Here is a 72,089-nt window from a genome sequence, read left to right as displayed (position 1 = left end):
TTTTATCATAACAATGGAAAACTATAACTATCTATCTATTCTTCAACTCCATCAAAGACTCCAGAAGAATACAACATTACTTAAGCAAACAAAAAGTAAGCCATTTTCAAACTCTAGAAATGACAGAGACATCTCGCTGCCTGGACAGTCACCCAAAGTTCCTCTGTACCGTTTGGGGGGTATCCATCTTCAGCCTACAGGCCCATAGTTTCCAGCAGACATTTCCAAGAAGCAGGAAATTTCAAAGGCTGTTACTATCTACTTGTCTTGAAGAATGTTTTGCTGACTCACTCCTGAATCAGGAACACCAAAAGATCATCTCACCTTTAGGCAAGTTCAGTGGTCCACTCTATGAGTGTTCTCTCTTTACAATTTTATCAATCCTCTAGGCAATAGCAGTTTCTTGCCCAAATGGCTATCAAACTCCATAAGGATCCTCTTTGATGCCTATTTTCTTCCTGAAGTAGATTGGTGCTGCCAGTAGTAGAGTGTCTCATTGTCATGAAAAACCCTAAAGAACTAAAACATTAAATAGCCTATTTTGTAGTCTAGAAAGATATGAAGAATGCCTATCTAAATGAAATATGTATCTTTGCAGCTAGAAAATCTAACTAACATGACTACAAACTTGACTATTATTAATGATTATCCATGAATAACCTATATACATTATATTTTTAAATGAACTACACAATCACAATACCTTAATTTAGATCAAAAATGCATACATATAACAAAATCGACCTTAAATCTCTATCAATAAAGCAAAATCTATACTAATTCAAATATTCATATCTATATCACATCCCACTTTAAATGTAAAAGAATGTTTATAAGCTATATTTGGGAATGTGGGTGCAGTTATTTCTCTCCAAACTGCTTCCTGCTGAATGGTGGCATCGTTAATGTTTCATGTCAGTTGGCAGTTGAGCAAAGCAAATTTTTGAAAATGTTCACAGCAACCTTTCAGAAGGGCTTTGTCCATCCTACCATATTGGGATTGAGGCAATCCACAGATTATCATCCTCTGTTAAAACAAGATACGAAACTCCTTTCCAAAGCATCATGTCCTTAGATCTAAATTTCAAAGTCAAGGCATTTTCAAAATATCTATGTTGGATTATTTTAGCAGCTTTTATGAAGAAACATCTTTTAGCAGCTACTGCGCCTTCCTCAAAATTCAAACGATTCAAACAGAGCATAGTAGCATGCAATATCAAAATTCGCTGTGACTTTTCCATCTTTGTGCACTACAATTTAACCTCTATTTTGTTTATTTTTCCTTTTTATTTTTTGCCTTTTGAGACAGGTTCTCTGTATCTTTGACCTGGAATAACTCTGTAGACTAGGCTGTATTTGAAGTCTCAGAGATATGCCTCTCTCTGTCTTCTAGGCACTGGGATTAAAGACGTGTGCTAACACACCTTGAAGTTACACAGGTCAATCTCCCTCTGCCTACCAAGAGTTGGGATTAAAAGTGTGCACTAGCACACCCAACAACTCTATTCCTTTTTTTCACTTAAAAAACTTCAAATTTTAGCCTGAACATATGTTAACACACTGTAAATCATTTGAAAATTTTCTTTGTCTTTTAATCTCTCTTTACTCTATTTCTCTCTCTGTTTTTCTGACCACATGAGTCTTTCATTTACCAAGCAATCTCAGTAGGACTAACGCCTTGGCTTTGCTTGCCAGATGTAGCCCATTCCTTAGCTTTCTGCCATTCCAACCTTGTGGATGAGGTACCGAACAGAGCCACATTCAGTGGAACAAGTCTACAGTGTTTCAAGTTCCTTGCCATCAAAGAGGCTGCAACAGACAACACTCAAGGCCTCTCTCTGTGGGTGGCCCTCCTGCGTCAAACAGTCAGTGTTTGCCCATGCAGGATGGCCCAGAAAGCCGGCATTTTAAAACAGCACAGGTTTTTTCCTGATACTGCTGAAAACATACAAGCATTCAGTTAGCTTTTATCAACACCATTTAAATGTTTTGTGGCAGAACCTCTTAAGAGCTGCAGGGTTGTGCAGCTGAAGCTGAGTCAGCAAGCCTCTTTTAGATGAGAGCGCTTGCTTGCCTCTAGCAAGTAGAACAGACCCGAGAAATAGCTGCTACCAAGAAAACATGCTTTACACTTTCCCAAGCTTTCTCATTCTTTAAGTGGATTCAGTTGTCCACAAGGCTACACGCCATTCTGTAGTTATTTGAGCAGCCATGCTGCGTCCCCAGCACCATGGCCACATGCAGGGTATGCCTGAAATAATTACACAAAAACTGTATTTTTAAACACTGCCCTTCCCATTAGATTCAGCATTTTAACCCATTTCTAATCATCAGTGTAGTATAACGAGGTGCACTTACCAGGAAAAATTCAGCATGTTTGACATGGTGGCTGGCTGCATAGACATCTGCCTCAGAGAGCAGAGCTATGGCTTCTGCCAGGAATAGGGGAGCATGGCTTCTCTGAGCTCACTATCTCTTCCTCCCGGCATTCTATTTTGTTTACTCCACCACCTATGTTTTAACCTATCAGCGGAAGCAGATTCTTTCCTTAATTAAGCAATGACATTCTTCCATCACTTTAACCTTTCAAGAGCTTGCCCAAATAAATCTCCCTTGTGTCTTCTGTTGTATAATCTTTCATTTGTAAAGAACTTGCTCTCTCAGGGGAGGATTTTTTGACATCTCTGTGGATGGAGATCATATGAGGAAGATCAGATGAGCAACCATGATAACTCTTATGCTGTAGAGTTAGGTGGACCAGAGATTGATGGCTGGCATTCCTGTGCTATGCATCAGATGCCCATGAACTCTAGACCTGTGTGACAGACATGCAGAAATCAAGTTGTTCACCTATATTTAACTCATTCAGGTTCAGAGATCCTTTAAATGGAGTTTTAATTCTTCTCCTAAACTAATCAAGAAACCAAGATTAGGAGAAGAGAGGAGCCTGAAGGAAGGCCTCAAAATGGGTCAATTTGCAAAGGAAAGTTTACCTGCCTCCATGTATGCTGTCTCCCTTTCTTAGTCAAATCCATCCTTCCAGTGAGTAGCTATAGGCAAACCAATGTAGAGCTAACAGCTAACCATAGGTTTGAACCCAACTGCCTTTGATTTCTGAAATAAGTGCTGTCCTCTTAAGGTCTCAAAACAACACAGGAAGTTTTGTAAGACTGTCCCAGCAACAATTGAAAGCAATTATAGGACACCAAAGATGCAGCAAATTTGGTTTATTGGTAATATAGATCGTTCTGATCGGACATAATAATGTAGCATTTAAAAACAGATTGGTGTACTCACGATGATTTCATGTGATATGGCACACACAGGCTTCTAGTTCTGAATACTTCATGCACAGTGGGTTTGGAGATTGTCGTGACCCTGAACCTATCTGGAGGCTTTGGGGCCTTGAAAGAACAAGACTTAATATTTCAGGACATCCTTGTACTTGGTCCCCACTGTTTACTGATTTCCTTACAGAGAATGAGCAGCCATCTACTCCTGCTGCCATGCCTTCCCCACATGAACAGAGAGAAGACCCTATACACACAGGTCGCTTGTATCACATGTGAAGGCATAAGTCACAAACAATCTCCCACAGCAGTTTAGAATTGTGATTAATAGAATGATTAGTTCTTTAAAGGGGAAAAACTTACAGATCACAATCCCTGACAAGAGCCCTATGTGGAATCAGAAAAGGAGCCTAGTAGCCGGAAGGGAAACTGGAAGCAAGAGATCAAGCTGAAGGTAGAAGTTGCTTTTTAAAAGAGAGAGAGACCACAACTCAATGGGCTGGTAGCTCAGTGGCTATTCAGGAAACATCACAGAGAAAGGATCTGCTTCATGCAGGAGAGTCACCGATGATTTCCCTTTAAGAAAAATCCCATCAAAACTCCCAATAACGTCATCAGCATTCAACAACATGTCTATGATTTTTTTGCCTTGCCTTTGATTTTGCAGTAAATGATGCTGATAGTTAATCTGTGCAATTAATGCAAATTTCCTTGTAACTGAATAGACAGAATTGACAGGTTATCTTAAACATATCAGGGAGTCACACTATGATGGAACTGGTTAATCATCACCAGTGTGACAGTGACATATTTAAGATCTTTCCTTTGTCTATAAATCTCAGAATTGTCAACATAATATGTTGTCATACAGATTTCTTAGGGTTTTGTCCCACTAGTGGTTTCCTTGGTATGCTTACATAATTTTTGCCAGATCCAATCAGTTTTGCCATGCACTCTCAGCTTCACATCATTGTGTTCTGGTACAGCAATTTTAGACATCTCGTACCTGTTGCAAGAGAATCCACCTAAATGATTTAGGGTGTTATTTAGTCTGAGTTTTATCTTCCATCCGTGAGTACATTGACTTTCCTTGGGCGTAATTCCTGGGACACTGAGACTAACTCCTGGGGGATTCCTTCAGTTACTTCTCCTTGCTGAGACAGCTTACACTCTCAGTACTATTTTGACAGTGTTTCTTTAGCAAATATTCTTCTCAAGATGAGAAGAAACTTCAACATTACAATCCATTTGTTTTTATATTGATTTAAATACACACCCATACAAATGTTAATGCACATACACTGATGATATTTCAATTTAGGTGGCCTTTCTGGGGTGTGAATATTGTTATTTTTCGAGGGGTTCTTAGAAGGCCATGGGGTGATCCCCTTTAGGAATTGATCAGGTGAGACGAGGTTTAGTGCACTCTGATATGTCCCAAGGCACTATGGCTGCTTTGTCCTATAGTCAGACTTATTTGCTTGGCACATGATCGAGATAAAGTCAGGGTAAAATAAGAAAACTAGATGGAGCTTCCGAGCTCTAGTGGAAGAGCAGACAGATGGAGAATAAGAGCAAGGCTGTCAGGAATACAAGGGCTTGGTCCACACACTGAGACACTGTGCCTGAATTAAGGGGATTTCATCTAAAACAGTACCCCTGGGAATGAAAGAACATGGGATCAAACTGGAAGCTATGAATGTGGCTGACAATTGGGGCAGACTGAGAAGTCAATGATAATGGCACTAGCATTTGTCTGTGTACTTCATATACAGACTTTTTTGTGATCATATTTTATTTGGATGCATACCTTCCTAAATCTGGAGGGATGAAGGGTGGGCTTGGACTTCAAACAGGTCAAGGTAGCCTGCCCTCTATTTGGACTGGATTTGGAGTGCAGAGTTTTGTGGGGGGGGCGAGAATAATGTGGGAGGAGGAAAGGAGGTGGAAAGTTTGATATTTATTATTATGAAGTAATAGAAAAATCTACATAAATAACCAATGAAGAGACTGGAGCTAGGAAAAAAAATATTCATGTGAGTTGTTGACTCAGACACCAAAAATTATTTTACAGAAAAAAACACATAAAGGGATTGAGTTCCTTGGGAAAATATGACTCATGTAATTGGGAAGATGAGTGGGGTTTTTATTTTGGGTCTTGAGGGGGCTGTATGAGCACCATTTTAGGACCTGTATGCTGGATATTTCTGGGGGTTAGTAGGGAAGAAACCTGCCTATGAGGGGTTTTATGACAGAGGTAGAGCCTTGGTGATGTCACAAAGCTGTGGTTGCGGGTGGCAACTCTGTTCCACCTGAAGCACTAATCTTCTGTGAAGGTGGGCTTACTATCTTCACGGTGGCTGAGGAGGTCAGTTCAGCTCTTGGGCTCTACAACTGTTCAACAGGAATAGGCAGCTGAACATTTCCAGATGACGGAATCTGGAGAGCCTAGACATTTTCCTTTGGTATGTATGTTTAGGATGCAACTGGGACCTCTGTAGTCCCAGAAAGGTTTCCTTCAAATCTCCTGTGAGTCTAAAATTTATATTGTTCATAGCCACTATATTTGATATCTGTGGGGACGGTGAATGCCATGTATTCTTCCCACTTTATCTTTGCTATCAATGTCCAATTCATCAGTCCACTAAAGTGGCAAAGATCCTCTTTGTCTATATGTGTTTTAAAAGACATAAATCATTTCTAAATGGTGCTGTTGTTCAGATTATTGGGTCTTGATTTTACAGTTTGTCTCACAGTACTCACTTTTCTAATGAAGATACAGAATGGCTTTATATAATAAACCTGGGTCTGGATCAGGAGACACAATAGAGAGAGCCAGTGGACTGGAGTGCCATGAATTTGGGCAGGTGGTTTAAGATCAGCCACCTAACCAATAGCTTGAGTGGGAAGGAGAGAAATGGCTGTACTTTGAATTCTTTGCCATCTGTTCAGATTTTTCTTTCACACATTGGGGATAGGCATAGCTTCCTCTCTCATTGATATAGTAAGTCAGGAAGTAGGTTTCTCAGGAGTGGTCAATTATTTTGGGCAGCAGGAATGTGTCTCTGATACACATACTGAGCTCTAGACAATAGTTTGATAATTTTCCTATTAATTTCTAAGAAAAAATTACATTTAGGCAGCTCAAATCAATTTAGCACAGCCTTTATCACCTGCTGCAAAGTTATTCCTAAAAAGAGTCTTGACCTCACATCCTCACCTTCTTATTCTTGCAGTCACTTATGGTGGAGGAAACCACTTTGTGTCTGATTTAAACTGAAGAGATCTTCCAATGCAGAGATTGGCAGCTATGAAGCCGAAGCACAGAAACAGTGTTCCCTTTCATTTATCATGTTCTGTAGAACTTGGGCTATGAAACTAATGAACAGAATCACACACACACACACACACACACACACACACACACACACACACACAGGATAAACATGTACACATTGTTGCATACTGTTCTGTGACATGTACACATATGATGTATGTTCCGAGCTCCATAAAATCAGTTAACTAGGGAACACCCTGATGTTAAGTCGAGGGTGGCAGAGACCCCAAAAACCCATCAGACTCCCAAATACCAGTATGATATTGATATCTGACTCCCATCATGTAAGAATCCTGCCATACTGTAACGGGGCGATTTTGGGTTGTTCATCTTCACAAACTTGATTAAATGTTAGAGTTTTCAAACTGCCAGTTAGGGTCCAGCATGTATATCAGTTGTCTCAGATCAGGTATTTGGCTACAATTTTGGTGAAAACTTATAACAGGGTATGCTGGTACACCCTCACCCCTTCTTCTCCCTGTCCTCATCGTCACTCTCGTGGGTGGCCTGGAGCACAAAGAAGGCAAAATGGAATAAGCCTCCTTCTTAGTGGAAAACCTTGTCAATCCTCAATTTGGCCTGAATCTCAGAGGGAATGCAGCACATTTTATCTTACTAGGTCTCCTCATTCATTGGTTCAATCATTTTTCCAATGAATGATTGAATTCAACCATTCTCCCATGTCTCTCTCTCTCTTCTTCTTTCCCCTCTTCCATTTCCCCCTTTATTGTGTTAATTAGAGTAGCAGGGGCTGCGACTTCATCACCATGGCTGACTCACTAGCTTATGCTCCGAAATAACAACATAAAAACTGTATTTTTTAAACACTGCCTGGGCCATTAATTTGAGCCTTTTAACCCATTACTAACAATCTACGTAGCACCACAAGGTAAGTTTACCAGTAAAAATTTAGCATGTCTGACCTTGTGGCTGGATGTATCACCATCTGCCTCAGAGAGCAGAGCTATTGTGTCTGCCAGGAAGAGGGGAGAATGGCATCTCTGAGCTCAATGCCTATTCAAGGTGATTTGTTGAGATTCCATCTCAATTGCCATGGGCTCCATTAGAAATGTGCTCAACAAATAAGAAAGCTCCTGTTTGTGGTGATGACATTATTAGTGTCTTGAAGAGGAGGAGACACACATGGTCATCGGCTGCTCTCACCCATGTAAATGCATCTCACCTGAGCAGGGACTTTTTTTTGTTTTTATCATAAAAAGAATTCCACTTTACAGCCTTAAAAAAAACTTAATGAATATCATTCAAAAAGAATGGGAAACAAGTCAAAGGTGGTTACCATGTGGAGTGGATTTCTGAAAATAAACCTGCACATTCAGAGTATCCCTTCAGAATCTACTTTTTAATATCATCCTGCCTCTGGAAGGCCAAACAGCTCTCTATTAAGCCATATTTAGAGATATTTTCAGGGAAAAACGCTGCATACAGAAAATATACACAGGATCTGGAATATGGTTTCTTTCTTCTCTGTTATGCTTGAAAAACTATTTTATGTTTCATTTTCTTAGAAGCACAAAATATAGGATTAACTGTATGAAAATGAATACTTGATTGGTAACATAGAAAAGTTTTTATTTATATTTTTCCAATAGAATTCTTCTGTGGATTGTTAGTGTCTGCTTATCATCTATTGCCCCAACATGATTAGTTAAAGTTTAACATCAGGATATATGTAATGTAGAATGGTGTCTAATGGGGTTCAACCTGGTGGTGTCAATTGCCTTTTATGGTCACAGAAGGGATTCGTGAGAAATAAGGACACTCTTTAACAATTCATTATGTGATTATATTTTTCATTATTCAGACAAAGTAAGCTTGACACCTCTAACAAGTGTGGTCTAATATTTGCTTGTCCAATGAGAATATCCCAATTTGGTGGTCACAGGAAGAAATTCGTAGACCATCTGGGTCATATGGATGGTATACCAAATTTCAGGCAAAGCTGGGAAATACCCATGGAACCTTGGCTATCAGGGTTTTTTTGAAATTCTCTTAGCAAAAAATAAGCTTCCTGGGGCAGAATGGGAACGTTCGAGTATCATTACCTCCTGGAAGGATCTATGGGGCTCTTATAACCAAAGAGGCAATATTGCTGGGAGGTGGATTTCTGTATCACCCTTTATTAACATGGGCAAGATTGATGTTCCATGTTTTATAAGCCCACCCTTATCTGGAACACAATTCCTTTGAGTTACTTTTTAAAATGGGTTACTTCAATAGACCTCTGTGTAGGACATGACAAAAAAGAGGCTCCATAGGTACAAAATCTTCTTAGCCTCTCTTCTGGACAGCATAGAGTAGTCCCACCACCCTGGAGAGCCACTTCTCCCCTCTCTTCCCACAACTTTCATTATCAAATCATACTTTGGTTCTTCCTCATGATAGCTACATACAGTATCGCTGCCCCAGCAAATTCATTATGCCTATCCCTTCTTAGACCCTGGTCAAAATTGTTCTTTCATTCATGTAAGAACTTTCTACTTCATGCAATGCTTCTCTTTCTCACTCTCTCTCTCTCCTTTGGTTCTGCTTAGTGTTTCCATGCCATCCTTGTTTCACTTGGTCTCAGAGCTGGCAAGCTCATTCCAGCCCCATGAAGACTTAAGCCAGTTTTACCCTAAAGCAAATTTCCTTGCACAAAGGAATGTTTGAGTTGGGCGGTGGTAGTGCACACTTTTAATCCCAGCACCCTAGGTGCAGGAGGATCTCTGGGAGTTTGAGGCAAGTCTGGTCTACAAGAGCTAGTTCCTGGATAGTCACCAAAGCTACAAAGAAACCCTGTTTCAAAACACCAAAAAAGAGTAATGTTTAAATATCACTAAGTAAGATAGAATAAAGCCTTGGTGATTTGGATAGAAATAAAAGGACAATTACAATCTTCATCAAAAATGAGATGTGGCTGAATTCATGGAATAATGAGAAATATTAATGCACTCTGGCCAGAACTAGAACTTATGAGGCATTTTGGGCACAGGTAAGGTCTACACCTATTTGTCAGAGATGTCAAATCTATGGCAATGTGCAATAAAACAGGAATAGCAATTTTCCATCAAGTGTAAAATAAGCACCTTGTTGAGTAGAGGAAGGTCTTGTCAGGGCTAATGAGCTTCCAAAGGTTTTTCTGTATTGACAATATCCCTTCTGGGCTTGTGAAATGCTGGGAAGTATTTTCCAAGTGGATGTATGGTGGTTTTCTGTCTAAGAAACCATTGGTCAGATAAGATAATCCCACATATGTAGATTAAAGAAAGTTTGAAGAATCCTAGAAAGTTGGATATATACCAAGCATACATTGTCAAGAGAAAAGTGCTATAGGCTGCATTGTAGAGGTGGTAGGCCTGAGTCATTTTTGGGCAAAAGAGTACATATTTCATGCCATCTTGGTCTTTGTGAGTAAGTTCTATTTCACCATAGATAGAGTGGAAACACAAGTATTTCCAAATAGTGTATGATGCTATAATATTCTGAGTAAGACTTTCTTAATCTCTATGAAAGGAAGACATTTTCAGACTTCTTGGCAAGAGCGCAGGAGTTTGAGGACCCTGGAGAAAATGAGGATAATGATGATTGTTACAGGTGATGTATTGGAGGTGAAGCATATTTTAGTAAAATGGGAGATGGTCTAGCCATCCTTCATCAAGAAATAAATGATTGGATGCTTGTTAAGTGACAGTAAGTTTTGAAGGCCTTTTTGATTGGAATTTGAATGTTTTGGGCCTTGAGAAAATATAGACCTTCTCTGCGCCCCTCAGTCAGGCAGGGTAAGTATAAGGCTCTCTTGATGACCAAGTGTGCATTTGAGCTCTATTTGACTAAATAGATGGTGGTGATGAATGGAAGACTTCGGCAGACATAAAGAGAAAAGCAGAGTCCCAAACCACTTAAGTACCAGGTAGTATCCCAGACTACCTTGTGCAGTGGAGGAAGGACTGCATCACAGTCTAGAAGATTCACATCTTCAGGCAGCTGTGGCAGGGCTGGCAACAACCTGAACATCATGTATCAGTCATTGGCAGGCTCCAGTTCTCATCAGCTACATTGATGTGTAAATGAAGGATGAGACCTCTTCATTTTGGTGACTTTAATGAAGCAAAGATGTCCTAATTGCAGACTATGTCACTTCAATGCAGAGAAAGATTAAACTTCTTTGGTCACACATGTATTTTCAAAGTGGAGGTAGTTAGAGGGGAAAGATCTCCATTATGCGGATATTTCTGAGGCCCACAAGCATATAGGGGATGATCTGAGGATCCTTTGATCCTGGTCACTTTGAGAAAAATGGAAATACTGGGATGACTTTAGTAAAAACCACATAATTTTATGAATTTCCTTAAACATAATGAGAAAACCTTGAGTGTTATTTGTAATAGCAGAAAGGCCTAACTGCTATTTAATCATAAAGATCTTTAGATAACCAGTCATCAAAATGGCACAGTGTGAGATGCCTTGAAAAGGAACATTTTGGGGAGATGTTATTCCGAGGAGAAACTTCTGAGGTCATTCTGAATAGTCTTGCTTTTTGAGAAAATGCCTGACCATGTATGACCAAATATCAACAATCACACCAGTGTGTAGAAGGGAAAGAACAAGTTTAACTCGAGTAAGATTATTTTAGTCATCATTGGCTTCCTACTGTGTTTCCAACTTCCATGACCCATATATTACATCAAATATTGGGAAGATTACAAGAAACAATTACAATGATCTTTCCTCATGATTAGTCTTGTTACAAACTTTTCTGCTTCCTAAGAGTTGTATTGTTCTGTGCATATCCATCAATGTAAGTGATGTAGGATGCCCTTGTTTATGTGTTTTTCTTTCCTGGTTAATGAATAAATCTGCTTTGACCTATGGCAGGGTGGAATTCATTCAGGCTGGAAGAGATATAGAAAGAGATTAGGTGGCTACTGATGTAGAAGTATACCAGAATTTTCCTGTAGGCCACAGCCATAAGGTGATACAAAGATTAACAGAAATTGGTTAATTTAAGATGTAAGAGTTAGGTAAAAAGACGACTGAGTTAATACGATAAGTGATATTGTAAATTTCTGTGTGATTATTTGGGTTGGGGCAGTTGGGAAACATAAGGGCAGTCTTCATTTACATGAATGACATGAACATTTTGCATTTCTGACTGTTACATTTTAGGCAGAGTCCATGACTATTGTTTTAGCTTTTTATATTTTTCCCTCTACCTAAAGTCTTGTGAGGTCCCATGGTTACAAAAGTGTTTCCCTAGCAGTTGTAGACCCAGGGATTGGGACTAAGGTAATATGAGTCCAATGGTCAAGTTAAATGTGTCCATGGAAGCAGGGGGATGCTCTAAGGCCTCCCAGGGTCAGTGGCTAGATCTGAAACTCAATTTAGACTAAGTGAATGATTTGAAATCCCTTTGGCATGGAATCCAATTCTGACATGTTATTCACCATGTGGACTATTCCAGACACCCTATGGAAAAATGGGATCTTTGTAAATTTTGTGGTTGAAGTTTGTAATCATAGTTCCCTCCTTCACTACACTGGACTGAATATGGGCAAATCTGATTCTCACTTTTACAGTGTCAGTGGTGTAAGGATTATTTAAACTGGGCCCTTTGTATTCAAAGGTAAAGCTTGAGGGTTTTAGCAAAAAAAAAAAAAATGAGTCCTTAAGACCACCTTTGGCACATGACGAAAGTCTGGAGTAAGCTTTGTCCTAGGAGGGATGTCTGACAGTTTCTTCAGTGAAATAAATGGAGTAAGCTAATTTGAGGACAGTCGAGGCATTGACTCTTCATGAGAAAGGGTAAATTTTGAGACCTCTTTAGGGCAACTGTATAAGTTGGAAAACACTTGCACACAGGGGAGAAGTATCATGCACCATCCTGTTATAGGTGAATGTTCTTACTAACCCATTCAGAGAAGGAAGGTCCCATTATTGCACTTCAACTTCCAATATTTCTTTAGAGCTTTCTCATCTTTTGTTGACCCTTAGGGAGTCAGGCAGCAGAACCATGAAAATATGATGAGTGTCAAAGAGATTCTTTTGCTGATATGGACATTCTTAGAGCTCCTTGTGCAGACAATGCATTTACTGGAGAGTTTTGCTTCAGTGGTTTCATAAAGTCACCTGTTTGCATGAACATATTTGTTTTAAATCTTTGTCCATTAATGAAACTCTATCAGGCCCCATTTGAGATGAGGCAGTATTCTCAAAGTGTTGGTTAGATGGAGAATATCCCAGAGCTCTATAGGTAATTTTTGGTTATCTCAATGTCTCTTGTTCAGTTATAGAGGCATGTACACCCTTGGCAATTGTTGAAAATCTCATTGTCTCTACAATAAATGTCAGAGTGTCTATAGACCTTGAGAGAGATTTCAAAATACTACAAATCTCTATATAACATGGCAAAGAATATGTTGTCTCTTAAGCAGCATTGGGAAGAACCCAGAGGCTACTCCAAAGAAGCCTGGATTTCTGGAACACTTTGAGCTAATAATGGTGCTGTTACTACAGACTTTTGGAAGGCACCTTGTGTAGAAATTGATCTTCCTACAGGATCTTGTGAAGATTGAGAAAGTCCACAATCTTGTGGAATAGATGATGGATGTACAACAGCCTCTTGGGCTAAAGAAGGTTCCAGGTCCTGTTGAGAAGATATGAACATTTCTAGAGGTTCTTTTTCAGAATTTGAATGTCCTCCAGATGATTGTGCTGATATGGAAGTTCCAAAACCCTTTGCATGGATCATGAATCTCCTAAAAACCCTTACTGAAGTGGAGATAATCTGAGAATCCCTTTGGCAGCTCTAGACAATTTTGAGTACAATTGAGCTGATAATAAATATTGGGAGATCCCTAGTACAGATGGGGTAGGTCTCAGTGAACATTTAGAAGATGGAGAACATTGAACAGATTTTTGGAAAGATGATGATTCCTGAATTTATTAGTCAGAAACAGAAAGGAAGAGGGCATTTTGGGCAGATATTGAATGTCCCAGATTTACTGGGAGAGGTGTCAAAGTTTCTAGACTCACAGATGAAGACTCTGAATATTTAAATATCATTAGGCGAGATATTAAAATTTCTGATGACTTTGGAATCCATTGGGAATTTCCCAACTACTCTGTGGATCAGGTTGAAGTTGCTGAATATCGTGCACATCTAAAAAACCTTCTACTTTCTGGAGAGAAGAAGATGTTTCTCGAATAACTGGAGAAGGTCAAATATATTACACTATTCCCTGGGCAGGAAATATGTGTTTCTTGTGGGACAGATGGGAACTTTGTTACAAACCCTTCATTATAAGAAGTGTCTTGCACTTTGTGGGAAGATCTGGATGATTCTGCAGACCCTTGGACAAATGAGCAATGTCCTAGAGACTCTTGTCCTGATATAGACAATCAAAATGACTTTGGAGAGATAATGAACATCCTTCATATGCCTACTGATGTGTTGTTTATCCTTGAGTCACTTTTGTGGATACAGAAATTTTCTACCACAACTCATCAAGTGGGGAATGTTCCTGAGTACCTGGTGAGGTGGGGTAGGTCCCAGAGTCCCTTGGGAAGGTCGGGAAAGTTTTAGAAAAGTCTGGACATTTGGTGAAGATTCTAGATGCGTCTAGAAGGTATGTACAGTTCTGACTTAATTGGGGAAAATAAGAAAACTCCCAGTATGTTGGAGTATAGAACTGAAAAGCCATTGTGTCCTTGAGGCAGATAGAAATTTTTCTACAGGCCCTTTTCTACAGGCATATGTTAAAGTTTCTGTTCTCCTCTGATAAATGATGGATTCCTATACCTCTTGGGAAGATGTAGGTGTTACTGGAACACCCTGGTTAGACACAAGAAGTCTGAGCGCCCATGAAACAGATGGAGACATTCCTAAAACCAATTTTTTAGGTGGAAAAAATCCTAGAGTCATGGGAGTATATAATGAAGTTCTCAAATCCACTCTTGAGTATTTGGATAAGACTAGATTGCCATGTACACAGGTAGAAACTTCCAGAGTCTTTTTTCCACATGAATGAAGGCAAGATTCCACAACTTCTAGTAAACATAATGAATGTCTGGAACTCACTTGAGCAGATAAGGAAATTACCAAAGACTCTAGGGAAGAGGATAGACTGCATTGCCCAGATAAAGAAATCATCATTTGCCCTTTTCAAGAAGTCAAAGTTCCTAAAGTGTCTGGAGCAGATGGATCTCTTTGTTGAACCCTTTGTGCAGACTTCCAATATCCAAGAGGTCCCATAGAATGAAACAGAGGGCCCTAGATCATCTTGCATAGGTTTAGTGTAATGAAAAGTTTCTTCTTCTGACAGTTTAGGTTTCAAAAGGCCCTGGAAAGAATGGAAATAACTCAAGTTTTCTGGGGCATATACAAAATGTCCCCATGCTCATCAGATAGCACATGTCATCTGGTAGTTGTAGAACTTTTGCATACACATGGTGAAGATGATGAATAACTTGGGTAGTCCCAGGGAGTTAGCAAATGTTCTACAAAATTTTGGGGACCATGGAACAGATTTCAAAGTTTCTCCATTTTTTTGGCCTGCTGGCTATATCCCTGAGACTCTGTGTTATATGATGCATATGCTAATGTACTTTGTGCAAAGGTGAAATGTGATCATGTATGTTGTGTATGTGAGGAAGTTCCTGAGAGCCCTTGAGCATGTAGGATGTCCTAGACTCCTTTCTGCAGATGGGAACAGACCCTTGTGTAAATACACAGGAACTACATTTTTTTGAGCACATTGAGAAGGTGCTTAACACATCTGGCAAGAGGAGTAAAGTCCCAGAGTCTCTTGAGGACAAGGATCATTGATTGAACTTCATGTGATGGAGAATTTTCCAATGTCTCTCTTTTATGTGACATTGCCCATGATAACTATGTGTATTTTGGACTTTTCCTTGGATGTGCAGAAGATAACAAAGGCCACAGAGTTCCTTTTGAAGATGCTGATGGACTCAGTGCTCAGATACATTAACTTCTAGAGGCAGATGAGCAGAGATTAGAAATGCTGGATCACTTGGTACACGTGATGAAAACCTTCTTGGCACTTTATTAAATGGTGAAGACTATGTAGGACCTGGGATAAATGGAGAGATTACCACAGGCTCTCTGACCAAAGACAAATAGCTGAGATTCATTTGTCGAAGTTGAGATGATTCTAGATTACCAGAAAAAAAATGTAAATGATAAAGTTCTCCTTGAGGAAATGAAAAAAATCACAGAGTTCCTTGTGCACAAAGGAAATTTCCAGAGGTGATCCAAAATATAAAATATGTTCAGGATATCCTGAACTCACAGAAATTTGGAACATTTCCAGAGAACCAGGGCTCGAAGAGAGGAAAAAGATCCTCCTGTTCTCTTTTCAGATTGAGAAGGTTTCAGAGATCCTGGAACAGATGGTGGATACTGTAAAGAATTTTTCACAGAATGAGACGTTTTCTGAGTGACTTGAGATGAAGTTTTCTGAGTGATTTGAGATGAAGCAGTATGCTTTCTAGTTCCTTGATTACACAGCAATGTTGCTAGAGTTCCCTTTGCAGACACAGATAAGACCAAAGACCATTGGGGAAATAAAGAAGGGTCCAAAAAAGCCCTTTTGCGCCCTGATACTCACAAAGCTATCTGACTAGATTGCAAAGATTCTAACAGTGTCTGGGTATTTTGAATAAACATCAGAGGTTCTGTCCTTGACGCAAAATGTCCTACTGTATGTTTCCAAGGTGTCAAATCCAATTGTGCCTTTGGCAGGTATGAGAATCTCCACAGTGTCCTGGGAAGCATAGGAAGACACTAAGAGTCCCTTGTGCAGATTTGGACATTTTCAGAGTTCCTTGTGAGGGTGGGCATGTTCCCACAATCATTTCATCAGAACAAGAAGATGCTGGAGTTGTTTATCTTGATGACAAAACACCCAGATGCCCTGGTAGAGATGGAATGTTCCCCTGGTCTCTTGCATAGATGGAGAATTTGTACATGGCCCTGGAACTGCTTTGAAAAGTGTAGAAACTTGTAGAGTCTCTTCAGCAAATTGTGCTAAATTCAGCCTTTCCTCAGATGACATAACATATTCCAGAGGCCCATTTGCTGGTTTCAAAGCTCTTATATTCCCTTGGCCAGAAGTGAAAAAATAATGCAGATCTTTGACAGAACTTAAAAATCATCTAGGCACTAGAGTTTGTTACAAAGCTTCTATTATGCTTTTAGCTGATGGAGAAGTTTCCACACTCTCACACCTGAAAAATGCCCCAAGGTATTCTGGGAACATTGCTATTTCTCCAAATTTTTGAAGAATATACTGAATGTTTTGAAGACCTTTGCATAAATGACAAAGAACTTGGGCTAGCAAAGTTACCTCTGTAGCTGTCGAGACTACTTTAGGAAATTTCAAAATAGCAAATTTCCTAGAGACCATAGATTATATAAAAGATTTTCCTGAGCATCTAGAGAAAATGATAAATGTTCTATGTGCTCTAGTGAAGGCAAAATTTCCCTGAGGTTACTGGCTAGATTTGTTATGTCCCATAGTCCTTGTAATCCTTATAGTATGTTGGATAGATGAAGGAATAATTTTAGATTATTGGGAAGAATTTAGATGTTTGTAAGCTGTATTAGAAGGTATCACAGTCCCTACAATAACTTGTATTGATATAGATACTTTTAGAGACCCTTGTGTAGATAGTGAATATCCTAGATTCTTGTTCAAATGCCCAAAATTCTACAGTTCCTTTTGTAGGTAAAGAAATTACCAGTAGCGTTTGAGCAGGTGGAGAAACACTGAGTTCCTTATGGGCACATTGGTTAGTCTCTAACTTAGACGGTGGATGTCTTTCTGTGCTTTGTGCCTTTGAGTGCTTTACCAAAGTGGGTTCTGTATAAGGAATAGCTTTTTCAGGCATTTGAGTAGTAGGTGAAGTTTTCAGCATCACCTGCCCTTATGTTTTCTCTTTCAGTTTCTTGTGAAGATGGTCAAAATCCATCATCTTTTTTCAAAGATGGAGAAGGAGGCTCTTTAGGTTACCAGCTGTCCCTGTTAGGTGCTGAGGAGATCCACCTGTTGTGGTGAGTGTGTGCTATACTTGGGCAGATTGTTCCGGAAGAGAGCACAAAGCCTCGTCCCCCAGCTGCTTCTGAAGGGCTGTCATTCTTACACACAATCCCCCCAAACCTGCTTGTTCTGAATGATCCTTGCTCAGGAACAGGTTTAGGCTCCTAAACTAAGGCCACCCACCCAGAGAGGTGAGTGTCTGCCTACTAGCCAGGCCTCAAGGATCCCCAAAGGTAGCACAGGCACCTTCAGCTTGGCAGCAGGGTATCCTGTGCTCTTCTGTACAATGCCCTGCCTGTCACGTTTTTCCTTTTGTCCCAGGCTTATTGGGTTACCAGCTGTTCCTGTTTAGGTGCTGAGGAGCTCCGTCTGGACTGGTGAGTGCTATTCAGGGGAGGATTGTCCCAGAAGAGAGCACAAACCCTTCTCCCCCAGCCTCTTCTGCAGGGCTGTCTTTTTAACACCCCCCCAAATCCTGTGTGGTCTACAAGGTCCTTTGCTCAGAACAGGTTTCTGCTCCTACACTAAGGCTACCCACCCAGAGAGGTGAGTGACTGCCTCCTGGGCTGGCCTCTATAACCCCCAAAGATAACACAGGCAACTTCGCTTGGTGGCAGGGTCTCCTGTGCTCTACTGGACCCCGCCCTGCCCCCCAAGTTTGCCCATTTGTCTGCAGGTCATTGGATTACCTGGTGTTCATGTTTTGGTGCTGAGGAGTTTCATCTGGACGGAAATTTTTTCTGCTTCTACACTGAGGAGATACACCCAGAGAGTCAGTCACAGCAAAGAAACATCAAGACACCAGGCCTTTCCTGGCTCCATTTGAAGGAAGAGATTGGAAAGCGCCAATGCAAGCATTCCTCCAACAACCTGAATGGCAACATAACATCACCAGAATCCAGGGATCCTGAAATAAGAATCGTATAGCGTACTCCCGAAGAATTAGTAGAAATCGACTCAAAGATGAATTATATGAAAATAATAGAGGACCTTAAACAGGAGGTGAAAAACTGCCATAAACAATTAGAGATTACAAACAAAAAGGTAGAGGAAATATATAAATCGCTCAAAGATACCCAAGAAAACCAAGACAAACAAGAAAAAGCAATCAAAAATGTAAGGGAAGTAGTTCAAGACTTTAAGAATGAAATGGAGGTAATGAAGAAAACACAAACCAAGGAAAGAATGGAGATGGAAAATCTGGGTAAACAAACAGGAACTACCCAGACAAGTACTACCAACAGATTACAAGAATAGAAGAAAGAATGTCAGACACTGAAGATAACATAGAGAAAATAAAACCACTGATCAAAGAAAACAGCAAAACCAAAAAATTCTCATCACAAAACATTCAGGAATGTGGGAAACAATAAAAAGACCAATCCGAAGAATTATCGGGGTAGAGAAGGAGAAGAAGTACAGCTCAACAATCCAGAAAATATATTTAATAAGATTGTAGAAGAAAAATTTCCCAACCTAAAGAAAGATATACCTTTGAAGGTTCAAAAAACATACAAAACACCGAATAGGCTGGACCAAAAAAGAAAAAAAAATATCTCCTTGACATATAATAATCAAAACACAAAACATACAGAATAAAGAAAGAATATTAAGATCTGAAAAGAAATAAAGCCAAATTACTTATGAAGGTAAACCTATCAGATGTACACCTGACTTCTCTATGGAAAGGATGAAAGCCAGAAGGTTTGGATAGATGTACTGCAAAAAAAAAAAAAAAAAAAGAGAACTTGGATGCATGCCCAGAATACTATACCTAGCCCAGCTTTCATTCAGTATAAATGGAGAAAACAAGATTTTCCAGGATAAAAATAAATTTAAACAAAACGTAGCCACAAATTCAACCTTACCTAAAGTAATAGAAGGAAAATCACAACACAACGAGTCCAACAATGCCCACAACAACTCAGACATCTAGTGACCCTTCACCAGCACAACTAGAAGAAGGGAAAAAGACAAACTCTATTACAAAAATAGAGAAAAAGTGACCAGAGTAAACAACCACTGTTCTTTAATATCACTTAATATCAATTGACTCAACTCACCTATAAAAATGCACAGGCTAAGAGATTGGATACAAAAAGAGGATCCAACATTCTGCTGTTTACAAGATACACACCTCATACACCAAGACAGACATCTATTCAGAGTAAAGACTGGGAAAAGGTTTATCAAGCAAATGTACCTAAGAAAGAAGCAGGTGTAGCCATACTAATTTCTAACAAAGTTGACTTCAAACTAAAATCAATCAGAAGAGATAGAGATGGACATTTTTACTCATAACAGAAACAATTCATGAGGACAAAGTCTCAATCCTGAATATGTATGCCCCTAATATAAAAGCACCCAATTATGTGAAAGAAACTTTACTAAAACTCAAGGCAGTCATCAATCCACAACCAATAATCGTAGGAGATTTCAACACTCCTCTCTCACCAAAGGACAGGTCAATCAGAGAGGAAACTAACAGAGAAATAAGAGGACTAAGGGAGGTAAGGAATCAAATGGAATTAACAGACATCTATAGATCATTCCACCCAAATAGGAAAGAATGTACCTTTTTCTCTGCAGCTCATGGAACCTTCTCGATAATCGACCTCATAATCATTAACAAAGCAAACTTACACAGTTACAAAAAATGTATTAGGAACAACCTGTGTCTTATCAGATCACCATGAATTAAATTTAGAATTCAACAACAGTGCTACCCCCAGAAAGCTTACAAACTCATGGTAACTGACAGTCAACTACTGAACCACACCTGGATCAAGGAAGAAATAAAGAAAGAAATTAAAATCTTTCTTGAATGCAATGAAAATAAGGACTCAACATACTTAAACCTATGGGACACTATGAAAGGGTAATTTATAAATTGAATGCTATCTGCATTAAAATCCCATCATAATTCTACACAGATCTTGAGAGGACATTAATCAAGTTTATATGGAAAAACAAAGAACCCAGGTTCGTCAAAAGAATCTTATACAATAAAGGAACTTCTGGAGACATTACCTTCCCTGACTTCAAACTCTATTACAGAGGTTCAGTAATGAAAACAGCTTGGTTTTGGCACAAAAACAGAGAAGTTGATCAATGGAATAGAGAAGCCCTGGATTTTATCCCACAAACCTTTGAACACCTGATATTTGATAAAGGAGCTAAAACTATTCAATGGAAGAAAGAAAGCATCTTCAACAAATGGTGCTGGCAGATCTAGTTGTCAACCTGTAGAAGAATGAAAATCGGTCTATATCTATCACCATGGACAAGAATCAAGTCCAAATTGATTAAAGACCTCAATATCAGGCTGAACACATTGAACCTGATAGAAGAGAAAGTGGGAAGTACTGTACAGCATATGGGCACAGGTTTTCACTTCCTAGGCCTATCCCCAGCAGCACAGACATTAAGGACAACATTGAATAAATGGAACCTCTGAAACAGAAAAGCTTCTGTAAAGCAAAGGACACTGTCAGTAAGACAAGAAGGCAACCCACTGACTAGGAGAAGATCTTCACCAACCCGCAACAGACAAAGGTCTGATCTCCAAAATATATAAAGAAACTTGACTTTAAAAAGCTAATAAACACAATTCAAAATTGGGGCACTGAACTGAAAGGAGAATTCCAAACAAAAGAAGTTCAGATGGCCGAAAATACTCAAGTTCACATTCATCCTCCTTGGTGATCAGGGAAATGCAAATTACAACAAATTTGAGATATCATCTTACACCTGTCAGAATGGCTAAAATCAAAAAAACAATTCATAGCTTTTACTGGAGAGGTTGTGGAGTAAGGGGCACACTCGTCCATTGCAGGTGGGAATGCAACTTGTGCAACCACTTTGCAAATCTGTGTTGTGATTTCTCAGGAAATTCGGAATCAACCTACCCCATGATCCAGTAATACCACTCTTGGGAATATACCCAAGAGATGCCCTATCATATGTCAAAAGCATTTCTTCAACTATGTTCATAGTAGCATTATTTGTAATAGCCAGAACCTGGAAACAATCTAGATGACCTTCAATGGAAGAATGGATGAAGAGAGTGTGGAATATATACATATTAGAGTACTACTCAGTGGTAAAAAAAAAATGACTTTGCAAATTTTGCAAGAGAATGTATGGAAATAGAAAACACTATCCTGAGTGAGGTATCCCAGAACCAAAAAGATGAACATGGGATGTACTCACTCATCATTGGTTTCTAGCCATAAAGTAAGGACATTGAACATATAATTTATGACCCTAGAGAAGCTATATAAGAAGGTTAACACCTCCTCCCAAAAAAAAAAAACATATAGTGGTCCACCTGGATATAGGAAGTAGACAAGATTGAAGGGCAAAACCTGGGATATTGTGGGTGAGATGGCATGGGGCTAAGGGGATATGGAGTAAGAAATGTGAGAAGGGGAGACTAGGGGAATGGGATGGTTGTCATAAAGGAAGGGTGGACACCAGAGCAGAGAAATTTATATCCTAAGGAAGAGAGCCATCTTAGGGTTGGCAAAAGACTTGACTCTAGAGGGGCTCGCAGGTGTCCAGGGTGATATCCTTAGCTAGTACCTTTAGCAACTGAGGAGAGGGAACCTGAAATGACAATATTCTATAGCCATACTGAGGAATATCTTGCATATCACCTTAGAACCTTCATCTGGCAATGTATCGAGATATAGACTGAGACACAAATTGGAGCACCAGACTGAGCTTAAGATCCCAAGGCCAGCTGGACTGTGACAGAAAAATCATGGGATAAAAGCAGCCTCTCTGAATATGGTGGACAATAGGGCTGCTGAGAAGCCAAGGACAATGGCACTCGGTTTTGATCCTACTTCATATTCTGGCTGTGTGGGAGCCTAGCCATTATGGATATTCATCATCCTATGCCAGTATTGAGGGGGGAAGATCTTTGGACTTTCCAAAGGGCAGGAACCCTGACTGCTCTTCAGTCTGGAGAGAGAGAGGTAGAGCAGTGGGAAGAGGGGAAGAAGGGTGGGAGGAGGGTGAGGGAAATGGCAGGCTGGAAGAAGGAAGAATTTTTTTTTCAATTTAAAAAAAAATATATCCAAAATATGAGCAGAAAGAGGGAGAACAAGAGCAAGAAAGTCAGGACAATGAGGGGTGCACCCACCCACTATGACATTAGAACAGATCTATTCAGAGCTCACCATGGTCAGTGGGACTGGGACTGAATAGCATGGGATGATACAGGACTTTCTGAAACTGGCGGGAAATGAAGGCTGATAAGAAGCCAAGAACAATGGCACTAGGTTCTGATTCTAATACATGAACTGGCTTTGTGGGAGCCTAGCCTGTTTGGATGCTCACTTTCCTGGTCCTTGTTAGAAATAGAAGAACCTTGGACTTCCAGCAGGTCAGAGAATCTGGACTGCTCTTCATTCTTGAGAGGGATGGAGAATGGTATGGAGGGTGGGGGAGAGGGTTATGAGAGTGAAGGAAGGGGGTAATGTGTGCAAGGAGGGGGAGGGAAATGGGAAATGGGAAGGAGGTGGAAATTTTTTCATTTGCAAAAACTAAAAAATATACAATAAACAAAAATAAATGATGGAGAAGGAACTAGACTTGCTTGTGTTAGAGAGGAAGGTCCTTGAGTTATTGGTGTTGGTGGCAATGTGTCTGTAATCATTGGGACATATGGAGACATTCCCAAATCATCTGTTATACAAGACAGATGGCTATGTGTGCACTGGTCAATCTTATATAGTCCCAACTATTCATGGGAAGAGGCTGACTCTTGTACTGATTGTTGGCTATATGGTGAATAAGGTAGAGATCCCTGAGTAGATATGTAAAGTTGGTCATATAGAAAATGTACTAGATTTTTGGATGTTGATAAAAAAGTTTTATGGGATCTGGTGCTATGTTGTAAATGTCCTGTAGTTCCAGAATGAAATCACTAAGGCCCTGTATGCCTTTTGAAATATGGTGATAAATCTGTGAAAACAAGTGCGCTAGCTTATTTTGGAAAGATTGTGGTGGACCCAGAATTAATGTGGAAGATGCTCAATATTCTACAGTCCCTGATCTTGATGAGAAAAATCCCAGTGTATTTTGGAGAGACATAGAATTTTACCAATGCCTTTGATAACACATGCAAGTTGGTTTTTTCCTTAGAGTTGTTTGAAGAGGTATATGAGCATCTGGTGAGTTCATTTAAATATCTGCCCTACCATATCTGGAAAACACTGTTACATTGTCATTGATCATGTTCTGTGGGACTTGGCTATAAACTCACGAAAAGCATCACCGGCACACAGGATAAATATGTACACATTGATGCACACTGCTGTGTGATATGAACACTTATAGTGAATGCACGGATCTCCATAAAATTACATAACTAGGGAATCTGTGATGTTAGGTGGAGTGTGGGAAAGACACCACAAACCCATCATCCTCCCAAATACCAGTGTTATATTGATGCCTGCCTCCTATTATGCAAGGATCCCTCCCTCTTGTATGTGGAATTTTTTGGTTCCTTCATCTTCACAAACTTGGTTAAAAAGTTGGAGGTATCAAACAGCCAGTCAGCATTCAGAATGTAGATCAGTTGTCCCTGGACATGTAATTTGGCTACAAAGTGGGTGAGAACCTGTACCAGGCAAGACTGGTACATCCTCACCACTTATCCTCATCCTCATCGTCACTCTCTGGGTGGGCCTGGAGCACAAATAAGGAAAAATGGAATAGGCCTCCTCCTTAATAGAAAACCTTGTAAATCCTCAGTTTGGCTTGACTGTCAGAGGGAATGCAGCACATTTTATCCTAAAAGGCATACTCATCCATTGGTTCACTCACTTATCCAATGAATGATAAAATTCATCCATTCTTCTATGTCTCTCTCTTTCCTTCAATCCCTCTTCCATTTCCCCCTGTATCCTGTCAACAGCTTGCCTATATAAATCTTATAAGTCTCTTCTGTTCTAGAAACTTTCATTTGTAAAGATCTTATCCTCTCAGGGAAGCATTTGTTTTTGGTTCTCTATGGAAGGAGGCCATATGAGGAAGATCATATGAGCAACCATGACAACTCTTGTGCTGTAAAGTTAGACAGACCATATAATGATAGCTAACATTCCTGTACAGTGAGTCAGAGGTCCATGAGCAATGCCTCTGGTGACAGACTGGCAGACATCACTGTGTTCACACACACTTAACTCAGTCAGTGTTCACAGATCCTGGAGAGTGAGGTTTAATTCTTGTCCTAATGTGATGAAGAAACCAAGATGAAGAGAACAGAGTTGCCTGAAGTAAGGCCTCAAAATGGGTCATTTGCAAAGTAAGGCAACCTGCCTTCACAGGTGCTGCCTCCCTATCTTAGTCAAATCCATCCTTCCATAGAGTAGCTATAGAGTGCTTCGATAGAGTACAAATGTCCAGCCATCTGCTAACCTCATGTTTGAACCCAACTGCCTTTGATTTCTGAAACAATTGCTGTCCCCTTAAGGTCTCATAACAACACAAAAAGTTACATAAGAACTCTCCAGCACCACATTCGACTAATTCTAAGTCCCAAAAATGCAGCAAGTTATGTTTATTGGTAAGAAAGATGGTTCTGTTGGGACAAAATGATGTAGCATTGAAAAACAGATTGGCGTAATCAATATGATTGCATGTGATATGGCCCACACAGGTTTCTGACTCTGAACACTTGGTCCTCAGCAGGTTTTGGAGGTTGTTGAGACCCAGAATTGAGCTGTAGGCATTGGGTTATGAAAGCACAAGCCTAGATGTTTCAGGGCATCCTTTCACTTGGTCTCAACTGTTTACCCATGCTCAGTGGGTATTGGAGATTGTGGTGACCCTGAACCTAGCTGGAAGCTTTGGGGCTGAAAGGACAAGCCTTGATATCTCAGGACATCCTTGTACTTGGTCCCCACTGTTTACTCATTTCCTTACAGAGAACGTGCAGACTCCTGCTCCTGCTGCCTCGCCTTCCCCACATGAACAGAGAGAATATCCTCCTCACCCAGGTTGCTTGTATCACATATGAAGGTATAAGTCACAAACAATATCACAGCAGTTTGGAATTGTGATTAATAGAATGATTAGTTCTTTAAAGGGGAATAACTTACAGTCACCATCCTTGGCAAAAGCCCTCTGCGGGATCAGGAAAGGAATCTAGCAGCCAGGAAGAGAAGCTGGAAGCAAGAGATCAAGCTGAATGTAGATGTTGATTGGTGAAAGAGAGAGAGACCACATATCAATGGGCTGGTATCTCTGTGGCTATTTGCTGAAGGAGATGAAGGAGCTTGTGCGGCACACATATTTGGATAGAGCAACAAAAATGTTATTAGTATGTGAGAAAAAAAAACTATTGTAGTTTCTTTATTTCAGTCCTTAAGGATACATCACCATTCCAAACAACAGCCTTCTGCAGGATCAGGAAAGGAGCTTAGTAGATGGAAGGGAAGCTTGAAGCAAGAAATCAAGCTGGAGGCTAATGCTGCTTTCTGAAAGAGAGAGAGACCACAAATCAATGGGCTGGTATCTCAGTGGCTATTCAGGAAACATCACAGAGAAAGGATCTGCTTCATGTATGAGAGTCACAGATGATTTCCCTTTAAGAAAAAGACCCATCAAAATTCCCAATAACATCATTAGCATTCAACAACATGTCTATGATTTCTTTGCCTTGCCTTTGATTGTGCAGTAAATGATGCTGATAGTTAATCTGTGCAATTAATGCAAATTTCCTTTTAACTGAATAGCCAGAATTGACAGGTTATTTTAAACACAGCCGGGAGTCACTTTGTGTTTGATTTAAACTGAAGAGATCTTCCAATGCAGATTGGCAGCTATGAAGCCCAGCACAGAAACAGTGTTCCCTTTCATTGATCATGTTCTGTATAACTTGGGCTATGAAACTAATGAACAGAATCACACACACACACACAGAATAAACATGTACACATTGTTGCATACTGGTCTGTGACAGGTACACATATGATGTATGCTCCGAGCTCCATAAAATCAGTTAACTAGGGAACACCCACCCTGATGTTAAGTCGAGGGTGGCAAAGACCCCAAAAACCCATCAGACTCCCAAATACTAGTATGGTATTGATATCTGACTCCCATCATGTAAGGATCCTGCCATACAGTAACGGGGTGATTTTTGGTTGTTCATCTTTACAAACTTGATTAAATGTTAGAGTTTTCAAACTGTCAGTTAGGGTACAGCATGTATATCAGCTGTCTCAGGTCAGGTATTTGGCTACAATTTTGGTGAAAACTTATAACAGGGTATGCTGGTACACCCTCACCCCTTCTTCTCCCTGTCCTCATCATCACTCTCGTGGGTGGCCTGGAGCACAAAGAAGGCAATATGGAATAAGCCTCCTTCTTAGTGGAAAACCTTGTCAATCCTCAGTTTGGCCTGAATCTCAGAGGGAATGCAGCACATTTTATCTTACTAGGTCTCCTCATTCATTGGTTCACTCATTTTTCCAATGAATGATCGAATTCATCCATTCTCCCATGTCTCTCTCTCTCTTCTTCTTTCCCCTCTTCCATTTCCCCCTTTATTGTGTTAATTAGAGTAGCGGGGCTGTGTCTTCATCACCATGGCTGACTCACTAGCTTATGCTCCGAAATAACAACACAAAAACTGTATTTTTTAAACACTGCCTGGCCCATTAATTTGAGCCTCTTAACCCATTACTAACAATCTACTATTCACCACAAGGTAAGTTTACCAGTAAATATTTAGAATGACTGACCTTGTGGCTGGATGTATCGCCATCTGCCTCAGAGAGCAGAGCTATTGTGTCTGCCAGGAAGAGGGGAGAATGGCATCTCTGAGCTCACTGCCCATTCAAGGTGATATGTCGAGATTCCATCTCAATTGCCATGGGCTCCATGAGAAATGTGCTCAACAAATTAGAAAGCTCCTATCTGTGGTGATGACATTATTAGTGTCTTGAAGAGGAGGAGACCCTCATGGTCATCTGCTGCTCTCACCCATGTAAATGAATCTCACCTGAGCGTAGACTGTTTTTTGTTTTTATCATAAAAAGAATTCCACTTTACTGCCTTACAAAAAACTTAATGAAGATCAGTCAAAAAGAATGGGAAACAAGTCAAAGGTGGTTAACATGTGGAGTGGATTTCTGAAAATAAACCTGCACATTCAGAGTATCCCTTTAGAATCTACTTTTTAATATCATCCTGCCTCTGGAAGGCCAAACAGCTCTCTATTAAGCCATATTTAGAGATATTTTCAGGGAAAAACGCTGCATACAGAAAATATACACAGGATCTGGAATATGGTTTCTTTCTTCTCTGTTATGCTTGAAAAACTATTTTATGTTTCATTTTCTTAGAAGCACAAAATATAGGATTAACTCTATGAAAATGAATACTTGATTAGTAACATAGAAAAGTTTTTATTTATATTTTTCCAATAGAATTCTTCTGTGGATTGTTAGTGTCTGCTTATCATCTATTGCCCCAACATGATTAGTTAAAGTTTAACATCAGGATATATGTACTGTAGAATGGTGTCTAATGGGGTTCAACCTGGTGGTGTCAATTGCCTTTTATGGTCACAGAAAGGATTCGTGGGAAATAAGGACACTCTTTCACAGTTCATTATGTGATTATATTTTTCATTATTCAGACAAAGTAAGCTTGACACCTCTAACAAGTGTGGTCTAATATTTGCTTGTCCAATGAGAATATCCCAATTTGGTGGTCACAGGAAGAAATTCGTAGACCAGCTGGGTCATATGGATGGTATACCAAATTTCAGGCAAAGCTGGGAAATACCCATGGAACCTTGGCTATCAGGGTTTTTTTGAAATTCTCTTAGCAAAAAATGAGCTTCCTGGGGCAGAATGGGAACGTTCGAGTATCATTACCTCCTGGAAGGATCTATTGGGCTCTAATAACCAAAGAGGCAATATTGCTGGGAGGTGGATTTCTGTATCACCCTTTATTAACATGGGCAAGATTGATGTTCCATGTTTTATAAGCCCACCCTTATCTGGAACACAATTCCTTTGAGTTACTTTTTAAAATGGGTTACTTCAATAGACCTCTGTGTAGGACATGACAAAAAAGAGGCTCCATAGATACAAAATCTTCTTAGCCTCTCTTCTGGACACCATACAGTAGTCCAACCACCCTGGAGAGCCACTTCTCCCCTCTCCTCCCACAACTTTCATTATCAAATCATACTTTGGTTCTTCCTCATGATAGCTACATACAGTATCGCTGCCCCAGCAAATTCATTGTGCCTATCCCTTCTTAGACCCTGGTCAAAATTGTTCTTTCATTTATGTAAGAACTTTCTACTTCATGCAATGCTTCTCTTTCTCACTCCCTCTCTCTCCTTTGGTTCTGCTTAGTGTTTCCATGCCATCCTTGTTTCACTTGGTTTCAGAGCTGGCAAGCTCATTCCAGCCCCATGAAGACTTAAGCCAGTTTTACCCTAGGTAGGTAGGTAGTTTTACTCTAGGTAGGTGGACCATATCCATGATGTTGGAGTTTCCTCTGTCTTCTGTGAATAAGATAAATAAATAAAAAACAAAACTGTTTTGGACCTCTAGCAAGGAAGAACTTAGGTAGACATGGGAAGCTTAAGTGGGCATAAGAATTCCTGCTTCCACTTTAGGATCAGGTGAAAGAGCTAAGACCCTCTAACTTAGAAGGAGGAGTCTGATGCTTCTTAGGAATGTGTGGAAAAATCTCAGCCTCCCTTGGTCATATTTCTATGAGCTTATTGGCCCGAAGCTAAAACATGAATACTACCCTGTAAAATAGAGGATGTCCCAGGCACTTACTTTTTCATTGGCACCAAACTTGAAATCACAATTGATAATACATATTTTCTGAATGTGCACGCCAGGCATGTCAGAAGTCGTAGAAGTCTGTGACTCAGTTTCTTCATCTGATTTAGGTCCATCCACAAATTCCTTTTCATATATGATAGGAAATTTCTGTCAAAAGGGCTAGAGTGAAGATATTAGTCTGTGTTATGTTCCGCTTGCTGTTGTGTTCAGGAACCTTGGTCCAGAGAGCTGAGATCTCTTGAGTCCGAACAGTACTAAACAGGCCACCCAAATTAGAAGTTATAGTTAGGAAATCAAATGAAAATTACCTTGATCACACTTTGCAGGCCTGAGGAACTCTTTATTAATATGAATGTCTAAATATCACTAAGTAAGATAGAATAAAGCCATGGTGATTTGGACAGAAATAAAAGGACAATTACAATCTTCATCAAAAATGAGATGTGGCTGAATTCATGGGAATAATGAGAAATATTAATGCACTATGGCCAGAACTGGAACTTATGAGACATTTTGGGCACAGGTAAGGTCTACACCTTTTTGTCAGAGATGTCAAGTCTATGGCAATGTGCAATAAAACAGGAATAGCAATTTTCCATCAAGTGTAAAATAAGCTCCTTGTAGAGCAGAGGAAGGTCTTGTTGGGGCTAATGAGCTCCCAAAGGTTTTTCTGTATTGACAATATCCCTTCTGGGCTTGTGAAATGCTGGGAAGTATTTTCCAAGTGGATGTATGGTGGTTTTCTGTCTAAGAAACCATTGGTCAGATAAGATAATCCCACATATGTAGATTAAAGAAAGTTTGAAGAATCCTAGAAAGTTGGATATATACCAAACATACATTGTCAAGAGAACAGTGCTATAGGCTGCATTGTAGAGGTGGTAGGCCTGAGTCATTTTTGGGCAAAAGAGTACATATTTCATGCCATCTTGGTCTTTGTGAGTAAGTTCTATTTCACCATAGATAGAGTGGAAACACAAGTATTTCCAAATAGTGTATGATGCTATAATATTCTGAATAAGACTTTCTTAATCTCTATGAAAGGAAGACATTTTCAGACTTCTTGGCAAGAGCGCAGGAGTTTGAGGACCCTGGAGAAAATGAGGATAATGATGATTGTTACAGGTGATGTATTGGAGGTGAAGCATATTTTAGTAAAATGGGAGATGGTCTAGCCATCCTTCATCAAGAAATAAATGATTGGATGCTTGTTAAGTGACAGTAAGTTTTGAAGGCCTTTTTGATTGGAATTTGAATGTTTTGGGCCTTGAGAAAATATAGACCTTCTCTGCGCCCCTCAGTCAGGCAGGGTAAGTATAAGGCTCTCTTGATGACCAAGTGTGCATTTGAGCTCTATTTGACTAAATAGATGGTGGTGATGAATGGAAGACTTCGGCAGACATAAAGAGAAAAGCAGAGTCCCAAACCACTTAAGTACCAGGTAGTATCCTAGACTACCTTGTGCAGTGGAGGAAGGACTGCATCACAGTCTAGAAGATTCACATCTTCAGGCAGCTGTGGCAGGGCTGGCAGCAACCTGAACATCATGTATCAGTCAATGGCAGGCTCCAGTTCTCATCAGCGACATTGATGTGTAAATGAAGGATGAGACTTCTTCATTTTGGTGACTTTAATGAAGCAAAGATGTCCTAATTGCAGACTATGTCACTTCAATGCAGAGAAAGATTAAACTTCTTTGGTCACACATGTATTTTCAAAGTGGAGGTAGTTAGAGGGGAAAGATCTCCATTATGCGGATATTTCTGAGGCCCACAAGCATATAGGGGATGATCTGAGGATCCTTTGATCCTGGTCACTTTGAGAAAAATGGAAATACTGGGATGACTTTAGTAAAAACCACATAATTTTATGAATTTCCTTAAACATAATGAGAAAACCTTGAGTGTTATTTGTAATAGCAGAAAGGCCTAACTGCTATTTAATCATAAAGATCTTTAGATAACCAGTCATCAAAATGGCACAGTGTGAGATGCCATGAGAAAAGGAACATTTTGGGGAGATGTTATTCCGAGGAGAAACTTCTGAGGTCATTCTGAATAGTCTTGCTTTGTGAGAAAATGCCTGACCATGTATGACCAAATATCAATAATCACACCAGAGTGTAGAAGGGAAAGAACAAGTTTAACTCGAGTAAGATTATTTTAGTCATCATTGGCTTCCTACTGTGTTTCCAACTTCCATGACCCATATATTACATCAAATATTGGGAAGATTACAAGAAACAATTACAATGATCTTTCCTCATGATTAGTCTTGTTACAAACTTTTCTGCTTCCTAAGAGTTGTATTGTTCTGTGCATATCCATCAATGTAAGTGATGTAGGATGCCCTTGTTTATGTGTTTTTCTTTCCTGGTTAATGAATAAATCTGCTTTGACCTATGGCAGGGTGGAATTCATTCAGGCTGGAAGAGATATAGAAAGAGATTAGGTGGCTGCTGATGTAGAAGTATACCAGAATTTTTCTGTTGGCCACAGCCATAAGGTGATACAAAGATTAACAGAAATGGGTTAATTTAAGATGTAAAAGTGAGGTAAAAAGAAGACTGAGTTAATAGGTTAAGTGATATTGTCAATTTCTGTGTGATTATTTGGGTAGGGGCAGTTGGGAAACATAAGGGCAGTCTTCATTTACATGAATGACATGAACATTTTGCATTTCTAACTGTTACATTTTAGGCAGTGTCCATGATTATTAGTTTTAGCTTTTTATATTTTTCCCTCTACCTAAAGTCTTGTGAGGTCCCATGGTTACAAAAGTGTTTCCCTAGCAGTTGTAGACCCTGGGATTGGGACTAAGGTAATATGAGTCCAATGGTCAAGTTAAATGTGTCCATGGAAGCAGGGGGATGCTCTAAGGCCTCCCAGGGTCAGTGGCTAGATCTGAAACTCAATTTAGACTAAGTGAATGATTTGAAATCCCTTTGGCATGGAACCCAATTCTGACAGGTTATTCACCATGTGGACTATTTCAGACACCCTATGGAAAAAATGGGTTCTTTGTAAATTTTGTGGTTGAAGTTGTAATCATAGTTCCCTCTTTCACTACACTGGACTGAATATGGGCAAATCTGATTCTCACTTTTACAGTGTCAGTGGTGTAAGTATTATTTAATCTGGGCCCTTTGTATTCAAAGGTAAAGCTTGAGGGTTTTAGCAAAAAAATGAATCCTTAAGACCACCTTTGGCACATGACGAAAGTCTGGAGTAAGCTTTGTCCTAGGAGGGATGTCTGACAGTTTCTTCAGTGAAATAAATTGAGTAAGCTAATTTGAGGAGAGTGAAGGCATTGACTCTTCATGAGAAAGGGTAAATTTTGAGACCTCTTTAGGGCAACTGTATACGTTTGGACACCCTTGCACACAGGGGAGAATTATCATGCACCATCCTGTTATAGGTGAATGTTCTTACTAACCCATTCAGAGAAGGAAGGTCCCATTATTGCACTTCAACTTCCAATATTTCTTTAGAGCTTTCTCATCTTTTGTTGACCCTTGGGGAGTTAGGCAGCAGCAAGAGCTTTCTTCCTTATGCCTTCGTGCCTCTCAGCAGCTAGATTTCTTCTTCTTTCTCAGGTTGTTTTCTTGTTCCATGTATGGACACCAGTGATGGGGCCAGTTGATTTCTAGTGATTGGATTTAAAAACATAGCTTAGGATTCAGTTTCTAATTTTATAGTTATGACAGGGACCCAAAACCTACAGTGGAGCAATGCATTTCACTAGCTACCTGTACCAAATATTAAAGGTTTAAATCATTTTTATTTAGAGCAGCATATTTTGGAGGTAGTTTAAAACAGAATAAAATTCTTGAGAATTCTTGACAGAATCCTACAAGGTAGGATGCAGCATTATTCAAAATATCATCTCTAATGTCACCTTGTGAATAAAAGGAATGTATGAGTTTCCTTGAGTCAAAGACAATGCTTCCTAACCTTCCTGGAATAGGTGGATTATGTGTAAGTACACATTCTTAATGGAGAGAAGGATGATGGCCCAGTTTGCCCTAGGGTAGTTCTCATGAAACCTTCGTTAAACAATGTATATATGAGGTCTCTTGAAAACAGGACTACAGAAAACCTCTTCTTAGAATGGAAAATTATGAGGCTATCTTCAGCAAATGAGAAATCTCAATTGTCTTAATTCACAGGGAGGAGGGCTCCAGTCATATTTGGTAAAATAGTATGCAATAAATCCAGGATGAAAAGTGGAAAGTTGCAAGGCATCGTGGATAATGAGTAAGAGTCTGGCGCTGCACTAGCATCCAGCTAATTTTCACAAGGCAAACATACATACCAATGAGAAATATTTGATAGTCTAGGGCAAATACCATAACAATCTTCCAAAAGACTAAGTAGTAATGCAAGCATTTATGTTTCCTCAAGGGTGTGTTCAGCTGTATATATCTGTGCATATTGAAACAGTGCATTTTTGGTTTTTTTTTCTTTTATTTATTTATTAAAAATTTCTGTCTCTTAGCTGCCACCTCCTCCCATTTCCCTCACCTCCCCTAATCAAGTTCCCCTCCCATGTCAGCCCATATAGCTATCAGGGTTCCCTGGCCAGTGGGAGGTCCAAGGATCACCACCTCCATCCGGGTCTAGTAAGGTGAGCATCCAAACTGCCTAGGCTCCCACAAAGCCAGAACATGCAGTAGGATAAAAAACCCACTGACATTGCTATTGAGTTCTCAGTAGTCCTTATCGTTCGCTATGTTCAGTGAGTCCGGTTTGATCCCAGGTGTTTTCAGACCAAAGCCAGCAGGCCTTGGTGAGTTCACGATAGAACTTCCCCATTGTGTGCGTGAACCCCTTTCGGTCCTGAGTTCCATGCTCCTTCTCTCTGTCTACTTCTGCTCCTGATTTGGACCTGAGATTTCTTTGAATATTCAAGAATCATACAGAACACCAAAAAGACTGGATCAAAGAAAATCATCCCCTCACCATATAATAATCAAAACATGAAATACACAGGTTAAAGAAATAATATTAAGAAACAGTGCATTTTTGAAAACAAAATTGGAGACAGATGGCTTGAGAGCCAATTTTCTCTTTCCACCTTCTGTCCTGTGATCTAAAAGCAGAAAGATGTAAGAGCCCATGGATCACAAATGTGTTTTTATGATTATCTTTGTCAGAGGGGTTTCTTTTCCTTTTGGCAGATGAAACATGTCTAAATCCTCTTTGTGACAAAGAGAGATGCTTACAGCCCCCATGTTCTGTATGGGAAGCATGAATATCCGCTTTGTTATAGCCTGTTACAATTTAGTTTTGATAAGTCTTGAATGCTTATGGCTGCCTTTGGGAGAAGCAATACCTCTACCACACTTTTCGTGAGATTGTGAGGATCTGCACCCTCCCTTAGAGATGGAAGGTTCTATGCACATCTGAGGAGTAGCTTTTTGTTTCTGGCTAACTTTTGGATGGTGAATCCTTGAACTCTGTTTTGGACAAAGAGCATATTAGGCAGCCTTCATGTTCTGAATGGGAAACATGAACAACTTCTTTGTTAGAGGGGACCTGTTCCAAGTTGATTTTGGTAGATTTGAAATATCTAAGAAATCCTTGGGAAGAAGGAGAAAACCTGAGACCCTCCTTATAAGGTTGTGAGGATCTCAAATTCCCTTTGCAGAAGTAGTAGTGAGGCTCTCTTTGAGCTCCGTTTTAAGCATTGCAGCAGCATTGTTAGAAACCAAATCTCTGCCCCGTTTTTGAGAGAATGGTGAACTTTCAAACCTTCATCTTCTGTTGGCACAGATTTGAGGCATTATTCTTTAGAATCAAGTTTTGATTTTGTTTTCTTTGTTTACATATATTTGGAACCACCTGGTTGAGAGGGAGAGCATCTTTGATATTTTGTATATCTTGATATTTGAGTGGAACAAGAATTGAAGTTCAATTCTGATGATACTTTGTTTGGAAACACTCCTAGGAGGGGTAGCAGTAGAACGTGAGTCCTTTCTGACATATATGGAAGATGTGAGCCTACTTTTGGCAGATGTGAATTATCTTAAGTCATCCAATTCTAAAAGTAAATATCTGATACTTCATTTAATAAATGAAGCATGCTTCACTATTTTTTGATTGAATTGAAAATTCTATGGCTTTTATTGGGATAAGAGTAATATCTTAGACAGTCTCCATGAGAAGGAATAGGAATGAACTGTCATGTGCACAAGTAGACATTCTTAAAGACTCCATTGAAACGAAAGTTCCCACTCCTTCTTGGGTAGATGGTATAGGTTCTAGAAGCCATTGGTATGGTGTGGCATTTCCAAAGGTATCATAAATAGGTCTAGGAGGCTCCATATTCTTGTAGTAATATACTGAAGGGCCTCGAGTACATTTTTGTCAAAATTCCAATGTCTCAGAGCCTCTAAAAAGGATGGTAAAGTTTCTACAGCACCTAACACAGGTTCTGAGCTCTTACTAAGCTCTTTTGCTGTTGGCAACATTTCTTAGGTCTCTGGTGTAAGGGATGGTTGCAGATTCTATATTGAAAGAGGTTGATATTCTAAGGAATCTTGGGAAGTTGTTGAAGTTTCCGTAACCTTACTGTAAGAAGATGTTATTTCTAGAAAACATTTGTGAAATGGTGGAGTTTCTATTGTACCCTAATGAGAGTCAGAAAGATGAAACATTCCTGTATCAGATGATGACTGTCCTAAAGGCTCAAGGGTCAAAGTAGGGCCTGAAGCCTCTTGGGATGACAAAAATAATCTGGAGACTCTTGAGCGGACGATGAAGTGATTCCTATGCTGATATGGACAGTCCCAGAGCCTCTTGGAAATGCAATGAATATCCTGTATAGCCTTGCTGAGAGGATAATCTTCTTGTACAATTTGAGATATTTCCTGACAATGTTGTGCTGAAGGGGATAATGACCAAGTCCCAGATGCAGGTAGAGTGGGTCTTAGAAAATCTTTGTCCGGTGGAGGAGGTCCCAGATTCATCCAAAGATACTGATGGTCCAATAATTTCTTTTGCAGGTGCAGATGGTCCTATAGTACTTTAGCCAGAGATGAAATTTTGAGACTTTCTAGGGTAGAGGGAAAAGTTTTTAAAATTCCTAGGTAAGAGTCTGATATATTACAAGCTTCTTGGAAGATGCCAAAGTTCTGATGTCTCTGGCACAACGGGGGCCCGTTTTAGACTCTGTACTGAAAGAAAAATATGTGCTACAGCATTTTGGACAGGTGCTGAGGGGTGTATAAATGTCTTTGGGTAGAAGAAGCCTTTTCTAAAGTGCTATGAGTAGATGGTGACGTTTCTCATGGCCTATTGAATATTCTGATAGTCCAAGATTTCCTAGATCAGATAATGATAATGACTGTCCTTGATGCCATTGTTCCAAACAAGGGCCTGATGCCTCTTCAAGTGACAGGGAAGTATCTGAAGAACCATGAAAATTTGGTGAGTGTCAAAGAGATTCTTTTGCTGATATGGACATTCCTAGAGCCCCTTGTGCAGACAATCCATTTACTGGAGAGTTTTGCTTCAGTGGTTTCATAAAGTCACCTGTTTGCATGAACATATTTGTTTTAAATCGTTGCCCATTAATGAAATTCTTTAAGGCCCCATTTGAGATGAGGCAGTATTCACAAAGTGTTGGTTAGATGGAGAAAATCCCAGAGCTCTATAGGTAATTGTTGGTTATCTCAATGTCTCTTGTTCAGTTATAGAGGCATGTACACCCTTGGCAATTGTTGAAAATCTCATTGTCTCTAAAATAGATGTCAGAGTGTCTATAGACCTTGAGAGAGATTTCAAAATACTACAAATCTCGATATAACATGGCAAAGGATATGTTGTCTCTTAAGCAATATTGGGAAGAACTCAGAGGCCACTCCAAAGAAGCTTGGATTTCTCGAACACTTTGAGCTAATAATGGTGCTGTTACTACAGACTTTTGGAGAGCACCTTGTGTAGAAATTGATCTTCCTACAGGATCTTGTGAAGATTGAGAAAGTCCACAATCTTGTGGAATAGATGATGGATGTAAAACAGCCTCTTGGGCTAAAGAAGGTTCCAGGTCCTGTTGAGAAGATATGAACATTTCTAGAGGTTCTTTTTCAGGATTTGAATGTCCTCCAAATGATTGTGCTGATATGGAAGTTCCAAGAGCCCTTTGCATGGATCATGAATCTCCTAAACACCCTTACTGAAGTGGTGATAATCTGAGAATCCCTTTGGCAGCTCTAGACAATTTTGAGTACAATTGAGCTGATAATAAATATTGGGAGATCACTAGTACAGATGGGTTAGGTCTCAGTGAACATTTAGAAGATGGAGAAAATTGAACAGATTTTTGGAGAGATGATGATTCCTGAATTTATTAGTCAGAAACAGAAAGGAACAGAGCACTTTGTGCAGATATTGAATGTCCCAGATTTACTGGGAGAGGTGTCAAAGTTTCTAGACTCACAGATGAAGACTCTGAATATTTAAAAATCATTAGGCGAGATATTAAAATTTCTGATGACTTTGGAATCCATTGGGAATTTCCCAACTACTCTGTGAATCAGGTTGAAGTTGCTGAATACCATGCACATCTAAAGAACCTTCTACTTTCTGGAGAGAAGAAGATGTTTCTAGAATAACTTGAGAAGGTGAAATATATTTAATATTCCCTGGGCAGGAAATATGTGTTTCTTGTGGGACAGATGGGAACTTTGTTACAAACCCTTCATTATTAGAAGTGTCTTGCACTTTGTGAGAAGATCTGGATGATTCTGCAGACCCTTGGACAAATGATCAATGTCCTAGAGACTCTTATCCTGATATAGACAATCAAAATTACTTTGGAGAGATAATGAACATCCTTCATATGCCTTCTAATATGTTGTTTATCCTAGAGTCACTTTTGTGGATACAGAAATTTTCTACCACAACTCATCATGTGGGGAATGTTCCAGAGTACCTGGTGAGGTGGCGTAGGTCCCAGAGTCCCTTGGGAAGGTCGGGAAAGTTTTAGAAAAGTTTGGACACTTGGTGAAGATTCTAGATGCGTCTAGAAGATGTGTACAGTTCTGACTTATTTTGGGAATATAGAGAAAACTCCCAGTATGTTGGAGTATAGAACTGAAAAGCCATTGTGTCCTTGAGGCAGATAGAAAATTTACTAGAGGCATGAAATAGACAGAGCAGTTTTAAACAACCCTTGGGCTGATGACAGGTCTTTTAATTTCCCCTTTGAAAATTAAGAATTCTACCCAAAGAGGAAAGAATAGACCTTCTTCTCTGCAGCTCATGGAACCTTCTCGAAAATTGACCACATACTAGGTAACAAAGCTAACTCACACAGTTACAAAAAAATATTACTAACCACCTCTGTCTTAACAGATCACCATGGATTAAAGTTAGAATTCAACAATATTCCCACCCCAAGAAAATCTACAAACTCATGGAAACTGAACAGTCAACTACTGAACCATACCTGGATGAAGAAAGAAATAAAGAAAGAAATTAAAGTCTTCCTTGAATACAATGAAAATAAAGAAACAACATTCTCGAACTTATGGGACACTATGAAATCAGTCCTAAGAAAAGTTCATAGCACTAAGGGCCCACTTAAAGAAAACAGAGAAAGCACATATTGGAGACTTATAAGCCCAAGTGAAAGCTCTAGAAAAAAAAGAAGCAGACTCACCTAGGACGAGTAGAAGACTGGAAATAATCAAACTGAGGGCTAAGTCAACAAAATAGAAACACAGAAAATAATCCAAAGAATCAATGAATCAAAAATCTGGTTCCTGGAGAAAATCAACAAGATTGACAAACCCCTATCCAAACTAGTCAAACGGCAGAGAGAAAATTTGCAAATTAATAAGATCAGAAATGAAAAACAGGACATAACCACAAACACAGAGAAAATTTGGAGAGTCATTAGATCTTACTACAAAAGCCTGTATGCCACAAACCTGGAAAATGTAAAAGAATTGGACACGTTTTTAGATAAATACCATTTACGAAATTAAACCAGGACCAGGTAAACAATCTAAACAGACCTGTCATTCGCGAAGAATTTGAAGCTGTTATCAAAAACCTCCCTACCAAAAAAAGCCCAGGGCCAGATGGTTTCCATGCGGAATTCTACCAGAACTTCCAAGAAGACCTAATACCTATACTCCTCAATGTATTCCACAATATAGAAACAGAAGAGTCATTACCAAATTCCTTTTATGAAGCTACAGTTACTCTGATACCAAAACCACACAAAGACTCAAACAGGAAAGAGAATTACAGGCCAATATCACTCATGAATATCGACGCAAAAATCCTCATCAAACTTCCGGCAAACCGAATCCAAGAACACATTAGAAAAATTATCCATTATGATCTAGTAGTCTTCATTCCTGAGATGCAGGGCTGGTTCAACATATGAAAATCTATCAATGTAATCCAGCATATAAATAAACTGAAAGAAAAAAAAAACATATGATCATTTCCTTAGATGCTGAAAAAGCATTAGACAAAATTCAACATCCATTTATGTTAAAAGTCTTGGAGAGATTAGGGTTAAAAGGGTCATACCTAAATATAATAAAGGCTATATACAGCAAGCTGACAGCTAACATCAAATTAAATGGAGAGAAACTGAAAGCCATTCCGCTTAACTCAGGAACATGACAAGGCTGTCCACTCTCTCCATACCTCTTCAATATAGTGCTTGAATTCTAGCAATAGCAATAAGACAACATAATGGGATCAAGGGGATTCGAATTGGAAAGGAAGAAGTTAAACTTTCGTTATTTGCAGATGATATGATAGTGTAAGCGACCCCCAAAACTCCACCAAAGAACTTTTACTACTGATAAACAGCTTTAGTAATGTGGCAGGATACAAGATCCACTCCAAAAAATCAGTCACCCTCTTATACACAAATGATATGGAAGCAAGAGGGAAATCAGAGAAGCTTCTCCATTCATGATAGCCACAAACAGCATAAAATATATTGGGGTAAATCTAACCAAGGAAGTGAAAGATCTATTTGACAAGAACTTTAAGGCATTGAAGAAAGAAATTGAAGAGAATACCAAAAAATGGATGGACATCCCTTGCTCTTGGATTGGGAGGATCAACATAGTAAAAATGGCAGTTCTACCAAAGGCAATTTATAGATTCAATGCAATTCCCATCAAGATCCCATCAAAATTCTTCACAGATCTGGAGAGGACAATAATCAATTTTGTATGAAAAAATAAACCCAGGATAGCCAAAACAATCCTAGATAATAAAGGATCTTCTGGAGGCATTATCATCCCTGACTTCAAACTCTATTACAGAGCTACAGTAATGAAAACAGGGTGGTACTGGCATAGAAACAGAGAAGTCGACAAAAGGAATCATATAGAAGACCCGGATTTTATCCAACAAACCAATGAACACCTTTTTTTCGACAAAGGAGCTAAAAGTATACAATGGAAGAAAGAAAGCATCTTCAACAAATGGTGCTGGCACAACTGGATGTCAACCTGTAGAAGAATGAATATAGACCCATATCTATCACCGTGCACAAAACTCAAGTCCAAATGGATTACAGACCTCAATATCAGCCTAAAAAACCACTGAAGTGATTAGAAGAGAAATTGGGAAATACCCTACAACAGATGGGCACAGGTGATCGCTTCTTAGGTATAAGCCCAGTAGCACAGACATTAAGGGCAACATTGAATAAACGGGACCTACTAAAACTGAGAAGCTTCTGTAAAGCAAAGGACACTGTCATTAAGACACAAAGGCTACCTACTGACAGGGAGAAGATCTTCACCAACCCCGCAACAGACAAAGGTCTCAAATCCAAAATATATAGAAACTCAAGAATCTAGACTTTAAAATGCTATTTAACCCAATTAAAAAATGGGGCACTTAACTGAACAGAGAATTCTCAACAGAAGGAGTTCAAATGTCAAAAGACACTTAAGGTCATGCTCAACTTCCTTAGCAATCAGGGAAATGCAAATCAAAACAACTTTGAGATACCATCTTACACCTGTCAGAATGGCTAAAGTCAAAAACACCAAGCATAGCCTTTGCTGGAGAGGCTGTGGAGGAAGGGGTACCCTCATCCATTGCTGTTGGGAATGCAATCTTGTGCAACCACTGTGGAAGTCAGTGTTTCGGTTTCTCAGGAAATTCGGGATCAATGTACCCCTAGACCCAGCAATACAACTCTTGGGATTTTAACCAAGAGATGCTCTATCATTTGACAAAAGCAATTGTTAACTATGTTCATAGAAATATTATTTGTAATATACAGAACCTGGAAATAACCTAGATGCCCTTCAATGGAATAATGGATGAAGAAAGTATGGAATATATACACACTAGTGTACTAGGCTGTGGTAAATACAATGACTTCTCAAATTTTGCATGCAAATGGATGTAAATAGCAAACACTATCCTGAGTGAGGTATCCCAGACCCAAAAAGATGAACATGGGATGTACTCACTCATAATTGGTTTCTAGCCATAAATAGGGGTCACGGAGTCTACAATAGGTGAACCTTAAGAAGCTAAGTAAGAAGGTGAACCCAAGGAAAAACATATAGTTATCCTCTTGGCTAAGGGAAGTAGACAAAATTGCCAGGGATAAAATTGGGATTTTGGGGGTGGGTTGGGATGGGGGTAAGGGGAGATGGGGAGAGAAAAGGTAGAAGGGAAGGAAGGGGGGACTTGTGGAAACAGGAGGATTGGGATAAAGGAAGGTTGGATAGTTGAGCAGGGAACCACAATTATTAGTTAAGGGAGCCACTTTAGGTTGTGCAAGAGACTTGACACTAGCGGGGCTCTCAGGTGCCCAAGGTGAAGTCCCCAGTTAATTCCTTGGGCAGCTGAGGATAGGGAACCTGAAATGACCCTATCCTAGAGCAATAATGATGAATATCTTACGTATCACCATAGAACCTTCACCTGGTGATGGATGGAGATGGAGAAAGAGACCCACACTGGAGCACTGGACTGAGCTCCCAAGGTCCCAATGAGGAGCAGAAGGAAGGAGAACATGAGCAAAGAAGTTGGGACCACGAGGGGTGCACCCACCCACGGAGACAGTGGAGATGATCTACTGGGAGATCACAAAGGCCAGCTGGACTCCTAACGAAAAAGCTTGGGATAAAACTGGACTCTCTGAACATGGCGAACAACGAGGGCTGATGAGACGCCAAGGACAATGGCACAGGGTTTTGATCCTATTTAATGTGCTGGATTGGAGGGAGCCTAGCCAGTTTGGATGTTCACCTTTCTAGATATGGACGGAGGGTGGAGGACCTAGGACTTAACACAGGGCAGGGAACCCTGACTGCTCTTTGGAATGGAGAGGGAGGGGAAGAGGATTGGGAGGAGAGGGAGAAGGGTGGGAGTAGGGGAAGAAGAGTGGGAGAAGGGGGACAATCGTAGGAGGAGGGGGAGGAAAATGGGAGCCTGGGAGGAGGTGTAAATTTGTTTTTTTTTTATTCTCATTTTATCAAAAAAAAAAAAAGATCCTGCCTAATAATGTGCCATTTCCTCAGGTGAAAAGACACTCACCTCTCAAACACCATAGTTGGCAGAGCAGTGAAACATACATTCATGGGAAAAAATGGCTCTAAGAATGACTGGAACGGGATGGTCCTAGAAGAGGTGCCAATTATGAAGACCTGGTTCTATATTAACTAAAAGAAAGATCCGATCTTATACATTCACCACCTCCTGGATGACTACCTGGAAGGCAACCTCCACATCATGTCAGGTTATAAGGAAGAGTGGAGTGGCATGTTCTCAGATGAGATGCAGACCATAACTACCTGTTTCTACATTGTCAACGAGAATGATCCGGTCCTGTACCTTTACCACCATCATGAAGATTCCATTGAAGGCAACCTCCATATCACACCTGAATGTCCTCCAGTAGAGGTGACTTTGGAATTAGGCAGGGATTCCTTGGAGGGCAAAAGAGTGCAGTACAACAAAAAAGATGGAACCCAAGAGATAGGTAAAATTATTTGCCAAGTTCACAGAAACCTTCTGTGTATTTCATCAAGTTTGATAAAGACTTCCATATCTATGTCTACGATTTCGTGAAGATCTGTTAAAGTGAAATTCTAAAATTTTGAAGCAGACATAAATCTTTCTTTGGGAATGTGTTTTTTTTTTTTCTGAGATACATCAGGGTTTCTATTAATCATGCTATCTTTTCCAATGGAATATTCTTTCTCCAAAAATAAAAATTTGTTAACATGTTGTGTTATTTGGTCAATGATGGAAAACATTAAATAGCCTATTTTGTAGTCTAGAAAGATATGAAGAATGCCTATATAACTGATTTATATATATATATATATATATATATATATATATATATATATATATATATATATATATGTAGCTAGAAAATCTAACTAACATGATTACAAACTTGACTATTATTAATGATTATCCATTAATAACCTATATTCATTACATTTTTAAATGAACTACACTTGAAAATGACTATCTTGAAAACCACCATGGAACTTTTGTTTGGCAAATGATGGAGATCAAGTCAGGGTCAAAATCAGAAAACTAGATGGAGCTTCCAAGCTCCAGTGGAAGAGCAGATGGATGGAGAAAAAGAGCAAGGATGTCAGGAATATAAGGGATTGGTCCAAACTATGAGACACTGTGCCTGAACTAAGGGGATTTCAACTAATCTAGTGACCTGGGAATGAAAGAACATGGGATCAAACTGGAAGCTCTGAATGTGGCTGACAATTGGGGCATATGGAGAAGCCAAAGATAATGGCACTGGCATTTGTCTGCATATCATACACTGGCTTTTTGTGATCATATTTTTTGTGGATGCATACCTTGCTAAATCTGGATGGATGAAGGGTGGGCTTGGACTTCCCACAGCTCAAAGTACCCTGCCCTCTATTTGGACTGGTGCTTGAGTGGAGAGGTTTATTTGCGGAGCAAGAAGAAAGTGGGAGGAAGAAGAGAAGTGGAAAGTTTGATATTTTTTATTATTAGGTAATGGAAAAATCAATAGAAAATAACCAATGAGGACATTGAAGCTAGAAAAAAAAACATTCATGTGAGTTGTTAACTCAGACCAAAAATTATTTTACAGAAAAAAAAACACATAAAGGGGTTGAGATAATTGGAAAATATGACTCAAGTAATGGGGAAGAAGATTGGTGTTTTTATTTTGGGTCTTCATGGGGCTATATGAGCAGCATTTTAGGACCTGTATGCTGGATATTTCTGGGGGTTAGTAGGGAAGAAACCTGGCTAGGAGGAGTTTTATGACATTAGTAGAGCCTTGATGATGTCACAGGGCTTTGGTTGGGGGTGGCAACTCTGTTCCACATGAAGCACTAGTCTTCTGTGAAGGTGGGCTTACTATCTTCACGGTGGCTGAGGAGGTCAGATCAGCTCTTGGGCTCCACAACTGTTCAACCGAATTAGGCAGCTGAACATTTCCAGAAGTTGGAATCTAGAGAGCCAAGATATTTTCTTTTGGTAAATATGTTTAGGAAGCAACTAGGACCTCTGTAGTCAAAGAAAGGTTTCTTTCAAATCTGTTCTGGGTCCAAAATTTATGTCGTTAACAGCTCCTATATTTGATAGCTGGGGGACGGTTAATGTCAGGTATTCTCCCCACTCTATCTTTGCTAAAAATGTCCAATTCCTCAGTCCACTTAAATGGCAAAGATCCTCTTTGTCCATATGTGTTTTAAAAGATAATTATTTCTAGTAGGTGCTGTTGCCCAGATTAACGTGTCTTTCTTTTGGCAGTTTGACTCACAGTACTCACTTCTCTAATGAAGACACAGAATATCTTTATGTAATCAACCTGGATCTGGATCAGGAGACACAATAGAGAGAGCCAGTGGACTGGAGTGCCATGACCTTGGGCAGGTTGTTATAGATCAGCCAACTAACCAATAGCTTGAGTGGTAAGGAGTGGAGTGGCTGTTCTTTGAATTCTTTGCCATCTGTTCAGATATTTCTTTCTCACTTTAGGTATAGGCATAGCTTCCTCTCTCATTGATGTAGTAAGTCAGGAAGTAGGTTTCTCAGTAGAGGTCAATTGCATTTTGCAGCAGGAATATGTCTCTGATACACATATACTGAGCTGTAGACAAGAGTTTGATAATTTTCCTATTAATTTCTTAAGTACAAATTACATTTAGGTATCCAAATCTATTAACCCATGCCTTTTTCACCTGCTCCAAATTTATTCCTAAAAAGAGCCTTGACCTCACATCCTCACCTTCTTATCCTTGCAGGCACTTATGGTGGAGGAAACCACTTTGTGTCTGATATAAACTAAAGAGTTCTTGCTATGCAGAGATTGGCAGCTATGAAGCAAAAGCACAGACAGAGACAAGAGACAGTGGAACAGGAGTGCTGTGGCCTACCTCAGTAAGTCTCCCACCATGATGAAGATGCCTCTTAGTATGAGTTGCATGCCACCTCTCCAGAAGAAGAATGGGCCATCGCTCCAGAAGCAAAAACTTAGTAAGCCTTTTGAGGCCCTGGAGAATATTGTTGGCCGCAGAATTTCTCATGGCTGGAAGGAAGCCAATGAACCCGTCACCCATTGGAAAGCCATCATTCTAGATCAACTGCCAAAATATCCCTCTCTCTTTGTTGAAATATGATGGGATTGATTGTGTCTATGGCTTGGAGCTTCATAGTGATGAAGGATTTTAAACCTTAAGATCTTGCCTTATTAGGAAATGTGCCATTTCCTCAGGTGACAGAAACTCGTCTCTCAAACACCATAGTTGGCAGAGCAGTGATACATACATTCATGGGCACAAATGGCTCTAAGAATGACTGGAACGGGATGGTCCTACAAGAGGTGCCAATCATGAAGACCTGGTTCTATATTACCTAAGAGAAAGATCCGGTATTGTATATTTACCACCTCCTGGATGACTACCTGGAAGGCAAACTCCACATCATGCCAGGCTCTAAGGAAGAGTGGAGTGACGTGGTCCCAGATGAGGTGCAGACCATAACGACCTGTTTCTACATTGTCAACAAGAATGGTCGGGTCCTGTACCTTTACCACCATCATGATGATTCCATTGAAGGCAACCTTCACATCACGCCTGAATGTCCTCCAGTAGAGGTGACTTTGGAATTAGGCAGGGATTCCTTGGTGGGCAAAAGAGTGCAGTACAACAAAAAAGATGGAACCCAAGAGATAGGTAAAATTATTTGCCAAGTTCACAGAAACCTTCTGTGTATTTCATCAAGTTTGATAATGACTTCCATATCTATATCTATGATTTGGTGAAGATCTGTTAAAGTGAAATTCTCAAATTTTGAGGGGCAGACTTAATTCTCTCTTTGGGAATGTGTTTTTTCTGAGATACCTCAGGTCTTCAATGAATCCTGGTATCTTTTCCAATGGATTATTCTTTCTCAAAAAATAAAAATTTGTGAACATGTTGTGTTATTTGATCAATGATGGATTGTGTTTGGTGGATGGGGCATCACAGAAATACATGCCTCAAAACAAAGCAGGATTTATGGTCTTTTCCCCTTGGAGAGTAAAGGACTTTGGATGTGTGGTGTGGTAAAGGACAAGATGGCTGTCTAGGAAGCTGTGGAGAGGGGACAAAATGTTGTATGATCTCGAGGTGGTATAAAGCTTGAGGGAAAACCATGTCAAATGGAAAGATGTGACAAAAATGAGCGTGAGGTATTGGGACTTAAGAGGATAAAGAGTAGATTAATCAGGAAGGGACACAAATGTATACTCAAAATCAGAGAAAATTAGGTTTCATTTGATGAATGGTTTAATTCGTACTGGCTGTAAGTCACAGGATGTTTGATCTCCACTGGAGCATGTTGCTTAGTGAAAAGTGTCTCCGCCCAGTAGCTCTTCTGCAGTGAGTTGGAAATCAAGCTCCCTACTTAGTTTTGCCAGAATTCTGTCTGCCACCTTTGTCATGCCTGGATTCGGTATGCCTTGAACTCTCATAGGTCTTATCAATTCCAATCCACCCTTGTCAGTTCATTTAAATAATTGACCTGCCATAACTGGAAAACAGTGTTCCCTTTCATTGATCATGTTCTGTAGTACTTGGGCTATAAAACTCATGAACACACTCACCCACACACAGGATAAACATGTACATATGATGCCCACTAGTGTGTGACATGCACACATATGATGAATGCACCGAGCTCCATATAATCAGTAAAGTAGGGAATCCATGATGCTAGGTGGAGTGTGGCAAAGACCCCACAAACCCATCAAACCCCCAAATACCAGTATGGTACTGATGTCTGACCCAATCCTGTAAGGAATCTGCCATTCTGTAACGGGGCGATTTTTGGTTCCTTCATCTTCACAAACTTGGTTAAAATGTTAGAGTTGTCAAACTGGGAGTTAGGGTCCAGCATGTAGATCAGCTGTCCCAGGTCAGGTGATTTGGCTACAATTTGGTTGAGAAATTGTATCAGGGAATTCTGGTACACCCTCTCCTCTTCTTCTCCCTGGCCTCATCTTCACTCTCGTGGGTGGGCCTGGAGCACAAAGAAAGTAAAATGGAATAAACCACCTCCTTAGTGGAAAACCTTGTCAATCCTTAATTTGGCCTGACTCTCTGAGGGAATGCAGCACATTTTATCCTACTAGGTCTCCTCATTCATTGGTTCACTCATTTTTACAATGAATGATTGAATTCTTCCAATCTTCCTTGTCTCTCTTTCTCTTCATCCTTCCCTTCTCTCATTTTCCTTTTGATTGTAGAAATTTGAGCAGCGGGGCTGCGTCCCCATGGGGCCTCCTTGTAAGGTTATGCTCCGAAATAACAACACAAAAACTATTCTTTTAAACACTGCCTGGCCCATTATTTTCAGCCTCTTAACCCATTTCCAATAATGTATGCTGCAGCATGAGGTGCGCTAATCAGGAAAGATTTAGCATGTCTGACCTGGTGGCTGGCTGTATCGCCGTCTGCCTCAGAGTGCAGAGATACCATGTCTGCCCATGGGAGGGGTGCATGGCATCTCCCAGCTCACTTCCTATTCCTCCCAGCATTCTGTTATGTTTATTCTACCAACCTATGTTCTAACCTTACGGCCAAACAGTTTCTTTATTTAATTAACCAATGACCTATACTCCATCATTACTCCTATTTCTGTTTAAACAAGAACAGAATCTTTAACTTTAACTTAGCAAAATTACATATAACAAAACAGTTATCAAGCAAGAATTACAGTGACAATATTTATATCTATTTTATCTTTTATCATAACAATGGAAAACTGTAACTATCTATCTATTCTTCAACTCCATCAAACACTCCAGAAGAATACAACATTACCTAAGCAAACAAAAAGTAAGCCATTTTCAAACTCTATAAATAACAGAGACATCTCGCTGCCTGGAAAGTCACCCAAAGTTCCTCTGTACCGATGGGGTATCCATCTTCAGCCTACAGGCCCATAGTTTCCAGCAGACATTTCCATGAAGCAGGAAATTTCAAAGGGAGTCACTATCTGCTTGTCTTGAAGAATGTTTTGCTGACTCACTCCTGAATCAGGAACACCAAAAGATCATCTCACCTTTAGGCAAGTTCAGTAGTCCTCTCTCTTAGTGTTCTCTGTGTACACTTTATGCAACCGTCCAGGCAAGAGCAGTGTCTTCGCCAAATGGCTATCAAATTCCATAAGGATCCTCTTTGATGCCCATTTTCTTCTTGGAGTAGATATGTGCTGCCAAGAGTAGAGTGTCTCATTGTCATGAAAAACCCTAAGGTACTAAAACATTAAATAGCCTATTTTGTAGTCTAGAGAGATATGAATAATGCCTATCTATCTGAAATATATATCTATGTAGCTAGAAAATATAACTAACATGACTACAAACTTGACTATTATTAATGATTATCCATTAATAACCTATATACATTACATTTTTAAATGAACTACACAAGCACAATACCTTAATTAAGATCAGAAATGCATATACATATAACAAAATTGACCTAAAATCTCTATCACTAAAGAAAAATCTATACTAATGCAAATATTCATATCTATATCACATCCCACTTTAAATGTAAAAGAACGTTTATAAGCCATATTTGGGAACGCGGGTGCAGTTTTTTCCTCCAAAATGCTTCCTGCTTAATGGTGGCATCATTAATGTTTTATCTCAGTTGGCAGTTGAGCGAAGCAATTTTTTAAAGGTGTTCACAGCAACCTTTAAGAAGGGCGTGGTCCATCCTACCATATTAGGATAGAGGCATCCACAGACTATCACCCTCTGTGAAAACAAAATAGAAACTCCTTTCCAAAGCATCATGTCCTTAGATCCAAATTTCAATGTCAAGGCATTTTCAGAATATCTATGTTGGATTATTTCAGCAGCTTTTATAAAGAAACATCTTTTAGCAGCTATTGCTCCTGCCTCGAAATTCAAACGATTCAAACAGAGCATAATAGCATACAGTATCAAAATTCGCTGTGAATTTTCCATCTTTGTGCACTTCAATTTAACCTCTATTTTGTTTATTTTCCCTTTTTATTTTTTGCCTTTTGAGACAAGTTCTCTCTATCTTTGATCTGGAATAACTCTGTATACCTGTCTGTTCTTGAAGTATCAGAGATCTGCCTCTCTCTGCCTTTCAGGCATTGGGATTAAAGGTGTATGCTACTACACATTGAACTCACAAAGATCTGTTTGTCTCTGCCTTCTAGGCACTGGAATTAAAGGCAAGTGCTACCTCACCTTAAAGGTACAGCGGTCAATCTCCCTCTGTCTCCCAAGTGTTGGGTTTACAGGTGTGTACTACCACACCCAACAACTCTCTTCCTATTTTAAACTTAAGAACTTCAAATTTTAGCCTGTATATATTTTTAACACACTGTAAATCATTTAAAAATTTTCTTTGTCTTTGAATCTCTCTTTACTCTATTTCTCTCTCTGTTTTTCTGAGCACGTGAGTCTTTCATTTACAAAGCAATCTCAGTAGGACTAAAGCCGTGGCTTTGCTCTCCAGATGTAGCCCATTCCTTAGCTTGCTGCCATTCTTATGGCTCAGGTATCGAACAGAGCTGCATTCAGTGCCATGAGTCTACAGTGTTTCAAGGTCCTTGCCATCAAAGAAGCTACAACAGACAACACTCAAGCCCTCTCTCTGTTGCTGGCCCTCCTGCCTCAAACAGTCAGAGTTTTCCCAGGCAAAATGGCCCAGAAACCCGGCATTATAAAACAACACAGTTTTTTTTTCTGCTACTTCTGAAAACATACAAGCATTCAGTTGGCTTTTATCAACACCATTTAAATGTTTTGTGGCAGGACCTCTTAAGGGCTGGAGGGTTTTGCAGCTGAAGCTGAGTCAGCAAGCCTCTTTTAGATGAGAGCCCTTGCTTTCTTCTAGCAAGCAGAGGAGACCGATGAAATTGCTGCAACCAAGAAAACATGCTTTACTCTTTCCCAAGCTTTCTCAGGCTTTCAGTGGATTCAGTTGTCCACAAGGCTGCACGCCATTCTGTAGTTATTTGAGCAGGGAGGTTTCGTCCCCAGCACCATGGCCACATGAAGGTTATGCCTGAAATTAATACACAAAAACTGTATTCTTTAAAAACTGCTGGCCCATTAGATTCAGTATTTTAACCCATTTCTAATAATCAGTCTAGTACAACGACGTGCACTTACCTGGAAAAGTTCAGCATGTCTGACATGGTGGCTGGCTGCATCGACATCTGCCTCAGAGAGCAGAGCTATGGCATCTGCCCGGGAGAGGGGAGCATGGCTTCTCTGAGCTGACTACCTCTTCTCCCGGCATTCTATTTTGTTTACTCCACCTACCTATGTTCTAACCTATCAGCGGAAGCAGATTCTTCCTTTAATTAATCAATGACCTTCTTCAGTCACTCTATCTTTTCAACAGCTTGCCCATATAAATCTCCCATGTGTCTTCTGTTGTATAATCTTTCATTTGTAAAGAACTTGCTCTCTCAGGGGAGGAATTTTCTGACATCTCTGTGGATGGAGATTATATGAGGAAGATCAGATGAGCAACCATGACAACTCTAATGCTGTAAAGTTAGGTGGACCAGAGATTGATGGCTGACATTCCTGTGCTATGCATCAGATGCCCCTGAACTCTGGCCCTGTTGACAGACAGGCAGACATCAAGTTGGTCACACATACTTAACTCATTCGGGTTCACAGATACTGTAAATGGAGTTTTAATTCTTCTCCTAAACTAATAAAAAAACCAAGATTAGGAGAAGAGAAGAGCCTGAAGTAAGGCCTCAAAATGGGTCATTTTGCAAAGGAAAGGTTACCTGCCTCCATGTATGCTGTCTCCCTTTCTTAGTCAAATCCATCCTTCCAGTGTCTAGCTAACAGCTAACCATAGGATTGAACCCAACTGCCTTTGATTTCTGAAATAAGTGCTGTCCCCTTAAGGTCCCATAACAGCACAGGAAGGTTTGTAAGACTGTCCCAGCAACAATTTAAAGCAATTCTAGGACACCAAAGATGCAGCAATTTTGGTTAATTGGTAATACAGATCGTTCTGATGGGACAAAATAATTTAGAATTAAAAAAAAACAGATTGGTGTACTCACGATGAATTTATGTGATATGGCACACACAGGCTTCTGGTTCTGAATACTTCATGCTGGTAGGGTTTTGGAGATTGTCGTGACACTGAACCAAGCTGGAGGCTTTGGGGCCTTGAAAGGACAAGACTTAATATTTCAGGACGTCCTTGTACTTGGTCCCCACTGTTTACTGATTTCCTCACAGAGAATGAGCAGCCATCTACTCCTGCTGCCATGCCTTCCTCACATGAACAGAGAGAAGACCCTAGACAAACAGGTCGCTTGTATCACATATGAAGGCATAAGTCACAAACAAACTCCCACAGCAGTTTAGAATTGTGATTAATAGAATGATTAGTTCTTGAAAGGGGAAAAACTTATAGATCACAATCCCTGACAAAAGCCCTCTGAACGATCAGAAAAGGAGCCTAGTAGTCGGAAGGGAAGCTCAAGCAAGAGATCAAGCTGAAGGTAGAAGTTCCTTTTTAAAAGAGTGAGAGACCACAACTCAATGGGCTGGTATCTCAGTGGCTATTCAGGAAACATCACAGAGAAAGGATCTGCTTCATGCATGAGAGTCACTGATGATTCCTTTTTAAGAAAAAAAAAACCCATCAAACTCCCAATAACATCATCAGCATTCAACAACATGTCTATGATTTCTTTGCCTTGCCTTTGATTGTGCAGTAAATGATGCTGATAGTTAATCTGTGCAATTAATGCAATTTTCCTTGTAACTGAATAGACAGAATTGACAGGTTATCTTAAACACAGCAGGGAGTCACTCTACGATGGAACTGGTTAATCATCACCTGTGTCACAGTGACATAATTAAGTCTTTACTTTGTCTATAAATCTCAGAATGTTCAACATGATATGTTGTCATACAGATTTCTTAGGCTTTTGTCCCACTGGTGGTTTCCTTGGTATGCTTACATAATTTTTGCCAGATCCAATCAGTTTTGCCATGCACTCTCAGCTCCACGTCATTGTGTTCCCCTTATGTTCTAGTCCAGGCATTTTAGACCTCTTGTAACTGTTGTAAGAGTATCTCATGTTCCACCTAAATGATTTAGGGTTTTATTTAGGCTGGGTTTTATCTTCCATCACTGAGTTCATTGACTTTCCTTGGGCGTAATTCCTGGGACACTGAGCCTAACTCCTGGGGGATTCCTCCACTTATTTCTCCTTGCTGAGACAGTGTACACACTCACTATTACTGTGACAGTGTTTCTGTAGCAAATATTCTTCTCAAGATGAGAAGAAACTTCAATATTACAATCCATTTGTAATTGTGATTTAAATATACACACAAACACACACACAAGTTAATGTACATACACTGATGATATCTCAATTTAGGGGGCCATTCTCGGGATGTCAAGATCAATATCTCTCGAGTGGTTCTCAGAAGGCCATAGGGTGACCCTCTCTAGGTACTTAAGCAGGGAGGAGAAGTTGACTGCACTGTGACATGTCCCTAGGAACTATGTGTGCCTTGTCCCATAGTCAGACTGATGACTGACTATCTTGAAAACCACCATGGAACTTTTGTTTGGCAAATGATGGAGATCAAGTCAGGGTCAAAATCAGAAAACTAGATGGAGCTTCCAAGCTCCAGTGGAAGAGCAGATGGATGGAGAAAAAGAGCAAGGATGTCAGGAATATAACGGCTTGGTCCACACTATGAGACACTGTGCCTGAACTAAGGGGATTTCAACTAATCCAGTGACCTGGGAATGAAAGAACATGGGATCAAACTGGAAGCTCTGAATGTGGCTGACAATTGGGGCAGACGGTGAAGCCAAAGATAATGGCACTGGCACTTGTCTGCATATCATACACTGGCTTTTTGTGATCATATTTTTTGTGGATGCCTACCTTGCTAAATCTGGATGGATGAAGGGTGGGCTTGGACTTCCCACAGCTCAAAGTACCCTGCCCTCTATTTGGACTGGTGTTTGAGTGGAGAGATTTATTTGCGGAGCAAGAAGAATGTGGGAGGAGGAAGAGAAGCGGAAAGTTTGATAATTATTATTATGAAGTAATGGAAAAATCAATAGAAATAAACAATGAGGACAATGGAGCTAGGAAAAAAAACATTCATGTGAGTTGTTGACTCAGACCAAAAATTATTTTACAGAAAAAAAAAAAAACACATAAAAGTGTTGAGTTACTTGGAAAATATGACTCCAGTAATTGGGAAGAAGATTGGGGTTTTTATTTTGGGTCTTCATGGGGCTGTATGAGCAGCATTTTAGGACCTGTATGCTGGATATTTCTGGGGGTTAGTAGGAAAGAAACCTGGCTAGGAGGAGTTTTATGACATAAGTAGAGCCTTGATGATGTCACAAAGCTTTGGTTGGGGGTGGCAACTCTGTTCCACATGAAGCACTAGTCTTCTGTGAAGGTGGGCTTACAATCTTCACGGTGGCTGAGGAGGTCAGATCAGCTCTTGGGCTCCACAACTGTTCAACCGAATTTACAGAAGTTGGAATCTAGAGAGCCAAGATATTTTCTTTTGGTAAATATGTTTAGGAAGCAACTAGGACCTCTGTAGTCAAAGAAAGGTTTCTTTCAAATCTGCTCTGGGTCCAAAATTTATGTCGTTAACAGCTCCTATATTTGATAGCTGGGGGACGGTTAATGTCAGGTATTCTCCCCATTCTATCTTTGCTAAAAATGTCCAATTCCTCAGTCCACTTAAATGGCAAAGATCCTCTTTGTCCATATGTGTTTTAAAAGATAATTATTTCTTTTTTTTTATTGAGAAAATGAGAAAAACAAGTTTCTACCTCCTCCCAGCCTCCCATTTCCCTCCCCGTCCTCCCACCCTTCTCCCCTGCTCCCACCCTTCTCCCCCTCCCCCCACTCCTTTCCCCCTCCCTCTCAGGTCCAATGCGCTGTCAGGTTTCCCTGACCTGTGGTTAGTCCTAGGTCCTCCACCCTCCGTCCATATCTAGGAAGGTGAACATCCAAACTGGTTAGGCTCCCTCCAAGCCAGCACCTTACATAGGATCAAAACCCAGTGCCATTGTCCTTGGCGTCTCATCAGCTCTCATTGTTCGCCATCTTCAGAGAGTCCAGTTTTTATCCCATGCTTTTTCAGTCACAGTCCAGCTGGCCTTGGTGAGCTCCCAATAGATCAGCTCCACTGTCTCAGTGGGTGGGTGCAACCCTCGTGGTCCCGACTTCTTTGCTCTTGTTCTCCCTCCTTCTGCTCCTCCTTGGGACCTTTGGAGCTCAGTCCAGTGCTCCAGTGTGGGTCTCTGTCTCTATCTCCATCCTTCACCAGATGAAGGTTCTATGATGATATGCAAGATATTCGTCAGTCATTTCAGGTTGCCTATCCCCAGCTGCCCAAGGAATTAACTTGGGACCTCTGCTTGGGCACCTGGGAGCCATTCTAGGTTCAAATCTCTTGCCAACCCTAAGGTGGCTCCCTTAACTAAGAATTGTGCTTCCGTGATCCCCTATCCAACCTTCCTTTATCCCAATCCTCCTTTTTCTCCAAGTTCCCCCCTTCCTCCCCTCTTCCCATTTCTCTCCCCTTCTCCCTTTACCCCCATCCCACCCCACCCACAAGATCTCAATTTTCTCCCCGGCAGCTTTGTCTACTTCCCATAGCCCAGAGGATAGCTATATGTTTTTCCTTTGGTTCACCTTCTTACTTAGCTTCTTTAGTATCGCCAATTGTAGGCTCCGTGTCCCTTATTTATGGCTAGAAACCAATTATGAGTGAGTCCATCCCATTTTCATCTTTTTGGGTCTGGGTTACCTCACTCAAGATAGTGTTTTCTATTTCCATCCATTTGCATGCAAAATTCGAGAAGTCATTGTTTTTTACCGCAGCATAGTACTCTAATGTGTAGATATTCCACACTTTCTTCATGCATTCTTCCATTGAAGGGCATCTAGGTTGTTTCCAGTTTCTGGCTATTACAAATAATGCGGCTATGAACATAGTTGAACAAATGCTCTTGTCATATGATAGGGCATCTCTTGGGTATATTCCCAGGAGTGGTATTGTTGGGTCCAGGGGTAGGTTGATCCCAAATTTCCTGAGAAACCGAAACACTGATTTCCAAAGTGGTTGCACAAGATTGCATTCCCAACAGCAATGGATGAGGGTACACCGTCCTCCACAGCTTCTCCAGCAAAGGCTATCATTGGAGTTTTTTATTTTAGCCATTCTGACAGGTGTAAGGTGGTATCTCAAAGTTGTTTTGATTTGCATTTCCCTGATCGCTAAGGAGGTTGAGCATGACCTTAAGTGTCTTTTGGCCATTTGAACTTCTTCTTTTGAGAATTCTCTGTTCAGTTCAGTGCCCCATTTTTTAATTGGGTTAATTAGCATTTTAAAGTCTAGTTTCCTGAGTTCTCTATATATTTTGGAGATCAGACCTTTGTCTGTTGTGGGGTTGGTGAAGATCTTCTCCCAGTCAGTAGGTTGCCTTTTCATCTTGGTGACAGTGTCCTTTGCTTTACAGAAGCTTCTCAGTTTAAATAGGTCCCATTTATTCAATGTTGCTCTTAATGTCTGAGCTGTTGGGGTTACACATAGGAAGTGATCTCCTGTGCCCATCTGATGTAGGGTACTTCCCACTTTCTCTTCTATCAGGTTCAATGTGTTCTGACTGATAGTGAGGTCTTTAATACATTTTGACTTGAGTTTTGTGCATGGTGATAGATATGGGTCTATTTTCATTCTTCTACAAGTTGACGTCCAGTTATGCCAGCACCATTTGTTGAAGATGTTTTCTTTCTTCCATTGTATACTTTTGCCTCCTTTATCAAAAATGAGGTGTTCATAAGTTTGTGGGTTAAAATTCGGGTCTTCTATATGATTCCATTGGTCGACTTCTCTGTTTTTATACCAGTACCACAATGTTTTCATCACTGTAGCTCTGTAATAGAGTTTGAAGTCAGGGATGATAATGCCTCTAGACAATCCTTTATTGTATAGGATTGTTTTGGCTATCCTGGGTTTTTTGTTTTTCCATATAAAGTTGATTATTGTCTTCTCAAGATCTGTGAAGAATTTTGATGGGACCTTAATGGGGATTGCATTGAATCTATAAATTGCCTTTGGTAGAATTGCCATTTTTACTATGTTGATCCTCCCAACCCAAAAGCAAGGGAGGTTCTTCCATTTTCTGGTATACTCCTCAGTTTCTTTCTTCAATGCCTTAAAGTTCTTGTCAAATAGATCTTTCACTTCCTTGGTTAGAGTTACCCCAAGATATTTTATGCTGATTGTGGCTATCGTGAAAGGTGAAGCTTCTCTGATTTCCCTCTCTGCTTCCATATCCTTTGTGTATAAGAGGGCGACTGATTTTTTGGAGTTGATCTTGTGTCCTGCCACATTACTAAAGCTGTTTATCAGTAGTAAAAGTTCTTTGGTGGAGTTTTGGGGGTCGCTTATGTACACTATCATATCATCTGCAAATAACGAAAGTTTAACTTCTTCCTTTCCAATTCGAATCCCCTTGATCCCATTATGTTGTCTTATTGCTATTGCTAGAATTCAAGCACTATATTGAAGAGGTATGGAGAGAGTGGACAGCCTTGTCATGTTCCTGAGTTAAGCGGAATGGCTTTCAGTTTCTCTCCATTTAATTTGATGTTAGCTGTCAGCTTGCTGTATATAGCTTTTATTATATTTAGGTATGACCCTTGTATCTCTAATCTCTCCAATACTTTTATCATAAGGGATGTTGAATTTTGTCTAATGCTTTTTCAGCATCTAATGAGATGATCATATGGTCTTTTTCTTTCAGTTTATTTATATGATGGATTACATTGATAGATTTTCATATGTTGAACCAAACCTGCATCTCAGGAATGAAGCCTACTAGATCATAATGGATAATTTTTCTAATGTGTTCTTGGATTCGGTTTGGCAGTATTTTTGAGGATTTTTGCATCGATGTTCATGAGTGAGATTGGTCTATAATTCCCTTTCTTGGTTGAGTCTTTGTGCAGTTTTGGTATCAGAGTAACTGTAGCTTCATAAAAGGAATTTGGCAGTGCCTCTTCTGTTTCTATATTGTGAAATACATTAAGGAGTATAGGTATTAGGTCTTCTTGGAAGTTCTGGTAGAATTCCGCATTGAAACCATCTGGTCCTGGGCTTTTTTTTGGTAGGGAGTTTTTTGATAACCTCTTCTAATTCTTCAAAACTAACAGGTCTATTTAGATTGTTCACCTGGTACTGATTTAACTTTGGTAAATGATATTTATCTAAGAAAGTATCGATTTCCTTTACATTTTCCAGTTTTGTGGCATACAGGCTTCTGTAGTAAGATCTAATGATTCTCTGAATTTCCTCTGTGTCTGTGGTTATGTCCCCCTTTTCATTTCTGATCTTATTAATTTGCAAATTCTCTCTCTGCCGTTTGATTAGTTTGGATAGGGTTTTGTCAATCTTGTTGATTTTCTCCAGGAACCAGCTTTTTGATTCATTGATTTTTTGGATTTTTCTCTGTGTTTCTATTTTATTGATTTCAGCCCTCAGTTTGATTATTTCCAGTCTCCTACTCCTCCTAGGTGAGTCTGCTTCTTTTTTTTCTAGAGCTTTCAGGTGGGCTGTTAAGTCTCCAATGTGAGCTTTCTCTGTTTTCTTTAAGTGGGCACTTAGTGCTATGAACTTTCCTCTTAGGACTGCATTCATAGTGTCCCATAAGTTTGAGTATGTTGTTTCTTTATTTTCATTGAATTCCAGGAAGACTTTAAATTCTTTCTTTATTTCTTCCTTAATCCAGGTATGGTTCAGTAGTTGGCTGTTCAGTATCCATGACTTTGTAGGCTTTCGGGGGTAGCATTGTTGTTGAATTCTAACTTTAATCCTTGGTGATCTGATAAGACACAGGTGGTTAGTAATATTTTTTTGTAACTGTGGATGCTTGCTTTGTTACCGACTATGTGGTCGATTTTCGAGAAGGTTCCATGAGCTGCAGAGAAGAAGGTGTATTCTTTCCTATTTGGGTGGAATGTTCTATAGATGTCTGTTAAGTCCATTTGCTTCATTACTTCCATTAATTCTCTTATTTCTCTGTTAGGTTTCTGTCTGATTGACCTGTCCATTGGTGAGAGAGGAGTGTTGAAGTCTCCTATTATTAGTGTGTGCGGTTTGATGGCTGCCTTGAATTTTAGCAATGTTTCTTTTATGTACATGGGTGCTTTTATATTAGGGGCATAGATATTCAGGATTGAGACTTCATCCTGATGAACTGTTCTTGTTATGAATATAAAATGCCCCTCTCCATCTCTTCTGATTGATTTAAGTTTGAAGTCAACTTTGTTAGAGATTAGTATGGCCACACCTGCTTGTTTCTTTGGTCCATTTGCTTGATAGGCCTTTTCCCAACCCTTTACTCTGAGTAGGTGCCTGTCTTTGTGGTTGAGGTGTGTTTCTTGTAAACAGCAGAATGTTGGATCCTGTTTTCTTATCCAATCTCTTAGCCTGTGCCTTTTTATAGGTGAGTTGAGTCCATTGACATTAAGTGATATTAATGACCAGTGGTTGTTAACTCCGGTCATTTTTTTTTTTAGTCATAGAGTTTGTGTGTTTCCCTTCTTTGGTTTGTGTTGATGAAGGGTCTCTAGATGTCTGAGTTATTGTGGTCATTGTTGGACTCCTTGGTTATTGATTTTCTTTCTATTACTTTCTGTAAGTCTGAATTTGTGGCTGCATATTGTTTGAATTTGTTTTTATCCTGGAAAATTTTATTTTCTCCATTCACTGATTTAGTCAATTCTTCAAACTTTCTGTTATATTTCTCATCCATTTCTATAAGGGCGTTTTTTACATGCTGTTTAAGGGCGTCAATCACTTTCATGAAGTCAATCTTTTCTCCTTCTTGATGAAGGTGTTCATGTCCTTCCGTTGTGAGGTCGCTGGTTTCTGGTGGCTTCATGTTGCTTTTCAGTTTGTTGGGCGAATTCTTGCCTTGGCGTCTGCCCACCTCTTCTTGCAAATGCTCCCTTATGGATCTTCTTTTACCAGATCAGGTCTCCTTGCCTACCCAACGCGGCCTCCCCAATGTTGGCTCCTTGGCACCAAGGGATCAGGTCTTCGTGCCCAACACTAGCTCGTCTAGCGGTGAGAGATCAGGCTCTGTGCTGGTTGGGCAGCTCGCAAACAAAGCGCCTACCCTGCTTGGTGCAGGCAGGCCACAGAAACAAAGGAACTGGAGCCCACCTGGTTGCCCCAAGGACTGGGACCTAGCGCCTAGACAGGCTGGGCTGGGCTATGCCACGCGCCGAAAGAGGGCGGTGGGGCCGAAGTGGTCGGGGCTCTGGACGGAAGCTGGGTGGGCCAGGAAGAAAGAGGCAGTACCCAGGGAATTGAGGCCCTGCAGAGAGCCCAAGAAGGACAGGAGGCCAAGGAACCGCTGAGCTCCCAGTCCCCGGCTGGTGCCAGAAACTCACCCCAACGCTGGTTCTCCTGGGGCCAAGAGATCAGGCCTCCCTGCTGGTTGGGCAGCTCGCAAACAAAGCGCCTACCCTGCTTGGTGCAGGCAAGCCACAGAAACAAAGGAACTGCAGCCCGCCCGGGCTCCCCGAGGACTGGGACCCAGTGTTCATTGCCACGCGCCAAGAGAGGGTGGTGGGGCCTAAGTGGGGAGGGCTCTGGACGGAAGCTGGGTGGGCCGGGAAGAAAGAGGCAGTACCCAGGGAATAGAGGCCCTGCAGAGAGCCCAAGAAGGACAGGAGGCCAAGGAACCGCCGAGCTCCAAGTCTCCGGCTGGCGCCAGAAACTCACCCCAAAGCTGGTTCTCCTGGGGCCAAGAGATCAGGCCTCCCTGCTGGTTGGGCAGCTCGCAAACAAAGCGCCTACCCTGCTTGGTGCAGGCAAGCCACAGCAACAAAGGAACTGCAGCCTGCTCGGGCTCCCCAAGGACTGGGACCCAGCGCCCAATACCACGCGCCAAGAGAGGAGGGGGGGGGACTAAGTGGGGAGGGCTCTGGACGGAAGCTGGGTGGGCTGGGAAGAAAGAGGCAGTACCCAGGGAATAGAGGCCCTGCAGAGAGCCCAAGAAGGACAGGAGGCCAAGGAATCGCCGAGCTCCCTGCTCCGGCTGGCACTGCAGGCCAGAAACTCACCCCAACGCTGGTTCTCCTGGGGCCGAGAGATCAGGCTTCCCTGCTGGTTGGGCAGCTTGCAAACAAAGCGCCTACCGTGCTTGGTGCAGGGAGGCCACAGCAACAAAGGAACTGCAGCCCACCTGGGCTCCCAGAAGACTGGGACCCGGCGCCCAATGCCACGCGCCAGGAGAGGGCTGTGGGGACTAAGTGGGGAAGGTTCTGGATGGAAGCTGGGTGTGCCGGGAAGAAGGAGGCAGTACCCAGGGAATAGAGGTCCTGCAGAGAGGCCAACAAGGACAGGAGGCCAAGGAACTGCCGAGCTCCCCGTCTCCCAAGATAATTATTTCTAAAGGGGGTTTGGCCAGATTAATGTGTCTTTCTTTTGGCAGTTTGAATCACAGTACTCACTTCTCTTATGAAGACACAGAATATCTTTATGTAATCAACCTGGATCTGGATCAGGAGACACAATAGAGAGAGCCAGTGGACTGGAGTGCCATGACCTTGGGCAGGTGGTTATAGATCAGCCAACTAACCAATAGCTTGAGTGGTAAAGAGAGGAGTGGCTGTTCTTTGAATTCTTTGCCATCTGTTCAGATATTTCTTTCTCACTTTAGGTATAGGCATAGCTTCCTCTCTCATTGATGTAGTAAGTCAGGAAGTAGGTTTCTCAGTAGAGGTCAATTGCATTTTGCAGCAGAAATATGTCTCTGATACACATATACTGAGCTGTAGATAAGAGTTTGATAATTTTCTTATTAATTTCTTAAGAACAAATTACATTTAGGTATCCAAATCTATTCAGCCCTGCCTTTTTCACCTGCTCCAAAGTTATTCCTAAAAAGAGCCTTGACCTCACATCCTCACCTTCTTATCCTTGCAGGCACTTATGGTGGAGGAAACCACTTTGTGTCTGATTTAAACTGAAGAGTTCTTCCTATGCAGAGATTGGCAGCTATGAAGCCCAAGCACAGAAACAGAGCCAAGAGACAGTGGAACAGGAGTGCTGTGGCCTATCTCAGAAAGTCTCCCACCATGATGAAGATGCCTCTTAGTATGAGTTGCATGCCACCTCTCCAGAAGAAGAATGGGCCATCGCTCCAGAAGCAAAAACTTAGTAAGCCTTTTGAGGCCCTGGAGAATATTGTTGGCCGCAGAATTTCTCATGGCTGGAAGGAAGCCAATGTACCAGTCACCCATTGGAAAGCCATCATTCTAGATCAACTGCCAACATATCCCTCTCTCTATTTGTTGAAATATGATGGGATTGATTGTGTCTATGGCTTGGAGCTTCATAGTGATGAAAGGATTTTAAAACTTAAGATCCTGCCTAATAATGTGCCATTTCCTCAGGTGACAGACACTCATCTCTCAAACACCATAGTTGGAAGAGCAGTGAAACATACATTCATGGGCACAAATGGCTCTAAGAATGACTGGAACGGGATGGTCCTAGAAGAGGTGCCAATCATGAAGACCTGGTTCTATATTACCTACAAGAAAGATCCGGTCTTGTACATTTACCACCTCATGGATGACTACCTGGAAGGCAACCTCCACATCATGCCAGGCTCTAAGGAAGTGTGGAGTGGTGTGGTGCCAAATGAGGTGCAGACCATAACGACCTGTTTCTACATTGTCAACGAGAATGATCCGGTCCTGTACCTTGACCACCATCATGATGATTCCATAGAAGGCAACCTCCATGGCACTCCTGAATGACCTCCATTAGAGGTGACTTTGGAATTAGGCAGGGATTCCTTGGAGGGCAAAAGAGTGCAGTACAACAAAAAAGATGGAACCCAAGAGATAGGTAAAATTATTTGCCAAGTTCCCAACAAACCTTCTGTGTGTTTCATCAAGTTTGATAATGACTTCCATATCTATGTCTATGATTTGGTGAAGATCTGTTAAAGTGAAATTCTCAAATTTTGAGGGGCAGACTTAATTCTCTCTTTGGGAATGTGTTTTTTCTGAGATACCTCAGGTCTTCTATGAATCCTGGTATCTTTTCCAATGGATTATTCTTTCTCAAAAAATAAAAATTTGTGAACATGTTGTGTTATTTGGTCAATGATGGATTGTGTTTGGTGGATGGGGCATCACAGAAATACATGCCTCAAAACAAAGCAGGATTTATGGTCTTTTCCCCTTGGAGATTAAAGGACTGGGGATGTGTGGTGTGGTAAAGGACAAGATGGCTGTCTATGAAGCAGTGGAGAGAGGACAAAAAGTTGTATGATCTCGGGGCGGTACAAAGCTTGAGGGAAATCCATGTCAAATGGAAGGATGTGACAGATATCAGAATGAGGTATTGGGACTTAAGAGGATAAAGAGTAGATTAATCAGGAAGGGACACAAATGTATACTCAAAATCAGAGAAAATTAGGTTTCATTTGATGAATGGTTTAATTCGTACTGGCTGTAAGTCACAGGATGTTTGATTTCCACGGGAGCATGTTGCTTAGTGAAAAGTGTCTCCGCTCAGTTGCTCTTCTCCAGTAAGTTGGACATCAAGCTCCCTACTTAGTTTTGCCAGAATTCTGTCTGCCACCTACTTTGTCATGCCTGGATTCGGTATGCCTTGAACTCTCATAGGTCTTATCCATGCCATCCAACCCTTGTCAGTTCATTTAAATAATTGCCCTGCCATATCTGGAAAACAGTGTTCCCTTTCATTGATCATGTTCTGTAGTACTTGTGCTATAAAACTCATTAACACACTCACCCACACACAGGATAAACATTTACATATGATGCCCACTAGTGTGTGACATGCACACATATGGTGAATGCACCGAACTCCATAATATCAGTAAAGTAGGGAATCCATGATGCTAGGTGGAGTGTGGCAAAGACCCCACAAACCCATCAAACCCCCAAATACCAGTATGGTACTGATGTCTGACCCCATCCTATAAGGAATCTGCCATTCTGTAACGGGGCGATTTTTGGTTCCTTCATCTTCACAAACTTGGTTAAAGTGTTAGAGTTGTCAAACTGGGAGTTAGGGTCCAGCATGTAGATCAGCTGTCCCAGGTCAGGTGATTTGGCGACAATTTGGGTGAGAAATTGTACCAGGGAATTCTGGTACACCCTCTCCTCTTCTTCTCCCTGTCCTCATCATCACTCTCGTGGGTGGGCCTGGAGCACAAAGAAGGTAAAATGGAATAAGCCTCCTCCTTAGTGGAAAAACTTGTCAATCCTTAATTTGGCCTGACTCTCTGAGGGAATGCAGCACATTTTATCCTACTAGGTCTCCTCATTCATTGGTTCACTTATTTTTCCAATGAATGATTGAATTCATCCATTCTTCCTTGTCTCTCTCTCTCTTCTTCCTTCCCTTTTCCCATTTTCCCCTTGATTGTAGAAATTTGAGCAGCGGGGCTGCGTCCCCATCGGGCTGCCTTGTAATGTTATGCTCCGAAATAACAACATAAAAACTATTCTTTTAAACACTGCCTGGCCCATTATTTTCAGCCTCTTAACCCATTTCTAATAATGTATGTTGCAGCATGAGGCTCGCTTACCAATAAAATTTAGCATGTCTGACCTGGTAGCTGGCTGTATCGCCATCTGCCTCAGAGTGCAGAGCTATCATGTCTGCCCGTGGGAGGGGTGCATGGCATCTCTCAGCTCACTTCCTATTCCTCGCAGCATTGTGTTATGTTTATTCCACCCACCTATGTTCTAACCTTTCAGGCCAAACAGTTTCTTTATTTAATTAACCAATGACCTATACTCCATCATTACTCCTATTTCTGTTTAAACAAGAACGGAATCTTTAACTTTAACATAGCAAAATTACATATAACAAAACAGTTATCAAGCAAGAATGACAGTTACAATATTTATATCTATTTTATCTTTTATCATAACAATGGAAAACTATAACTATCTATCTATTCCTCAAGTCCATCAATGCCTCCAGAAGAATACAACATTACCTAAGCAAACAAAAAGTAAGCCGTTTTCAAACTCTAGAAATGACAGAGACATCTTGCTGCCTGGACAGTCACCCAAAGTTTCTCTGTAGCCTTGGGGTATCCATCTTCAGCCTACAGGCCCATAGTTTCCAGCAGACATTTCAATGAAGCAGGAAATTTCAAAAACAGTCACTATCTACTTGTCTTGAAGAATGTTTTGCTGACTCACTCCTGAATCAGGAACACCAAAAGATCATCTCACCTTTAGGCAAGTTCAGTGGTCCACTCTCTGAGTGTACTCTGTGTACAGTTTTTGCAATCGTCTAGGCAAGAGCAGTTTCTTGCCCAAATGGCTATCAAACTCCATAAGGATCCTCTTTGATGCCCATTTTCTTCCTGAAGTAGATTGGTGCTGCCAGTAGTAGAGTGTCTCATTGTCATGAAAAACCCTAAAGTACTAAAACATTAAATAGCCTATTTTTTAGTCAAGAAAGATATGAAGAATGGCTATCTAAATGAAATATGTACTTTTGCAGCTAGAAAATCTAACTAACATGACTACAAACTTGACTATTATTAATGATTATCCATTAATAACCTATATACATTACATTTTTAAATGAACTACACAATCACAATACCTTAATTTAGATCAAAAATGCATATACATATAACAAATTGACCTAAAATCCATATCAATAAAGCAAAATCTATACTAATGCAAATATTCATATCTATATCACATCCCACTTTCAATGTAAAAGAACGTTTATAAGCCATATTTGGGAACGTGGGTGCAGTTAATTCTCTCCAAACTGCTTCCTGCTGAATGGTGGCATCATTAATGTTTCATCTCAGTTGGGAGTTGAGCAAAGCAAATTTTTGAAGGTGTTCACAGCAACCTTTCAGAAGGGCATGGTCCATCCTACCATATTGGGATAGAGGCAATCCACAGATTATCATCCTCTGTTAAAACAAGATAAGAAACTCCTTTCCAAAGCATCATGTCCTTAGATCCAAATTTCAAAGTCAAGGCATTTTCAAAATATCTATGTTGGATTCATTCAGCAGCTTTTATGAAGAAACATCTTTTAGCAGCTATTGCGCCTTCCTCAAAATTCAAACGATTCAAACAGAGCATAATAGCATACAATATCAAAATTAGCTGTGACTTTTTCATCTTTGTGCACTTCAATTTATCCTCTATTTTGTTTATTTTTCCTTTTTATTTTTTGCCTTTTGAGACAGGTTCTCTGTATCTTTGACCTGGAATAACTCAGTATACCTGTCTGTCCTTGAAGTCTCAGAGATCTGCCTCTCTCTGCCTTTCAGGCATTGGGATTAAAGGTGTATGCTACTACACATTGAACTCACAAAGATCTGTTTGTCTCTGCCTTCAAGGCACTGGGATTAAAGGCGTGTGCTACCACACCTTGAAGTTACACAGGTCAATCTCCCTCTGCCTCCCAATAGTTGGGATTAAAAGTGTGCAGTAGCACACCAAACAACTCTATTCTTTTTTTTAACTTAAAGAACTTCAAATTTTAGCCTGAACATATTTTAACACACTGTAAATCATTTGAAAATTTTCTTTGTCTTTGAATCTCTCTTTACTCTATTTCTCTCTCTGTTTTTCTGACCACATGAGTCTTTCATTTACCAAGCAATCTCAGTAGGACTAAAGCCGGGGCTTTGCTTGCCAGATGTAGCCCATTCCTTAGCTTTCTGCCATTCCAACCTTGTGGATGAGGTACCGTACAAAGCCACATTCAGTGGAACAAGTCTACAGTGTTTCAAGGTCCTTGCCATCAAAGAGGCTGCAACAGACAACACTCAAGCCCTCTCTCTGTGGCTGGACTCCTGCGTCAAACAGTCAGTGTTTGCCCAGGCAGGATGGCCCAGAAAGCCGGTATTTTAAAACAGCACAGGTTTTTTCCTGATACTGCTGAAAACATACAAGCATTCATTTGGCTTTTATTAACACCATTTAAATGTTTTGTGGCAGGACCTCTTAAGAGCTGCAGGGTTGTACAGCTGAAGGTGAGTCAGCAAGCCTCTTTTAGATGAGAGCGCTTGCTTGCCTCTAGCAAGCAGAACAGACCCGAGAAATCGCTGCTACCAAGAAAACATGCTTTACACTTTCCCAAGCTTTATCAGGATTTCAGTGGATTCAGTTGTCCACAAGGCTGCGTGCCATTCTGTAGTTATTTGAGCAACGAGGCGGTGTCCCCAGCACTATGGCCACATGCAGGTTATTCTTGAAATAATTACACAAAAAATTGTTTTTTAAACACTGCCCTTCCCATTAGATTCGGCATTTTAACCCATTTCTAATAATCAGTGTAGTATAACGAGCTGCACTTACCAGGATAATTTCAGCATGTCTGACATTGTGGCTGGCTGCATCGCCATCTGCCTCAGAATGCAGAGCTATGGCATCTGCCAGGGCGAGGGGAGCATGGCTTCTCTGAGCTCACTTCCTCGTCCTCCAAGCATTCTATTTTGTTTCCTCCACCTACCTATGTTCTAACCTATCAGCGGAAGCAGATTCTTTCCTTAATCAAGCAATGACTTTCTTCCATCACTTTAACCTTTCAACAGCTTGCCCAAATAAATCTCCCATGTGTCTTCTGTTGTATAATCTTTCATTTGTAAAAAACTTGCTCTCTCAGGGGAGGATTTTCTGACATCTCTGTGGATGGAGATCATATGAGGAAGATCAGATGAGCAACCATGATAACTCGTATGCTGTAGAGTTAGGTGGACCAGAGATTGATGGCTGGCATTCCTGTGCTATGTATCAGATGCCCATTATCTCTAGCCCTGTTGACAGACAGGCAGACATCAATTTATTCACATATACTTAACTCATTCAGGTTCACAGATCCTTTAAATGGAGTTTTAATTCTTCTCCTAAACTAATCAAGAGACCAAGATTAGGACAAGAGAGGAGCCTGAAGTAAGGCCTCAAAATGGGTCAATTTGAAAAGGAAAGTTTATCTGCCTCCATGTATGCTGTCTCCCTTTCTTAGTCAAATCCATCCTTCCAGTGAGTAGCTATAGGCCAACCAATGTCAAGCTAACAGCTAACCATAGGTTTGAACCCAACTGCCTTTGATTTCTGAAATAAGTGCTGTCCTCTTAAGGTCTCAAAACAACACAGGAAGTTTTGTATGACTGTCCCAGCAACAATTGAAAGCAATTCTAGGACACCAAAGATGCAGCAATTTTGGTTTATTGGTAATATAGATCGTTCTGATCGGACATAATAAAGTAGCATTTAAAAACAGATTGGTGTACTCACGATGATTTCATGTGATATGGCACACACAGGCTTCTGGTTCTGTATATGTCATGCACAGTGGGTTTGGAGATTGTGGTGACCCCGAATCTAGCTGGAGTCTTTGGGGCCTTGAAAGAACAAGACTTAATATTTCAAGACATCAATGTACTTGGTCCCCACTGTTTACTGATTTCCTTACAGAGAATGAGCAGCCATCTACTCCTGCTGCCATGCCTTCCTCACATGAAAAGAGAGAACACCCTACACATCCAGGTCACTTGTTTCACATATGAAGGCATAAGTCACAAACAATCTCCCACAGCAGTTTAGAATTGTGATTAATAGAATGATTAGTTCTTTAAAGGGGAAAAACTTACAGATCACAATCCCTTACAAAAGCCCTATGCGGTATCCGAAAATGAGCCTAGTAGCCGGAAGGGAAACTGGAAGCAAGATCAAGCTGAAGGTAGAAGTTGCGTTTTAAAAGAGAGAGAGACCACACTTCAATGGGCTGGTATCTCAGTGGCTATTCAGGAAACATCACAGAGAAAGGATCTGCTTCATGCATGAGAGTCACCGATGATTTCCCTTTAAGAAAATTCCCATCAAAATTCCCAATAACATCATCAGCATTCAACAACATGTCTATGATTTTTTTGCCTTGCCTTTGATTTTGCAGTAAATGATGCTCATAGTTAATCTGTGCAATTAATGCAAATTTCCTTGGAACTAAATAGACAGAATTGACAGGTTATCTTAAACATATCAGGGAGTCACACTACGATGGAACTGGTTAATCATCACCAGTGTGACAGTGACATAATTAAGATCTTTCCTTTGTCTATAAATCTCAGAATTGTCAACATAATATGTTGTCATACAGATTTCTTAAGGTTTTGTCCCACTAGTGGTTTCCTTGGTATGCTTACATAATTTTTGCAAGATCCAATCAGTTTTGCCATGCACTCTCAGCTTCACATCATTGTGTTCTGGTACAGCAATTTTAGACATCTCGTACCTGTTGCAAGAGAATCCAACTAAATGATTTAGGGTGTTATTTAGGCTGAGTTTTATCTTTCATCCTTGAGTACATTGACTTTCCTTGGGCAAAATTCCTGGGACACTGTGACTAACTCCTGGGGGATTCCTCCAGTTACTTCTCCTTGCTGAGACAGCTTACACTCTCAGTACTACTTTGACAGTGTTTCTGTAGCAAATATTCTTCTCAAGATGAGAAGAAACTTCAATATTACAATCCATTTGTTTTGATATTGATTTAAATACACACCCACACAAATGTTAATGCACATACACTGATGATATATCAATTTAGGTGGCCTTTCTGGTGTGTGAATATTGTTATTTTTCGAGGGGTTCTTAGAAGGCCATGGGGTGATCCCCTTTAGGAAGTGATCAGTTGAGACGATGTTTAGTGCACTCTGCCATGTCCCAAGCAACTATGGTGGCCTTGTCCCATAGTCAGACTTATTTGCTTGGCACATGATTGAGATAAAGTCAGGGTAAAAATAAGAAAACTAGATGGAGCTTCCGAGCTCTAGTGGAAGAGCAGACAGATGGAGAATAAGAGCAAGGCTGTCAGGAATACAAGGGCTTGGTCCACACACTGAGACACTGTGCCTGAATTAAGGGGATTTCATCTAAAACAGTACCCCTGGGAATGAAAGAACATGGGATCAAACTGGAAGATCTGAGTGTGGCTGACAATTGGGGCAGACTGAGAAGTCAATGATAATGGCACTAGCATTTGTCTGTACTTCATATACAGACTATTTTGTGATCATATTTTATTTGGATGCATACCTTCCTAAATCTGGAGGGATGAAGGGTGGGCTTGGACTTCAAACAGGTCAAGGTAGCCTGCCCTCTGTTTGGACTGGAGTTGGAGTGCAGATTTTGTGGGAGAGCGAGAATAATGTGGGAGGAGGAAAGGAGGTGGAAAGTTTGATATTTATTATTATGAAGTAATAGAAAAATCTACAAAAGATAACCAATGAAGGGATTGGAGCTAGGAAAAAAATATTCATGTGAGTTGTTGACTTAGACACCAAAAATTATTTTACAGAAAAAAAAACATAAAGGGATTGAGTTCCTTGGAAAAATATGACTCATGTAATTGGGAAGATGAGTGGGGTTTTTATTTTGGGTATTCAGGGGGCTGTATGAGCAGCATTTTAGGACCTGTATACTGGATATTTCTGGGGGTGAGTAGGGAAGAAACCTGCCTATGAGGGGTTTTATGACATAAGTAGAGCCTTGGTGATGTCACAAAGCTGTGGTTGGGGGTGGCAACTCTGTTCCACCTGAGGCACTAATCTTCTGTGAAGGTGGGCTTACTATCTTCACAGTGGCTGAGGAGGTCAGTTCAGCTCTTGGGCTCGACAATTGTTCAACAGGATTAGGCAGCTGAACATTTCCAGATGACGGAATCTGGAGAGCCAAGACATTTTCCTTTGGTGTGTATGTTTAGGAAGCAACTGGGACCTCTGTAGTCCCAGAAAGGTTTCCTTCAAATCTCCTGTGAGTCTAAAATTTATATTGTTCATAGCCACTATATTTGATATCTGTGGGGACGGTGAATGCCATTTATTCTTCCCACTTTATCTTTGCTATCAATGTCCAATTCATCAGTTCACTAAAGTGGCAAAGATCCTCTTTGTCTATATGTGTTTTAAAAGATATAAATTATTTCTAAATGGTGCTGTTGTTCAGATTATTGGGTCTTGTTTTTAAAGTTTGTCTCACAGTACTCACTTTTCTAATGAAGATACAGAATGGCTTTATATAATAAACCTGGGTCTGGATCAGGAGACGCAATAGAGAGAGCCAGTGGACTGGAGTGCCATGAATTTGGGCAGGTGGTTTTGGATCAGCCACCTAACCAATAACTTGAGTGGGAAGGAGAGAAGTGGCTGTACTTTGAATTCTTTGCCATCTGTTCAGATTTTTCTTTCACACATTGGGGATAGGCATACATTCTCCTCTCATTGATGTAGTCAGTTAGGAATTAGGTTTCTCAGTAGATGTCAATTACTTTAGGCAGCAGGAATATGTCTCTGATACACATATACTGAGCTCTAGACAATAGTTTGATAATTTTCCTATTAATTTCTTAAGAACAAATTACATTTAGGCAGCTCAAATCAATTTAGCACGGCCTTTATCACCTGCTGCAAAGTTATTCCTGAAAAGAGTCTTGACCTCACATCCTCACCTTCTTATCCTTGCAGTCACTTATGGTGGAGGAAACCACTTTGTGTCTGATTTAAACTGAAGAGATCTTCCAATGCAGAGATTGGCAGCTATGAAGCCGAAGCACAGAAACAGTGTTCCCTTTCATTTATCATGTTCTGTAGAACTTGGGCTATGAAACTAATGAACAGAATCACACACACACACACACACACACACACACACACATACAGGATAAACATGTACACATTGTTGCATACTGGTCTGTGACATGTACACATATGATGTATGTTCCGAGCTCCATAAAATCAGTTAACTAGGGAACAACCTGATGTTAAGTCGAGGGTGGCAGAGACCCCAAAAACCCATCAGACTCCCAAATACCAGTATGGTATTGATATCTGACTCCCATTATGAAAGGATCCTGCCATACTGTAACGGGGCGATTTTTGGTTGTTCATCTTCACAAACTTGATTAAATGTTAGAGTTTTCAAACTGC

General features: G+C 40.4%; 1 protein-coding gene and 1 pseudogene across 1 annotated transcript; both read left to right on the top strand.

Moving 5' to 3' along the window:
• Positions 1-36,861: 36,861 nt before the first annotated feature.
• Positions 36,862-46,815, top strand: LOC142842057 (spindlin-2-like; annotated as a pseudogene).
• A 15,390-nt stretch (positions 46,816-62,205) lies between these two features.
• LOC142842055 (spindlin-2-like) lies at positions 62,206-63,084 on the top strand. The gene is made up of 2 exons (XM_075959032.1): positions 62,206-62,751; positions 62,905-63,084. Exons 1-2 carry the CDS (start codon positions 62,206-62,208, stop codon positions 63,082-63,084), a joined length of 726 nt encoding a protein of 241 aa, XP_075815147.1.
• The last annotated feature ends 9,005 nt before the right edge of the window (positions 63,085-72,089 follow it).

The sequence above is a fragment of the Microtus pennsylvanicus genome, chromosome Y (assembly GCF_037038515.1).
Source record: "Microtus pennsylvanicus isolate mMicPen1 chromosome Y, mMicPen1.hap1, whole genome shotgun sequence".
NCBI classification, from domain to species: Eukaryota; Metazoa; Chordata; class Mammalia; order Rodentia; family Cricetidae; genus Microtus; species Microtus pennsylvanicus.
Note: the sequence above shows the minus strand (reverse complement) of the source record. Positions and strands in the feature narration are given on the sequence as shown.

What these genes read in the sequence shown, in the direction of transcription:
- LOC142842055 (XM_075959032.1), top strand. Translation starts at nt 62,206, where the DNA reads ATGATGAAGATGCCTCTTAGTATGAGTTGCATGCCACCTCTCCAGAAG. An exon ending in TCATGCCAGGCTCTAAGGAA is followed by an intron (nt 62,752 to 62,904) that starts GTGTGGAGTGGT and finishes CCTCCATTAGAG; the next exon opens with GTGACTTTGGAATTAGGCAG.